Here is a 70,917-nt window from a genome sequence, read left to right on the forward strand (position 1 = left end):
TACAAATGCCAGCTTTAATAACTTTGCACAACTGCACAATATTGTAAAAGTGTCTGCTTACCTGACCCCACATAACTAGGAACTTTTGTTTCAGGTGGGATGCTGCCAGCATAGTGGATGTTAGGAAATCAGTTGGAACAGAAGGTCTGAGGTGGGGCTGGACGCTACAAGACAAAAATATTTTGCTGTATTTGCACTACACGTTAACGGGGACGTAACCGGGACATTCAACCAGCAGGTGCGAGAGTACTGAGCTTCACTCTAAATCAAATTCCAAGGACTTCAGAAACATGGAAGGAGCGTTGGGGGGTGTTTTGTAGTTAAAGTTACAACTCTCATGAACACCTTGCTGTAAGGAGACAGGTGTTAAAAATCCCAGAATCCCGGAATGGTTTGGGTTGGAAGAGAAATCAAGGATTATCCAGTGCCACCCCCCTGCCACGGGCAGGGACACCTTCCACTGTCCCAGGCTGCTCCAAGCCCTGTCCAACCTGGCCTGGGACACTTCCAGGGATCCAGGGGCAGCCACAACTGAAGCTATAAATAACATTTACTCCGCGAACGAGCCACTTATCGAGCATTGCCACTTAAACCCACACTCTGCCGACAGCAGGACGAACCCACCCGCCACGCCGCGCCACGGCCGTGCTCCTCTGAGGAGCACACGTTAATAATTTAACAGGCGGCTGTCAGGAAATGAGTACTCCAGTAATTGAAAGAAGGTGGAAAAAAAAAAAAGGTTAAAGCCCCGACTTCCAGGAGCCCGTGCGGCCGCCCCGGAGCGGCTGTGGGTCCCTCCCGGATCCCCCCGGGCCTCACCCTGGTGGTTGAAGAGCCTCCATATCCTGGTGAAGAGGATCCCCATCCTCGGCCGGGCGCTCCGGGCCTCGCCGGCCGCGGCTCTGCGGGGCCGCGGGCGCTCAGGGCCGGCGCAGCGCCCCGAGTGCCGGCTGGGGCCGCGCCGGGGCCGCTGCCGCTCGGACATCGCCGCGGGGTCGGGACGGGGCTCGGGACGGGGCTCGGGAGCGGCAGCGGGGCGGCAGCGGCGGCACCGGGAGCGGAGCAGCGCCCGCGGCCGCCTCACGGACGGGCCGGGCCGGGCCGGGCCGGGCGCGCTGCGCTGACGCGCGGGGGCGGCACCGCGGCCGCCATTACACGGCACCGCCTCAGCGCGCCCGGCGGAGCGGGGCCACAGCGCCGGGCTCCGTCAGACCCGCTGCCCGCGGTGCCTGTGCGGGGTGAGAGTGCCGGGCTCACTCAGACCCGCTGCCCGCGGTGCCAGAGTGCCGGGCTCCTGCACACCCACTGCCCTCAGTGCCAGAGCGCCGGGCTCCCGCACACCCACTGCCCGCGGAGCCTGTGCGGGGCCCGCAGCCCATCCCGGCCCTCCCCTGCCACGGGCACCCCCCGCTTCACAGCTGATCCCGCCGCCCTCACAGCCAGGGATTTCTCCTCGGTACCGCATCGAAATCACCCCCTCCCTTCAGGTTTAAATCGTTACTCCGTGTCCTGTCCCTCCATGCCTTGTCCCCAGTCCCTCTGCAGCTCTCCTGGAGCCCTTCAGGCCCTGCCAGGGGCTCTGAGCTCTGCCTGGAGCCTTCCCTTCTCAGGGGAACATTCCCAGCTCTCCCAGCCTGGCTGCAGTTTATGAAGAAACCACGTTCACTCTGCCCCACTAAAACTTGGTGTTCTGAGGAAAAGTCGGGAATAACGTGGGTGAAGTTGCTCCCCAGTAGCTGGGGGTGAGTTTGCATGAGGGCACCTTTAGCACTGGAATGGGCTCTAAGATCTGCCCAGAGCCTTCTCTACCCTGAGATAAATTTCTGTGTCCAAACCCTCCACTGAGTTTAAATCCTAATGGATTTGGAAATCCCAGGCAATAATAATTAGGTTGTGCACAGCTGTGTTGCTGCCTGAGACAAGACATGGGGTGTTTGTGCTCTCACTTGTCCTGGCCCTGACTGTAATAATTTGTGATGTGGTACTGAATAGAGTAAGTTTTACATCTCTTGTGTCTCAGTATTCATTGAAACTAATAATAGAATAAAATCTTTTAAAACCTCCCAGTTACTCCATCTCTGTAAAAACTAAGAAAACCAACACCTGACACCTAACTCCTTCCCCTTTCACTGTGCCAGGCTGCTCCAAGCCCCAGTGTCCAACCTGGCATGGGACATGAAATCTCCTTTCTTATTCCAGAAGTTTTTCATCTTCAAGCAGTTTTTATTCCCACAGCAGCTTCTTGTGTTTCATTTTCCCTGCTGGTCTGGAACCAAAGCAGCAAGGCCAGAGTAACCTCCAATTTTCTGTGTCCAGAGACTTTTGTGTTTCCTGTTGCTCTGGAGGGGAATTCATGGCCCTGAAGAGTTTAAGAAGAGAAATATCCTGGTAGCCCACTGTGCCAGTCCATCCCAGTGCCACAGCTCTGGGTTCTGGCACCGCGGGTGAGCTTCTCCGGTGTAAAACATTCCACAGGTTCAGCATCCAGCCTGCAATGGCGTTAATTATTCATTAGCTGGCAATTATCCCTCTTTCTGCCTGTCCTCAGATTGGAATTTCAGAAGCACTCGGCGTTCTTCTCTGTTCTCAGCTCTCCGGGGCTCGGGGCAGGGTTTGGTGGCTGCACAGCTGTGGGAGAGCTACCAAAGTTCAATTAAACCGTTTATTCTGATTATTTAAAATAAAAAACTCAGAGGATTCCCCCCCTCCGTGCCATTTGTTTGGGTTTTTCCCTAGGGCAGCCTGGTTGAACCTGGATCGTACTGCTGGTTTTTATGGGCTAAGCTGGCCTTCCCGTGCTGCTGGAAGCTTTCTAGGAAAGCATTCCAGTGGGCAGGGCTGGTACAGCCTCACAATTCCCTCCTGCAAGTCTGGGAGGGCTTTTTCGGGTCGTGAACGTTTTGTTCCAGCTGTAGCACAGACAGGGTCAGGGAGTCTGTGCTGGGGAAGTGCTTGGAATGCTGACAGAAGGATTTCACCATGGAAATGCTTCTGTGCAGGAAAAAACCCAAACGGAGAGAATATGGGATGGCTGAGGTTGGAAAAGGCCTCCAAGATATTTGAGTCCAACTGTTCCCAGCACTGCCCTGTCCCCAGTGCCACATCCGCAGGGCTGTGAAATCCCTGCAGGGATGGGGGCTCCACCTGAGCACCTTTTCCTGAAGGAATTGCCCCAAAATCCACCCTGAGCTGTTCCTGGGGCTCCTACCCCTTCCCCAGGACACAGACAACTTAAGCAGCTTAAGAAATGTTAACACCTAGGATCATATAAAACACACACAAAAGGCATTTTTTTCTTATTTATATTTATTTGAAAACCCTCCTGCTTTTCAACAGCTCAGATGAAAGCTCCCATGCTGAGATCTGATTTTTGAACCCACAGTCAAGACAATCCCATTGAACAGAATTTTAAGAGCTTTGGATCTGCCTGAGGAGGGTAAATGCACTGTGTAGCTCACCTGGCCAACGTGCTCCTGTCCCTCCAAGGCAAGGTTTGGGCACTCACAGCAACTCTGGGAGGTTGCTGGTCCCTGTTTCTCCTTTTTGGGAAGAGGAGGCTGGAATCTTCCAATGCTTCTTCCAAGATTCCAGTGGAATCTTCCAGAGGCAGCGTCTTCCGATGCTTTCAGTTTTCCAAGATACCATAAATGGCTGGAGGAGGCACTCAGGTGGGGATCAGCCACAGTCGGACTCGATAGCCTTGGAAGTCTTTTCCAACCTTCACCATTCTGTGATAAACTATTAATTATCCTATAATTATCCAGTCCTTAATCCCTCCCATCATTCTGCCCCTTGTTCCTGCCTAGGAACCAGTCCAGGAGATCCCACCAAGGACCAGCTCCAAACCCTGAACATTCCCAAGAATCCTTCAAAAGAGCAGTTGGCTGGCAGTACCTTGTTCCCTGCTGGATCAGCAGGAATTATCTGTATTTTTGTACTTCTGGGTCACAGCTATTTAAGCTCGTTACAAAAATAAACATCATTTATTTCACAGAGCAGATGCATCTCCTTCTTCAGAACCTCATTAAATTTTCCTAAAAACGCAACACGTGAGGCTGCTGCCAAAAACTATTGGCAAACAGCAAAAATGCCACAGGACTCCGGGTTCCTCCTGAGCATCTTCCCAATCTTAGTGCAGGACACAAAGACACTGGACAGACTTTTAAACGCTTGGTAGTTTTGTTCATTTATTGTAGAAAAGTTATTGTAATGCAGTTCATCTTTGTACATCTAAATTCCAGAAAACGAATCCATAGAAATGAGGATACTATGGGCATGCAGTCTGCATGATCCTGGTCACAAAAATAACACCACTTTTTTTTATTCTTTTTTTTTTTCCAATTTTTGTAGTTTTCTTTGAAAGCCACTAAAAGCAGAGGGAGAGCAGAGCATGCACCACTGTACACATTGCATAGTATATGGTACCCACATGCCTGGTCAGGTGCTACACACACGGGGTCTAGAGGGCAAAACAAAGGGAAAATCAGCAGAAAACACAAATTTGGGGTGGTTCTGTCCCAGTAAAGGCAATAATGTCTTCACCAGTGTGGCTCTGAACTGGCTCCCAGCGAGGCAGCGCTGCCAGGCTCTCCCTGGGAACCAGTTTGGCTGAGAAACAGAGATTTGCCAGGATGTGAGAAGCCCAAGGTCTGGAGTGTGCAGCTGGAATGGCAGATCCCAACGCTCTCCCCGCTCTGCTTGCACACCATCTGCATTTGCTGGCCTGACTCTCCCTGTCTGCCCCAGGAGGGAACCAGTCAGGTGTGTCCCAATCCCAAACACACCTGGGCCCACACACAGTTCCTCAACCTCACCTCCCTTCAGGTTTGCAGGGAATTCTTGGGAATTTGGGGTGCTGTGACTCTTCCCTCCCCCCTCCAAGCTCTGTACAAACATTTCCTGGGAGCGTTTCATTCCCGACCTTGGGCTGCTGCTGGGTTCACCAGTCCCATCCCAGATCTACACATTGGCCAAAATTAAAGTTATTCATGTGATTTCAGCTTCCAGGAGGAAATCAGCAGAAATGAATGCAGTGGGCTTTGTGATTTGAAAAGGTCCTTTTTGTTGTCATTAATTAATTTATATGGAAGGGATACAAGTTATTGAAAAATCAATCCCATGTGCAAAATGCCAAAATCAACTGCTGAAGTATCAGGCAGCGAGTAAACAGATCAAAAATGCAATAAATCCACTGATGCTGGATCAGAAATCTCCCCCTTGGATCCAAAACCACGATGCCAGATGCAGGAGTGGAATTATTGTAAATTTGTGCTATTACAAATGTGCTTCTTTTCCCTTGCTCTGTTTTCACACTGTTGGCAGAGGAGAGAACTCTGAGCTCTGTGGGTTCCCTGCTGCAGAGCAGATCCACCCCGGGCATGTCCCAGTTAATTACAGCTCAATATTTTCAATATTGAATATTTTCAGGCAATATTGGTAAGGCAGGGGAGGATCAGGAGGTGCTATTGCTGGGCAGACCTTGCTCTGGGACCAGAGAGGAGATGGTGTAAGTGCCAAGGAATTTGGTTTCCAAATTCCCGAGGCAGGTCCATAAACCATCCTGGGACCAAGCCAAGGCTGCTCCTTCCAAAGGAGTGAAGGAGTGACACTTGTTAACATCTGAAATGATTCCACCTCCTCCCCAAATCCTCTGATGGACCTAATCACAATATTTCTCCTGACTTCTTGAGTGGATTCCACACACACTGAAAGAAATCTGAACTTTCACTCCTAAGTAGCATTTTCACCTCTTTCTCTGAGTTAATTCCTTACATGTATTTTACAACTTTATTAAAATTTCTGGTTTTTTTTAAAGATTCAACTTTATTTTTCTATATAAAATAAACTGGGCTTGGTAACAACCTCACCAAGGTTATTCAAATGCCTCTTAAAATGACACCACACTCTCTTTTAGGATCATTTAAACTCCATTTCCCCAGAGTTAAGCTTGGCTGCATTACAGGATCCTGCAGCCTTTGTAGGACTAATATTTGAAGGAATCAGAGGCAACTCCAACAAAATACATGGCAGCAGAATGCCATGGATCCAAACCTGGACTGGCACCAGCAGGGGTAACAGAACATGATGTTAAAATGCACATTTTTAGGAGCAAACCCAGGTTTGTATAAATGGCATTTTATAAAATATGCATCTGATTTTGTCATGTGTAGTCTCCAATTATTTTGCCTTATAAAAAAAATCAGGAATATGGGATCAAGGACGAGTTTCAGAAGTACTGAACCTGTGAAAGAAAATATAGCAGAGGACACATTTAATGGATTATTAAAGAAAAAAGGAGTGTCAGAACCCCTGACTTACCCAACTCAGTGTGCTGTGAACAACAGGAATAACAATATTGTTTTAGAATGGTGAAGTCAGTAAAGACAGGAGAGTTTGGATGCTCCAGGGAATTCTGTGGTATTGAGACCAAACTGAATTCAGAAGATTTGGCATCAAACTGAAGTTACAAATATCAGCAGCTGTGAGTTGCACATCCCATGGGAGAAGTGTTTGGCATCAGGAAAAGAATCTGTACATGTTAAATACAACTCCAGGGAGAAAGTATTTGAAGGTTAACAATTACAATAATTGATTCCCAAACATAAGATTGTGCTGAATTTTCTCTTTCGAGATTGTTGTTATCACCTTGATTGGTTAAATCCTTGTTAATCCCAAAGTGTCTGAATGAGAAACAGATAACAAACAACACAACTTAAAAAACCTCCCTGTTTTATAAACATTTGTAAACCCTCTGTCCCTGCCAGAGCTCAGAACAGAGCTCTGGTCTTTAGTATTATTTTAACAACAAGAAATGATGTGAGGACTGGAGAATGAGGCTGGATTGCTTCAGTCAGGAACACATGAACTCCTCAACTTCAACTAAACCACAAGAGAGCTGCTGAGCAGTGCTGGAATCCCACCAGGAATTACCAATCCTGATCCCCAGCACAGCTTTCACTCCTTACTGTGTCCTGAACAGAAATCTGCTCTTCAAACAAACACTGCCCATAGGATCTGCAATAAATGAAGAGTGTCCCAGCCTGGCTGCTGTATCTGTACTTCAGGAATATCTCTTTGCACAGAATTTAACACCCCAGCAAGGAGGGAGACCTGCAGGGCCCCTTTGATGACAATGGAGTGGGCTCTGGGAGAGTCAAGGCAGCTTAACCCCAGGGAATGAAGGACCTCAGGCCCATCCCTGGCTTCCCTCACAAGTTTGTTTTGGTCAAGCCCAAGTTTTGGCACTTGAGATGTTCAGGTGATGGATTGTGCAGAGTGTGGTGGCTGGGGATCCTTCCCTGGCCTGGGGTGACATGGAAGACTGAAAACAAGGCTCCAAAAGGCTCTAGGAAACATCTGACTGCAAATCTGCAAATATGCAAATCTCCTCAAGCAGTTAACGAGCTGATCCCTAATCTAGTGCAGAATAAAGAGCAGCAGCTGCTGCCCAGGGTTCTACAGCTGCCCTGCAACCAGGGCTTCAATGCACAAACAAGGAAAGCTCAGAGAAGAAGGGGCTGCCCAAGGCCTCCTTTGTCCTTCCTGTGTGCTGGACATGGAAAGGGGCTGGAGAAGTTCCTGGAGGATGCTGCCCTGGGCTGCAGCACAGAATCCTGCAGGAGCTGCCACTGCCAGGTCCTGCCACGTTCCCTGAGCCTCAGAGCTGCTCTGGCACCTGCAGCCAGAGGGAATGGGGCAGGATTGGGTCTGGCAGATCCATCCAGAACTCTGGGATTCCAGTGGATGCACAGATTTCTACATCTCCATTGGGATCACCCAGTGGTGCTGCAGCTGCCTGTTAGGCAGTGGGGTCATTAAAATATTTAATTAATCAGGTGTCTGCCACCTCTTAACGCTGCTGGGGATGGTTTAGGTTTGGGTGCCCCACAAAGGACATGGATTGCTTTTCCCAGCAACTTCAAGAGAATAATCAGACTCCAGGATGCTGGAAACACCAGTGGTCTTTGCCAGCTGGTCCAGGACGTAGAAGAAACCAGAATATTCCAGAAATTCCTGTAGTGCTACATGCTTTCAAAGCCTGGGTTCAGCAGGCTTTGGGATGGAAAACAAGCAGATAAAAAAGTTAATGATCCTTATTTTGGGAAAAACATAGTTGTGACATGAACCTGCACAAACAAATGCACGTTCAGCATCATAACTGTGTGAATTCCAGGGAATGTGTGCGGTGGGAATTTCGGGAGGTTGTACGAAATGGGCAATGGGGCTCAATTTTCAATCCCATGGGATCTAAGGCTTCACAGATGGTGTAAAACACAAGGTCCAACCACAGAAATTCATCTCTTGGAAGGAACTCAAGACTCAGCAGGTGAAAGAAATGATTGGTAGGAAGTAAGGCAGCAATATCTCCAAGGATTTATCATAGCTCTTGGAATCCAAAACTTGGAATCAGCTCCACGACTTCCCTGGGAGCAGATTTTTGTCTGATGTTCCCTTTTTATTGCAATTCTGACTGAGATGTTGTTTGAAATTGTTTGTCAGGGATGGCTGGTGAAGCCCACTCCCTCCCCTTGGGTTTCATGGCTGGAATGGATCTTCTGGAGGGTTCTTGTGCGCTGCTGGAATGGTCAGACATGGTCAGACATTCCCAGGTGGGCTTGGGAAGATGGAACATGTGGGCAGCTACTCAGGGTACTGGGATGTAGGGACTTCACACACGGGGTCAGAGGAGGGGATTGCTTTCCATTTAAAAAGCAGGATAAAAGTGGGAGAAAAATCTGATGTCTCTACACTCCTGTTCCATTTTGGGACTTCTAGCTGTATTCAGGTAAAAGAGTGGGAAAAAACAAAGACTATTCCCGACCCCCAAGCACACAAACCATGGAGTTTGTTCCTTTTCCTGTCCCTACTTCCCGTCTCCTGTCGCAGCTCCTCCCTGCTGGTCCCAACAAAACTGTCAGGACTGGCTGAACTCAAGAATCATTTGGCTGCAACATTCATGCCAGGTCTAAAAATAATTTGGAACTGGAAAGTGTTTTGTAACTGCTGCAATAATTTGGGATATTTGGCACTCTCGAGAGTTTACATTTGGTTTGTCTGAAAAAGCCATTCTGGAAAGAAATCGTTAGAATAAATCCTTTTACTCCAACCTGAAATGGAAATTGAGCTCCCAGCAAACAAATACTGGAGCTGACTTTCTGACTTGCAGTGGTTTGTAATTTTCAGATTTTTCTTCGTGTTTGTTTTTTTTTCCCAACATGCTCACGTCGACTTTCCAGTCAATTCACCCAAATTCCAACAGGAATTGGTTTATAAATTGGTTCCAACTGGAACTGGTCATTTGGAATTTCCAGCACAGGAAATTATTTTATAAGTGCCTCGATAAGTACCCAAAATTACAAACGGATGTGTCTAATACCTAAGGACGAGAAAAAAATATGGCTATAAATGCAAACGCTGTATTAAACCCAAAAATAATCCCAAAAACAACCTCTATGATCGGGCAGAAACGGAAGGGCCGGGCTGGGTTTTGCTGCCCCCTAATTAAACATCAATGACAGCAGGGTGCAACTGCGGTGTCACGGTCACACCTGCCAAATGAACGTGGTATAATTGTTATTCCTAGCTACGGTATGGCGAGGTACCAGCGGGGGGATGCCGCTCCTCCCCAGTCCCAGCACTCAGAGCCGGTGCCGTGAGTCGTGGCTGTAGCCGCCGGGGGAGCCGCGGGTGCGGTGGGGTTTGTACGAGTCCTGGTAGGGGTCGGGGAACTCCTCTTCCACCAGGGGATAGTGCTCTCGGCTGTGCTGGGAACTGGAAGACAGGCGGTTCCTGCTCTTGCGAGCCCTCTCGTTGTGGTAGTTCTCGTCGGAGCTCATGAGGCTGCGCCGCTCGAGGGGAGAGTTCTCGGCGGAGTGCGCGCCGTGCCTGCCGCGCTGGCTCTGCGGGGCCAGAGAACCAGAGTTAGTGAGTGCCCGGAGCCCGGCCCGGCTCTGCCCAGCCCAGCCCAGCCCTCCAGCAGCTCCGGGCTCTCCTTTTCCAGCAGGGCCCGGCTGCTGCAGGGCCGGGAGCGGGCCGGCTCTGCTTCCTGGAGCTCCTCGCCCTGCTGAGTATTACACCGAGCATGAAAAGTGAGCTGATGTAGTCAGCATTTATCACTTTTCTCTGATCAGGAACAGAACATTCACGCTGCTACTCTGCTTAGGGAATGTCTAAGCGTCCATTTCTGTGGTTCTGGAAAACATCTGAAGATGTTTGTTTGGGCTGTTTTTAAAGGTGCAGCTCTGGGCCTCAGTTAAAACCCTTCCTATGACCAAACCATTGATGGTTAGCCAAGGGGAGGCTAAATTCATTGGATAATAAATTATTTCAACTGAAGCACAGTATTTAAATATGTGGACAGAAAATTCCTTCCTGAGATAATTCATTAATTAGAAGCCTTTACTCTCCTCACGTTCCCATAATGAAAATGCCCATCGTTTTCCTGAGATAATTTATTAATTAGAAGCCTTTGCTCTCCTCACGTTCCCACAATGATAATGCCCATCATTTGTCACATGAACAAAATTAGTTCATGTTTTTTTGCCAGTAAATGGCAGAGTGAAGAAAAAACCTAAAACAAGCACTTTATTTGCTTTCACCACACATTAAAACTCTGAGGAGCCATCAGCACCCATCTCTCAGGACAAACTCCGTGCTGAAACTCCAGCCCCTTCTCTCTGGGATTTAAAACCTTCCTCCTGCTGCTACAGCCTCTGCCTGGTGACTGTTCCCTGAATAATTGATCTCCAAGGCTGCTGTGGCTGGGGCAGGGATGGGGCAGGGGTGTGTGCTTACAGCTCGGGGCTGCTGCTGCCAGGGAGACTCCTGGAGAGGGGCCCTGAACCTGGGGAGTACTCCTGGAGGGGATCCCCATTCAGAGCACCAGGCTTTAGTGGGGATTATGGCAAGGGGCTTCAGAAATTAAAGGCAGGCTGGGAGACATGGGGGTGTTCATCTGGAGAAGGCTCCAGGGAGAGCTCAGAGCCCCTGGCAGGGCCTGAAGGGGCTCCAGGAGAGCTGCAGAGGGACTGGGGACAAGGGATGGAGGGACAGGAGCCAGGAAATGGCTCCCAGTGCCAGAGAGCAGGGATGGATGGGAGATTGGGAATTCCTGGCTGGCAGGGTGGGCAGCCCTGGCACAGGTGCCCAGGGAAGCTGTGGCTGCCCCTGCATCCCTGAAGTGCCCAAGGCCAGGCTGGGCATTGGGGCTTGGAGCAGCCTGGGACAGTGGGAGGTGTCCCTACCCATGGATGGGCTTTAAGGTCCCGTCCAACCCAAACCATTCTGGGGTTCCTTGATTCCATGATGAATTACCCTTGTGTTTATCTGACAATGATGCAGGTAAGATGTATAATCCCCTCATCAATCCTAGCTCACCCCTCTGCCTCCCCTGTGGGCATTCAGCTCTGGGGCTGCAGGAACCTTCCTGCTTCCCTGGCTGTGTGCTCATCCCAGGGCTGCTGCTGAGTTCCCAGGGTGTCAGCATGGGACACACCTGGGCTGGGTACACCTGGCTCGGATGGCCCAGGTAGCTGTGTGATTGGGATGACTGCCTGCAGGAATGGACCTGAAACCCCAATGCCCTGGAGCCTAAGGAACATATCTCTCCAAAACCTGAGCTACAGGAGTTGAATCCAGGCACTGAAATGAGGCTAGATGTGTTTAGAGCTAACCAGTCAGAGGGAAAGGACTGGTGCCAAGGAGTTAGAGAATCCCAGGATGGTTTGGGTTGGAAGGGAAGCTGAGGATCACCTAATTCCTTCCCCTGCCATGGCAGGGATACCTTCCACTGTCCCAGGCCGCTCCAAGCCCCATCCAGCCTGGCCTAGGACACCTCCAGGGATCCAGGGGCAGCCACAGCTTCTCAGAGCAATACATATTTTTCTGGGCAAAGATCAAATTTACTCTTCCCACTCAGCTCAGCATCAAGCTCTTCCTTTAAGGAAGGCAATTCCCAAGGATCAGGTGTGGCAGAGCCAGCACTGCCACCTGTGCCCTCTCTGACTGCTCTGGATCTGTGCCACAGAATGTGACCCTCATGAGCTCCCTGAGTCAGGAGCTCAGGTGGAACTTTCAGTTCTCAGTAAGCAAAGTCCAGGCCACGGCCAGGTGGAAATGGGAGTCTCCCAAAAGTGGATTTGGTGAAGCAGGGACAGCCTGTCCCAGCACACCTCTATCAGGCTCAGTGCTATGTAGCCTTTGGGCTTTTGCTTTTCAGTCCCTGAGGTACCAAGGGCAGAAGGAATATAAAATCTTCCTGCACCACAAGCACCTTTGCTAGTTTAATTAGCCTGAGTGCCTTTTAATTACCACACAGATCATCACAGTGAAAGCTGATGCAAATCCTTCACAGGTTTGAATGGGCATAAAACCTCCTGGTGGGCAGCAGGGATGGTGGAGGTCCTTACTGTGAGATACCCATGGAAAACAGCAGGGCCTGAACCCTGGTGGCACAGAAAACCTGCAGCTGTGGTTGGGCACGGATCACTCCGGGAGAAATTTACCCCTCTGCAGAGCACCAGCACCATTGATCCCACCGAAACCCTTTGGAATTCGGGTGAAGTGGGGATTAAGTGATGCATACCTTCAGCCAGCCCACTGCACAGGGGTGATTTTCATCTTCAGTGTGAGTTTTCCCTAAGTAAATGGAGCAACATTTCACAGTTATTGCTGGTGTCCATTGATCAGAGAGAAATAAATGCCTGAAAAAAATTCTGTGGATACACCCAGTTCTCAAAATGAAACTGAAGAGGTGAAAGTTCTGCAGATGGTATTTTATTGGTATGAAGGGATGGAAAACTGAAATTTTAAGGCAAGTGGAAAATGGAAACAACAGTTTACATGTGCATGTTATTATTAGTAACAGAACAGTGCTTGTGCATTCAGCCACTCAGGAGACAGTGACTTGCTGGTCCCAATAAAACCAAGCAGGGCTTTAGAAAGGTGAGTGCAGGAATTAAGCACCTTCAGGGAAGTGCAGCTCACTCACAGCAAAGCCAGCTGGATGTTAACTGAAAACACCAAACAACAGTCATTTCCTCCAAAGCTGTTACCTGCTTCCAGACACTCCACAAGCAGAGCAGACATTTGTTACATTTGTCAGGTGAATTATTCATTAAACGTCATTTGTTCAGTTCTATTTCTGACGTACATTAGCAAGTGACACTCCTGGAGTCCCACACACACTGAAACTTGCAGGATTTAAAGCTCCCTGCAAATCCTGAGCCCCTCAAGCATTCCCAGTTATTAGCCCCAAACATTTCTGGTTTCAAACTTAATAAAGCACGTACTTCTCATTAAGGACTATTTACATGCCACGATTGAAGTGTCAAAGTTCAGCCGAGTCTGAGCTATCCCTGTGGAAAAAAAGGGTCACAATTTTTTTCAATGGGTAAAAAAAAATAATAAAATAATGCCTTTTATTCACACTCAAAGAACAAGCTTTTCCACCCATAAGCCAACGTTTGGTGAAGTTATGAGGGTAGAATAAAAGGGATCATAACAGAGCTGCCTGCTGGCTAGGAAATGGTGTAGTTCCCACTAAAGGCAGAGCATTGATTCCCAGAGGAGCTGCCTCCTCCCTGGCTGCATCCCCAGTGGCTTGCAGAGCCCCTGGCAGCCCGGGCAGCCCCAGGTGCTCCTCCTGCCCCGGGGCCCGTTCCTACCTGCAGGCCGGAGATGGCGGCGGGGTACGGGGACAGCGCGGCCGGCGCCAGGCTCCTGCCCAGCAGGGGCGTCATGGGCGCGGCGCTGGACGTGTGCGTGGCTCTCCAGTACGCCTCCAGGTACTCGGCCAGGTGCTCGCAGGCGTCCTCCAGCTGGTTCTCGTCCAGGATCACGTCAAACATGTCCTGGGCACAGGGACACAGCACGGTCACGGCGGGGGACACCACGGGGGTGGAACACACCGGGGGTAGCACACACTGCCCGTCACAGCCAGCCTTGGAGTGAACGGGAATCAGGGCAGGGCAGAGGGGAGGGAGCTGAAGGCATGGAGAGGGGTTCCTAAAACAGCAGGGAGGGACAGGGGGCATGGATGCACACTGGAACACAGCAGGAAGGGAGGAGACACTGCAGAGGAATTCCTGCATGGGAGGGAGGTGAGCCCCAGAGCAGCTGGGGCTGCCCCTGGATCCCTGGCAGTGCCCAAGGCCAGGCTGGACACTGGGGCTTGGAGCAGCCTGGGACAGTGGGAGGTGTCCCTGCCATGGCAGGGGAAGGAATTAGGTGATCCTCACTTCCCTTAGGTGATCCTCAGGTGAGGATCCTTCGGTGATCCTCAACTTCCCTTCCAACCCAAACCATTCCATGACTTTGTAAAGTCTAGTAAAGAAAATGGTACAAGTATTTCTAGAAGGTGACCAAGAGCCAAAGCCCTCAGGAGTTGTCTCCCTGGGTGTTGCATGAGCCCTGTTTTGTTTCTGGGCACAAAACTCTTCCATTTCTATCTTTCTTTCCAGTGCTGATGCCCCTAAAGCCATTCCCACAGCAGAGAAGGCAGCAGGCAGTCCCGACAGCAGCAGCATTCCTGCCTCAGGGAATTCTCCAGACACCTCCTCCATGTGCTGGCTGAAACCACCTCCATCCCTGCCTGTCCTCCAACCTGCCAGAACCAGCAGAGCCCTTCGAGAGAAACACAACCCTATTTTCAGCAGTTCAACCTCCTATCTCATCTCTAATCTTAACTTTGCAAAATACTGTGAGAACAGCACAGGAAATGGAAAATAAGTGCAGGTGCTGTGGGTGTAAAGGGCAACCAGCACCAACCACAGGCTGCTCTCTTCCACCTGTTTTCACAGCTCTCAGAATAAGATTTAAAATGATAAAGCAGTTTTTCTTCTTTTCTTTCATTTATTCTCTTTTCCCAGCATGGCAGAGAAAAGTTTCCTCCTCTGCCAGCAAGGAGGAGTTTCCTTCTAATCAGAATATTCCTAACACTGCATCCCTTGGTCCAGTTCAGTGTTTACTACTCTTCTTTTGCTCCTCTCTTTATTTACTGCTTTGACTCTTTTGCTATTCACCCACATATTGATGCACCACACATTCCAGTCCATCACTCACCTGTGGAAGAAGTTATCAATTAAAACACAGTTAAATTAGAAATTTTAAAAAATGTGGTTTGCTTATGTATATTTTGCTTTGGAAAAGATTTAAATTAAACACTGCAATATTCCTGGAGTCCTGCAATGTTCTTGGAGCCCTGCAATATTCCTGGAGTCCTGCAATGTTCCTGGAGCCCTGCAATATTCCTGTGTCCTGCAATGTTCCTGGAGCCCTGCAATGTTCCTGGAGCCCTGCAATGTTCCTGTGTCCTGCAATATTCCTGTGCCCTGCAGTGCCCAAGGCTGGCTCGAGCAGCATCAGGGGCAGATTAGCAAGGAATTAATAATGAAAGCAGTTCCTGAGCTCAAATATGCCCAGCTATTTTTACAGCTATTTTTACAGTGTCTAGACATGCAGCACCAGCTCATTCCTTATGGCTGGCCCTCAGCAGAGGAACAGAGTGAGGAGTGCATCCTGTGCAAGGACCTTCCCTTTAAACCAACACTCCACATTCTCCTCTTGCAGGAATCTGAGCTGCAAAAGGGATGAGCAGGAGAGAGGGAGCAGTGCCTTTGCTCTTAGCAATGAACTTTTACTTCATTAAACCGTGGGCCAACTCTAATTTCAAGCCTAGCCAGACTGTCAGCTCCCTGGGAGAGCTCAAAGTCAGCACTCACTTCCTGCCCATCACCAGTGCAAAGTGCTGAGCTGGTTGGTGAGCAGCTCCTGGGCAGGGCAGGGTGCAAACAGCCTGGGAGCAGGGCTGGGTTCAAGGCTGAAACCTGGGACTCTGACATTTGGAGAGGCTCTTCTGATCCAGGTGAGGCCTTCAGCACTGCACTGCAATTCTAGGCCTGGTGTTGAGGCAGAGTTCAGTAAATCTGGGGATGGACAATCCCAGCGCCCCAGTGCACCCCGCATGGATTATTTAATGGAATCTAGGAATCCCACGAGTTGGAAGGGACCTTAAAAACATCTCATCCACCCCCTGCCATGGGCAGGGACACCTTCCACTGTCCCAGGTGGTTCAAGCCCTGTCCAGCCTGGCCTGGGACACTTCCAGGGCAGCCACAGCTGCTCTGGTGACTTCTCTCATTTCAGCTGATGTGAGCAAAGTGAAGCTGAGTGAGAGGAAATCACTGCAGAAAGGGCAAAAAAAGGCTGTGAAAATCCCAGGGTTCTGTGTGCAGGTGCCAGAGGAAACACCTTTCACACAGGACAATGTGCAGAGGGCTCTTCTGTGTGAGAGCTCAGGGCAAACACCACAAACAGGGCCAGCTGCACTCCAGTTCCTCAGCTCAGCTTGGGAAGGGATGTGTTTTACAGGGATCAGGAGTTGGGAAGGGATGTGTTTTACAGAGATCAGGAGCTGGGAAGGGATGTGTTTTACAGGGAATCAAGAGTTGGGAAGGGATGTGTTTTACAGGGATCAGGAGCTGGGAAGGGATGTGTTTTACAGGGATCAGGAACTGGGAAGGGATGTGTTTTACAGGGATCAGGAGCTGGGAAGGGATGTGTTTTACAGGGATCAGTCTGTTCTCCAGGACAGTTCCAGTTCTGGTTGGGTTAGTGGGACCTGGATGGCTCACAGGAATAACTCTGCAGCATTTTAGAGATCACAACTCAGTAAAAAATTCCGTGTGAGAAATGTAACACAGCTGAGCTCTGCAGAAGAACAGGCTGCCCAGAGGAGCTGTCACTGCCCTGGTACCTCTGCATTCTGCATTCCCATCCCAAGATCCCACAGAGATCCCAACACAAAGTCACATCCAAGCCCATTTCCTCTGCCTCTGTCCCAGAACCCAGGTGTGGCTTTCAAAACTACAAAGTAAAGTTTGAGCTGCCCTGTCCACACCCCTGCAGAGCCTCTCCCACAGCCCTGCCCATGAGCCCTGCAGGCCTCTGCTCCATCAGCAGGAATTCAGCACTCCAGGACAGGGCAGGAGCTTTGATCAGGAGCTGGGAGAGCAGTGGCTGTGCTCTGCTGAGGTGACTGGATGGCCTGCAGGATCAGGAGCAGGGCTCACTCCCCTTTCCCTTTTCACACACTCCCTGTGCAGGGAGGGGAGGCCTGTCCAAAGCCAGACTTTGTCCCTCTGGGAGCTGCAGCTCCACAGATGATGTAATTTGCTAATGAGCACATTTGTTGTCCCCTCCAAGTCACTCCTGCCCTGTCACCCTGCCAAAGACCAAAACAAACCCGGGGCAGGAGATAGGCAGGATGAAAGTCTGCAGCACTTTGTGCCTCACGAGTGCAGGGCCATGTGAGCACCACCAGGCAGTGATAATGGATGGAGCCAGCTCTGCACAGGGATCAGCAGAATTCCACAAAGCAGGAGCTCTTCAGCCTCTCCTCTGTACTTACTGGTGGGCATTGTGCAAGTTTATCAGCTGCCACCAACTGGACGTTCAAGTGTTTGCTTTGTGACTTCCCTCTGGACTTGATCAGTCGCTGCAGAACCTGCCAGCAGGAAAGGGCAAAAGGTGAGTGTAAGGATCATTTATCTCCCTAAAGCCCAGCCTGACATCCCCCTGAGGGATTACCAAGGGCAGAAGCTCTCCATAAAACACTTCCCTTGAATATCCCAAACCTTTCTGATAACCCCTTCTGAGGACTGGGAACATTTCCCTCTGGATCATGTTTGAGCCCTTGAAAAATTTCAAATGCATTTCTGCTTTATCCTCCTTTAAGTCCTAAGTTATTTGTGACAATAGAGAAGCACGAAAATTATATTTATAGAGAATTATCTGGATTGCTGGATGGACTGTAGCAGTGCATTATGTCACTTTTTCTCCTTTTTCAGGTGCAGATTCCACACTGCCCATTCCCACCCTGCCCTCCAGCTCCCTCCTGGATCTTAAGGTGAGGAATTACCTTTGGAGAGGACACCTTCACGTGGACAATAATTGGTGCTAGAGATGTCTTGATAAGCTGTGCAGGGTGATTTATAGTGTCTGCATCCAGGACAACCAGCTGTAAGGACCTGGCCAGCTCAAAGATTCTTTCAATCTCACTCTGCACTTCAGCTGCAAAGGAAAACAAAGCAGGTGAAACCACTGGGATAAAAAGCCTCACCCACTTACTGTCACACACTCCACATGTGAATTGATGGCACTGCCATAAAATAACCTGTTACCTGTACCTCTAGTGCAAGCACTCAGGATGGCAGAGATTTGGAATTTGGGTTCTTTTTTCTACCAAACCCAACTCCTCTTAGATCCTGGGAAGGTGTCCCAGAGAGCAGGATGTTGGAATGCACATGATACACACGAATTTCCTTGTGGAAGAAAGAATCACACAACCACAGAACCATCAAGGCTGGAAAAGACCTCCAGGATCATGAGTCCAAATAAAAATTCCTCAGGCTACTGTTCCCCAGCAGTCCTGACACTGAGGAGAGGAGCAGCACCCAAAGTCTCACAGCCAGACAGCAAAATTCAGCTGTAACTGCTCAAAATTAAACACAAAACTGGTCCCAGGGTCAGGAATGACATTTCCTTGGCTGGACAAGTGAAAGCTCTTTGGCTCCTTGTATGTGGAATTAAAAGCACAGGGCTGGGAAGGAGGAGGAGCTGAGAGGCCAGCTCAGGATCATGCAGTAAAATGCTGTAGACACATTTAAATCTGCACCACTGCTGGGATCTTGGGAATGGCTGGAGCTGGGCCAGGGGAGGGTCAGGTTGGATTTCAGGGCAAGGCTCTTCCCCCAGAGGGTGCTGGCACTGCCCAGGCTCCCCAGGGAATGGGCACATTCCCAAGAGCTCCAGGAGGGTTTGAACAGAGCTCCCAGGGATGCCAGGGTGGGATTTTGGGGTGTCTGTGAGGCCAGGAGCTGGACCCATGATGCTGTGGTTCCCTCCCAGCTCAGACTGGAAGGCTGGAATGGTGTCCTGCCCCCCTGTGTGTAAGCCCAGCCTAATGGCAGCTGTGCCAGCGCCTTACCTAGGCTGGACCTGGTGTTGGAGCGCTCGATGATGGCCCTCTTGCTGGGGTTATTGAGCACTGACCTCTTGGCCAGGGAGATGTCAGCTGTCACTCTGGTTATGGATATCCTGGCAGGAGAGCACAGCACACACAAACACAGGAGTGGGATTTCCACAGGCACAGCCCATTCCAAAGGGCAAACACAACCAAACATGCTCAGGCACGTTTCCAGATGAGTTATGGCATCATTAAAGAATAAATGAACAGAAGTGCTGGGTGACTGGGATGTGTTTCCTATTCCCTGAGCCCTGGGATGGTGTTCCTGCTATTCTCCTTAGTGCATTAATTAACTTTCCTCCTCCCAGCTCACTCATCTCCTGCATGAATTTACTCAGTGCCATAAATGCTGTGAGTTATGTGAGGCTTGGGGCACCCAGAACAAGGGAGCTGCAATGAGGCAGCACTTCCTCAGAGTTACACCAGGAGCAAGCCCAGCCCAGCTGCCAGGGAGCTGTGCCAGGGGCTGGGATGAGCAGGAGAAAAGGAACTGGAGCTCTCTGGGTTGCCTGAACTCAAGTTTAACTTCACTGCACCTCTTTACCTTAAGGCAAGGGATTTATTTACTTCATCTGTCAGTGAGTTAGAAAGACACAAAATGTTACAAAGGAAAGACCACACAATCCCTTCATGTAAAATCCAATTAGGAGGCCTGGGATGAGCCAAGGAGCCAGAAAAATGGAAAGAAAGCAAGCTGGGAATGACCAGCAGCTTTTGCACAGAACCCAAGATTTATGCAGTGGAGTTTTCAGCTGCAGGGTTAAAAAGAAGTGCAGTTATTTTTCTGCATAATAAATAAATAAATGCATACAGTGGAAGCCAAAGGTAAAAATGAATTTAAAATAGAAATGAATGGACTGTGGGTCTTGGGCTCAGTGGCCAGCAGGGGAGGTTGCAGTTAAAAAGAAGGAGCTGGCAAAGCCAAGGGAATTCAGAGGCAGGGAAGGAGTCAGGTCTCTCTGATGCCTCTGGAAAGGCTCTTCCTTGGACACTCAGCTCCTTCCTTGGTAACGTGGGCCTCTCCCAGAGCTGCAGAAGAGATGGAAAGAAAGAAAGAAGAAAGAAAAGGGAGGGAGGGGAAAGACCACAAAGCCATAAAAGTTGGCAGAAGGACCAAGAAGCAGCTTTTTCCTGAGTTCCTCAGAGCTAAAATCAATGGTGTCAGGCTGCTGGTGGCCCTGAGCTCTCCACTGCTGAAATTTCATACTCCCACCTGATCCAGCTGCCAATACTGCTGATGGAATTAGGACTTCCAGAAAATCACTTGAGCTGAGCAGCTCAGGACAGGCCAGGAGAGGAGAGACTTTGCACAGAGGTTGATCATTAAATGTTCTTAGGGATCAGTTCAGCACTGCCACCTCCTCACTCCTAAAATCCACAAATCCTGCTCCAGCTCTTCCACAGAACATCATTTCCCCTGCCCTGGTGGTTTGGGTATTTCAAACCCTACTTAGTGTTATGTGTTACCAGAACAGCTTCTTTTCCCAGCTGGAATATCCTGAACTGACTGGGAAGGGCAGAACATCCCAAAGATGCAGCAGACACCTTCAAGGACTGAGGTGATGCCATGGACCAAGCCAGTGCTCCTAGCAAGGAAATCCCAATGATCCTCTACAGCTCACCAGGAAATGCTCCAGCTGAAGATGAACCCTCCTTACAATTCTTTTTCTGTGCTTTATTTCTCAGCATTTCCTTCTTCCAACAACATTTTCCAGTATTTTTGCCTACTTCAGGCAGTCAAAATAAAATCTCAAATAAGGAGTATTTTAGAGTGGATTTTTCTGAGGTGTTGGGAAGACACTGAGACAGAATCCTTGTGTTGAACTAAGAAATCCTAGCCCAGCCATGGCAGAAATGCAGACATGTGCACCCCTAGTAACACATGAGCTGTGTCCCACTCTTCAGTGGGGACACAAAGCCAGAAAATCAGCTTTGATCATGCAGCAAATCCTCTGGCAATAAAAAAAAAATAAAATAACTGACTGAAATGTTAGTAACACATGGGCAAAGCAGCATGAGAAGGACAGAGTTTCTCACCTCCCATCAAACCTGTGCTTCAGGAAGTCAAAGAGAGCTTTCTGCATCATGTCTGTCACCTTGGCGGAGGGGAGAAGATTGAGCAGGGGGATGGACAGGGAGAGAAAGAAGCCAAAAGGAAGGAAAGAGGTGAGTAGAAGGCAGGGAAACAGCCAACAATCCACACCCTTGCTGGGCCATCCCAGTGCCACGTCCTGCCACAGCACTCGGCAGTAAATCCCTGGAAGTTTCCTGGCTCACTGCCCCAAGCGCAGAGCTGTCCCTGTGTGTGCTCCTGTCCTGAGCTGCACTGAGCACTCCTCACCCCCTTCCATCCATCCCAGAGCTGCAGAGCAGGGCACAGCCATGGGGGATGTCTGCTGGGCACAGCACTTGGGCTCTGCCTACACAACACTGCCACAGTGGCCTTCAGAGCTCAGGGATGGCATCTGTCCTGCTGGGGCTGCTCTCACAGAGCAATGACAGCAAAAAAATGCCATGTTCCCACTGCTCAGCCCCAAGAGCTGCCATCTCTGCCCTCTGATTTATTGAGCAGCTCCTTGTCCTTTGCAGGACAGCTCAGGCTGACAATTATTATCTGCCAGGCCAGGCAGCAGCTTCATCAAAGCCCCCAGGCCTCTCTGCCAGTTTATTTCCCTCCTTCCAACTGATTCCTTCAGCATTTAGCCAGGAAAAAACAGTCAAAATAAATTCCCCCAAGCAAGATCAAGTATTTTTGTTATTGAAATTAACATGTTACCATTTCCACGCATCTGTATGTTCAAGGTGCTGTGTTTGGTGTTGTTTTATTCAAAGAAAGAGACAGGGTGGTGGATTTGAAGAGGTTTTTATGAACAAACAGCCTCTCTCCCCTCCAAACTCAAGAGGTAAATTGATCTGTGGTGCAGCACAGAGGGAATTTACTCCTGTCAAAAAACTTCCCCATCAAATTAAAAGGCAGAGAGCAGAACATGAAGTACCTGCTCTGCTGGGCTGCACCTTCAGTCACTCTCACATAAAAACAAAGCCAGAACACTGCATTATGCCAGGGCTGCCACCTCCCCAAAAGAACCATTCCAATATGTTTAATAATATCCTACAAATTACCGACAACATTAATTAAGCTTAATGAAGTATATATTTGATTTTATGTTCATTTAGTTCCCGGTTCAGCACTTCCCAGATGGCTGAGCTCCCTGAATTGCCCTGCTAAAAGTCTCTGCTTGTTTTAGCACGTGGTAAATGCTCACTGGAACCTGCAGCAGCCCAAAAAAAGGCTGTCCTGGTTATTTGGGCACATTAACCTGCCCACTCCCACCTGGGCAACCTTTTAGGAGGGTTAAAGGTTCCTTTGCAAAATATTTGAATTTATTAGTAAAGTGAAAAAAGGAGATCAACAAGGAAGTTCCTTCAAATGTTTTGCTAATTAAGTTCAAAGCACGGGCTGGTCTGATGAACATTTTTCACAAGGAGAGTCCAGCTCATTAATTTGACTTCTTGTAGCAGACACAAATTCTCTTTTTTACTTGATTTAATCAGGAATCAGAGTGCACTGAAAAGAATGGATTTGCACTGTGCTTAAAACAGTACAAGTCAGAAGTAACTCTTGGCTCTTACAGAACATTTTGGTAATTATTTAAGCTAAATCACTTGAAATTATCATAGACCAGTTGCACTGAGCCACACACAGAATTACTGAGGATGATCAGAGATAATGAAAGTTGAATTAATTGCAAACACCTCAGTCCATACCTCGTAGCCTTTGAGTGATGGGCCCACCAACACCACAGGTCTCATTGATGGCACTACATCATAGGGGGGAATATGTTCTGTCTAGAGGGAAAAAACAACCCTTCAGATCATCAGGCAAACAAATCCATAGGGAAATCCTGGCAATGATGAATTAGGAGGAAATAAAATGGAAACAAAAGCATTACTTACCACTTTTTGTTTCTGTTTTGCTAGAAGACCAAATAAGAACTTGGTTAAAACACACCCAGGCAACCAGAAATCCCTTTGCCAAACCACTTTGATTTCTGTCTGAGCACCTGCCTCTGCTCAGGCCTGACTAAAGTGGGAAATCTGTGCATTTAACTGGGCAGTCTGCATTTAACTGGGCAATCTGTGCATTAAACTGGGCATTATATATATATTAAACTGGGCAATCTGCATTAAACTGGGCAATCTGTGCATTAAACTGGGCATTATATATATATTAAACTGGGCAATCTGCATTAAACTGGGCAACCTGTGCATTTAACTGGACAGTCTGCATTTAACTGGGCAATCTGTGCTTTAAACTGGGCATTATATATATATTAAACTGGGCACTCTGTGCATTGAACTGGGGCAGCTAGTCCCACTGTTCCCAAGGATTTTTCCCAGCCCTCAGCAACTCCTGCAGGCTGGGAATAGCTGTCCTCCTCCCCTGTGCATGCAAAGACTTTGTTGGAAAACATCTCAGTAACTCAGCAAAGGGGACAACCTGCATTTCTCATATAGGGTTTTTAAACAGAATTATTAGCAAGGGTTTTCTTGACTAAATCCTGTCTTACCTGCGGCTGTGGGTGTGGCTCGAAATGTGCCAGAAACCATCTCTCCAAGGCTTGAAGAAGAATTCCCACTGGATTTCCTGCAGCAACAGAAAGATCCCCATTAACACCAGGCACCCCAAAATGTGGGAGGTTTTGGGGAGGAGTTGTCCCATGAGGAATCACAAGGTCATACAAACATAAATTACTCTAACTAAAAAAAGCTAAATATTAACTGTTTTATCATTATCATATGGAATTTTATCATACAAATCCAGGAGCATCTCAGTGAACTCAGTAATTTCTCTGTATATTGAGACCCACAGGCTGCCCCTGAAGTTGTGTCAAAAATTATAGAAGAAATTTGGATGCTGCTCAACCATTCTGAAAGCATCTCCCAGGTTTATCTCCCAGACCTTTTTCCAGGGATTTGCAATTTCCAGGTCTGGCAGGTGGAGACTCAAAAACCTCAGGCTGGAAGATGAAGAATAAAGGATGGCAAAGCTGATCTTACAAAGTCTGGCTTGGGCCAATGTAGCCATGATATTTTCTGAAAAATCCTTTTCTTAGGATTTTTTCTCCTGAGAAGCTGAGAGGCCTCAGGAACAAAATGTAACCAATGGTTATCTGCTGCTGTGGAATGCAACAGGTGCATCTGTGATTGGTCTCATGTGGTTGTTTCTAATTAATGGCCAATCACAGCCCAGCTGGCTCAGACTCTCTGGTCAGTCACACAATTTTATTATCATTCCATTCCTTTCCTTGCCAGCTTTCTGATGAAATCCTTTCTTCTATTTTTTTAGTATAGTTTTAATATAATATATATCATAAAATAATAAATCAGCCTTCTGAAACATGGAGTCAAGATTCTCATTTCTTCCCTCATCCTGGGACCCCTGTGAACACCAACCCAGGCCAAAATGGAGAAAAAAGGAAAAATGGAAGAAAAGCCCCATAACCTAAGAAAAGCTGGGAAAAATCTGGGAGACTATGAGCCCAAGCTGAGTTAAGGCCACAGGCACACAGAACTCTCAGAAACTCCTGTCATTATCCCTCACTGCTCTTTCCTGAAGTCAAACCCATTTTTGTTTCTCATCACCAACATCTCCCGCTCCCCGCAAACCCGCACTTCCAGCGGGAATGCCAAACCCAACACTGCAAATGCCCTGCAATCAAGCAGCAGCAGGTGACCTTTGGAAATACTGCCTGGGCTGAGGGAGGATTGGAGGAGCTTTGCAAAGGGCAGGCTGTGCTCACCCCCCGTGGAAGCGGCCCCTCTTCTGCTCCTGCTGGATGCGGATGTTCTCCAGGCGCAGCGGGCTCGGGATGAAGCCGATCTCGCAGCCCTCCTTCACCAGCCTCCCTATCCACCAGTCGTTGTTGTATTTCTGCAACACAGCAAGGCTCCTGCCCACTCCAGCTCCCAAATTCCCTCCCTTTGTTAGCTCCTCTTGGAGGTTACAGCTGTTACAGCAGTCCAGGATCATGGGTGACAGAGCCTGTCAGCTCCAGCTGCAGCCAAGCCTGAAAACCCTTCAATTTTGGTTGCATTGCATTACACACTTTTCTTTGCTGAGCATCTTAATACATAAGAACCAATCTATACCTTTACTTTTACCCACAGCCTATCATGACTACTGTCATTAACATATTATGGTCAACACTATCCAATCACATGAGTTAGTATGGCACAGTTCAAACTTAAAGCTGTTTTTCAGTTTCCTTGCAGTGGATAATTCTTAAACCTTTTTTCATTTGCTACATCAACATGTATTGTTTGCCTGTGGAATCTTTCTGCTTGGTAAAAACATCCTTTTGTTTGTGGTCAGCTTATCCTTTGCTCTAAGTCATAAAGCCTCTTTCCAACTTGACATAACCTTTCCCTTCTCAACAGTCGTCAATTTACACATCTATTATTTTCCTATACCAAAACTTATTTCCATCTCTATTTCATTCTCAGGTTCTACATTCAGAGAGTTTTCTGCCAAGCACACCTATCTGTGAGACTTTCTTGTCAAACTTCCATCCTTCCCAACAGCTACCCACACTCCTTAACTCCACTCTGGATAATGATCCAAGCTCATGTGTGAGAGCAGAGCACCGAGGCAGTTTCCCCCATCCTGGCCCTTGCTGATTTAATTTCGAGCTTGATTTAATGAGCAGAACTCATTTCTTTGAGCTGAGGCCACCAAACAACCTCCCAGCAGCAAACATAAAAATAACACCTCCAGCTTCCCATCAAATATTGCTTGTCATATTTAATGGTCTAGACAAAAGATCACCACTTTCCCTTCCTCCTCTCCAGGTATTTGTAGTATTGTTATTAACAGGTTATGACAGATGAAGAGAAATTCACCTTTAGGAAGAAACTTCAATATATACCTAGAGCACAGCATTTTATCATTGACCTTTAGCAACATAAATTCTTCTGCTTTATTGAAAGCCTGGTCTGTCCTTAATGATGGCAAAATGAAAAGCAGGATCCTGGTAGATATTGGAGTGGAAAAGGATTTGTTGTAGCTGCTGCCAGCAGAGCTTTTGAAGAAAAGTATCTGAAAAGCCTCTCCTCTGTTCTGCTTCATTAGGCAGCTCGGTGTTCAAAAGAAACATTGCTTTTCACAACTGACTCTGGAGTCATTAAGAGCAGCACGAGTGAATGGGTTTTGTTTGCTGCCTCGAGGAAAAAGCCATCACAGAGATCTCATCTTCGAGATCATCCCTGCTCCTGGCTCCACATTTGCAGGCACTTCATCTCCTGCAGGAACACAGAAACACCCAGACCCTGCTGTCAAAGGTGCAGCAGTGCCTGGTGATGGCTCTGAAACAGAGACCCAGCCCTGAAAAATAAATGGGTTTTTATCAACCCAGATATCTGAACATGAACCGAATCATAAATATGAACACGTAATAAAAACTAAGGGAATGCAATCCTCATATGCTGAAAAACCTCTTTATCCTCTTTAATATATTTAGGCAAGAGGTTCCATGATTTGATCATTCCAGCTAAGTATTTATTCCTCCTGCTGTTCTGACCTTGATTCACACAGTGGCAGCGAGCAAAGTTTATTTGAAGTATCTTAAATTACACAACTACTTACAGTCTGTAAACCAGACAAATCCTTCAGGATCAGCATCCTGCTGCTGGAAATCAGTGAACTGAGAGGTTGAGGAGCCCCTATCCCTGGCAGTGTCCCAGGCCAGGCTGGACAGGGCTTGGAGCACCCTGGGACAGTGGGAGGTGTCCCTGCCCAGGGCAAGGGGTGGCACTGGATGGGCTTTAAGGTCCCTTCCAACCCAAACCAGTCTGACTCTACAAAACCTGAGTTCCAAGGGCACTGCCTGCTCCATTTTGGCTCTAAAGCCATGGCCTGACCACGGGAATCTTTCTTCATGGATCTCAGTGATGCCTCCAGATATGGGATCAGAATCAGCCCCTCTAGAGAGGGACCTGGGACAAAGGATGGAGGAACAGCACACAGGGAATGGCTTCCCACTGCCAGAGGGCAGGGATGGATGGGATTCTGGGGAGGAATTCCTGCCTGTGAGGGTGGGCAGGCCCTGGCACAGGTGCCCAGAGAAGCTGTGGCTGCACCTGGATCCCTGGAAGTGTCCCAAGGCCAGGCTGGACAGGGCTTGGGACAGTGGAAATGTCCCTGCCCATTTAAGGTCCCTTCCATCCCAAACCAGCCTGGGTTATGCTGAGAGCACCTGAACACGCAAATGCCAAGGCTGCAGTGAGGAACACAGGATTTATCTGCATTAGGTCATCCCCTCCCCTCTGTTAGTCTGTGTGTGGGAGGAGCACGTTCCCTCCCCTGGTTGCCATGCCCATGATTCCTTCTGCTCTGTCAGGAATTGTTGCCATTTCATCCTTTAAGCAGGCACACAATGTATAGTTTGGAGGAGACAGATGAGACATACAGGACACAGCCTCAAAATAGCAGCTCCTCACTCACTGCCTCTGCTCCATCCTGCCAGAGGGTGACCTGACGTTGTACCCAGCTCAGCAACATTCCAAAACCTGGAATCACTGAAAAAACAAATCCTGCCAAGCCTTTCTGCAGCATGGGGAGCCATTCCCCAAATCCTGCTGAGCTCCAGCTCCAGGCAGGCTGAGCTGACAAACACCAGCACCCAGATGGTTTCCAGCTCAGTGGCAGTGTGATCCCGGGATTTTAGACCTTGGGAGACAACTCATGGAATGCCAAGACATGGATTTGGGACACTTGTCTGGAAAAATGTACAGGGCAGCATGACAGGAGCTTGGAGTGTGCAACTCAATCAGTGTCCTGACAATAAAGGTGGCCACGTCCAGGAAAACCAAGATTAAAAACTGGAAAAAGGGAATTTACTGCCTTTCCCTGTCAGGGAGAGGGGGTGTGAAGCAATTCCCCATTCCAGCACCAGAGGAGGGGCAGCAGCAGGTGTTTTCCTCCTGAATGTGCTCTGTCTAAGGGAGATCAGTGCTCTGGAGTGATGATGAACACGTGTTCAAAGAAAGACACAGATGAGCACTGAACACCCCAAAATAAACCCAAAATGCAGAGATGAAAAAGTGCTTTTGCAAGCTGCAAGCCTCTGTACCAATCCACAGCACAACAGGGGGTTATGCAAATGTGGAGGGCTCACTTCAGATAAAAAATTGCATAAAATATGCTCAGCATGCAATAAAATGCAATTTTCTCTACCAAAGCCATACTCAGGGCTCATTTATTCCATTTTTTCCCTTATTTTTGCATCTGTCCTCTTCAAGATTTTCTCTGCTTACTGCATTATCCTAAGTGTTACTTCCTCTCTGGAAGGGAGCCTATCTGGTGTTTTTTTGAAGACCTAGCATGACCTGGTGCTGCTCCACGGAATCCCTTTCTCCTGCACCATCTCTGCTCCACCACAAACTGGTTCTGATGAAAAGAATCTGAACCCACCACTTTAAAGGGTGGGATGTATGCCCTGAGCTCTGGGATGGAGCTCCTGCTATTCTCCTTGGTGCATTAATTACCTTTCCTCCTCCCAGCTCACTCAAATAATAAAGGGCATTATTTCCTTCCTGTGTGATGAAATTCCAACATGTTGGTAACACCAAGTGTTGCAAAAGAGCAGGATAAGCACCCCAGGGTACAGGAACTCCACAAGGGATGAAGAACCAGCTCATCCTCACTGTGCCCTTCTGGATATGGCTCAGCTGTTCAAATCAAAGCCCTTGGCCTGTAGAAAGATTCCCTTTCCTATCCCCTTTTCCTGGGTTTTACCTCTTTAATGTGGAGGAAGTCCTTGGCATCGAAGGAGATGGCAGTGCTTGGGACAGGAACATCTTCATCCAGAGCCCCACAGTAACTCACGTTGGTCTTGACAGCAAATGCTACTGGTTTGGACTACAAACAGAAAAAAAAACACATCAAAAACACTAGGAATTGATCATCCATAAAAATTCAGCCCCAATAATTTCACCCAGGCCAGCAGAGCTCAGGTCCCTGGAGAACACCCTCATTTAGAGGAGAATTTACACTAAATTCCCCAAACCTTCTCTGCAGACACTTTGACTCAAGTGCCCAAGCATTTCAGAAGAAGGTGTGAATGTTACCAGCAGGCAGAAGGCACCTCCATGACTCAGTGAGCAGAACACACCTTGGCCCTCTCAAGCTGGATGGCTGCTTGCTGCTCCCTTTCCTGGCGGATTGCTTCCCTGTCCTCTTCCAGAGAGACATCAGAGTCTGAGGGTCTGCTCGTGTACGAATCTGCTGAGCCCTGAAAGGAAAGCCAGCTCACTGACAAAGCACAGGTGAGGAGCAGAAACCCCCTCCCCAGTCAAATTTAAAAAATACTTCAAAAGTAATTGGTTTCGTTGTATTTTTGGAGTGATTTTTACAAAGACAAAAATGCTGAGAAAACCTCTCTCCTTCACTTTCTTACTGACACAGTAAAATCCAGCTCAGCTCTGGGCACTGTCCAAAAGTCTTTATAATATTCATATCCTGTTTGACAGCCTCAGACTCAGGATTGTCAAGGGTTAGGTCACTTCAAATATAATTAAGGAATTATAAAGCTTGGTTTGAATCATCCTTCCCCATGAATATGCTCTGTTGTGTAAGAGCTTTGTTCCCATTCACACAGAGGTTTCTTCTGGGCTTCCAGGGGGGAAAAGTGGCAAAAATGACATTATTAAAGCTGCTCAACAGCTCTGTATTGACATGACATGAAAGCAGCATGTTCAGGCAGCAGCAGAGAGCATGAGCCTGCAAGAGGGGAAAGAAGGTGCTGCTACAGTTGGATTTTTACCATTTTTTGGACATTTTTCAGGATACCTGGCAAGTCCTGAAGTGTGGAGTGGCTCCCCTCTTTGTAGAGACCAGCCTGACTCCAGCATCTTTATGTGTGTGGGGCCAGTGGAAAAACAGAGCTTTAACCTTGCAAAACAGAGAATATTTACTCCTGATCAGTCTGTGGCTCTGTGTGTTCCAACAGAGCCACTCTACAGCATTATATCCTTATTCTTTTTTTTTCTTACATTGATTTATATCCTGCAGCACAGGCACTGTAGAATTCAATATTCTTACTGTCCATGTAAAGTCCCATATTCTTAAATACTGCTGTGAATACATGGCCATTGCTGTGGATCCCTGTCCACTGCTGTGCATCCATGTCCACCCCTGTGTCTCCATATCCATCCCTGTGAATTCACATCCACCCCTGTGGATCCACATCCATCAGGATTCTGCTGGCTCAGAACCACCAATGAGCCTGTGCTCTTTCCTTGTTCCATACTCATTTGGGGAAAGGCAGATTTCCTCCAGGCCAAGAACAAGATATGCCAACAGCAGCTTCACCCACAGCTGTGATTTTAGACACAGCAGAAAATCCCAGGGAGAGCTGGGAAGGGCAGGGAAAGGCTGGGAAGATGCAGAGTTCAGAGCCTGGAGCTGGAACAAGTGCAGCATGCCCAGGCTGAGCAGTGGCATCAGGAGCTGGCAGCAGCTCAGCTCTTCCCAGCTGGGAAGCTGCACATCCTGCTCTTCCTTCTGCTTCCTCGGGGATGGAGCAGAGAGCAGGGAACTCGGCAGCCACAGTGCTGGGCCAGGCCTCCCCCAGACACCTCTCAGTGCCTGAGCCCCCTTTCCATGGGGAAATTCCTGCTGTGCCCACCCTGAGCTGCCCTGGGCCAGCCTGAGGCCGTTCCCTCTGCTCCTGTCCCTGTTCCCTGGGAGCAGAGCCCGACCCCCCCGGCTGTGCCCTCCTGGCAGGGAATTCCAGAGAGGGAAAAGATCCCTGGGGATCCTCCTTTGCTCCAGGTGAGCCCCTGCCCGCTCCTCAGGATTTTTCATTTTTTCTCCGGCTCCCTCAGGGATTCTCCATTCCTCTCCCTCAGGGATTCTCCAGCCCCTTCCCGGCTCCCTCAGGGATTCTCCATTCCTGCCCCCCCCCCTCCGGATTCTCAGCCCCTGCCCGCCCCTCAGGGATTCTCCATCCCTTCCCGGCTCCCTCAGGGATTCTCCATTCCCTGCCCGGCTCCCTCAGGGATTCTCCAGCCCCTGCCCGGCTCCCTCAGGGATTCTCCACTTCCTGGCCCCTCACAGGGATTCTCCAGCCCCTTCCCGGCTCCCTCAGGGATTCTCCATTCCTTCCCGGCTCCCTCAGGGATTCTCCATTCCCTGCCCGGCTCCCTCAGGGATTCTCCAGCCCCTTCCCGGCTCCCTCAGGGATTCTCCAGCCCCTTCCCGGCTCCCTCAGGGATTCTCCATTCCCTTCCCGGCTCCCTCAGGGATTCTCCATTCCCTGCCCGGCTCCCTCAGGGATTCTCCATTCCCTGCCCGGCTCCCTCAGGGATTCTCCAGCCCCTGCCCGGCTCCCTCAGGGATTCTCCAGCCCCTGCCCGGCTCCCTCAGGGATTCTCCAGCCCTTTCCCAGCTCCCTCAGGGATTCTCCAGCCCCTTCCCAGCTCCGTTCCCTGGCCCCACTCCAGCCCCTCAGGGTCCCTCCTGTCCCAGAGCTGTCCCCAGCCCTGGAGGTGCCCCAGCAGTGCCAGCACAGGGACGGGCACTGCCCTGGGGCTGGGTCACACCGGGGCTGGCACAGCCCAGGCACCACTGCCCTCCTGCCCAGCTGGGCACCCCTGGGGCACTGCTGGCTTTTTACTCCCTCAGGTCTGATGTGCTCCAGCGCAGCTGAGTGAGGGAATTTAAGCAGAGCAGACCCCGTGCTGGACACACAGTGCCCACACTGGTTTGTACTGGTGTGTGTTGAGCGGTGCCTTGTTTCCTGCTGTCAGAAGAGCTCAGGCTGAGGCAGAGCAGCTGATGCTGCCAGGCCACCCCCGGCTGCTCTCGGTGCCAGGCTGAGCGGTGCCCGTGTGCCAAGTGCCAGCATTGGTACAATCCCAGCCGCATGATCCCCAAGGCTCTCCCGGCAGCCAGTGCCTTATCTGGAAGCCGCAGCCCCAGGACTGTGACTCACAGGGTGCTGAGCTGCAGCATCACACTGAAAATCAGGCACCCTTCTGCAAATAGCAGCAAGAGGGGCAGAAAAGGAGCCAAACTCGTACTGAATTTTGGGTTCTGTTTGAAATGTTTGATTGGAGAGCAGAATTATTGCCAGAAATATTGTGAAATATTGACAGAATATTGCCCAACAATCCAACACAAACACTGCTGTCTGCTCAGCACCAAGTGCAGGGAGTTCTGCTCTGACAGCTCCTACTTGCTGAAACTGCAAAAGGGAATGAGAGGAAAAGAAAGAAGAAAGACATTTCCCACATTTTTTTGTACACCAGGATGTTCCTAAAGGGAGAATTTCTTAATGGAAAGGGTGGTCAGACACTGGCAGAGGCTGCCAGGGAATGGTGGAGTCCCCATCCCTGGAGGTGAGCAGGGAAGGACTGGATGTGGCACTCGGTGCTCTGGGCTGGGGACAAGGGGAGGGTTTGGGCATAGCTGGGACTCTTGGAGGGCTTTTCCAACCTTGGTGATTCTGGGATTCTCTAAAAAGACCCTTTGACTTCTTTATTTTCCCACTGCTCAGAGCAGCAGTCTGGTCATTTGGGGATATCACCTGTGCCCACAGTTTCACATGTAACATTTGAGGAGAAATCATCAATCCCACCCTTACCTAACCACAATCCCTCTGGGAGACAGAGGAACTTTGTGGGGCTTCAATGAGTTCAAGTGACACCAGATTTGGCAATTTGAAAGAAACAGGCTTTTCCAGATAATTACATTATTCAAGGCAATGAAAGACTTGTTGCTTACTCACAGCCCTTATACTTTGGGCTCCTGTGAGTTAATTTTTTGTGCAAGTTATTATTTATTTTCTCCTTCTCTCATCAACTAATGTAATTCAGTTTAGCTAAAAACAATGCCAAAAATGCCAGGGAGAAGGGTAAAGCAGAAAGAACAGTGGCTCTGCTCATTTTTATTCTCCTGCTCACTGACTGGTCTTGCATGTGAGGCTGCTGGAGGATGTGCTGAGATGGAAAGGGTGACACAATATTCCTGGTGAATGGGGATGCCCCAGCATTTTAGGGAGGAGGAGGTGACTGAATCCTCTTTCTGGGCACTACAACATCCAGCCACATCCAGCCTTTGTGCTCACTGAAGGAATAATCAACCTTTAGCTGTTACAGCTGAAAAATAAAGACTTACTGAGCCTGCAAATAATTTTCCCCCAAGTGCCATAAATCCACAGCTCTCCCTCCATCCCTAAGGAATGCTCTGTCACACTGCTAGTGCAATTAAAGCAGCAATCCATTAGCAGCTCCAATCAGCCAGATGACAGGCAGCCTCTCCTGAAAAGATTTAGGGTGCTGTGGGTCCATCCCAACCCGGAGAGCTTTGGGGAAACATCCCTGCTCACAGAGAGCTCCTGCCCTCCCCTGGCACTGCTGTACCCTGGAATGAGCGGGCACTGGGCACAGGGGGGGATGGCAGTGCAGAGCTCAGAGCTCACCCTGCACCCAGTGACTGGGAATGTGGAGCTGGGATAACATCCCAGCTGGGAACAGCCTGGACTGCTTCACCCTCTGGCCCATCCTCTCCCTTCCTCCCCAGCACCAACCCCAGCTGGCACCTCCCAGCTTCCCGACAGGTTTTTGGATTCTCAGGGCAGTCTCATCCTGCAAGACCCAGGAAGCCAAATTCCCACAGATCCCAAAGGTCCTGTCCTGATACCAAACTCAGAGATTACCCAGCAGACCAAACAGCTGAACCAGAGGTCACTCCAAAGCTTTGAAATTGGTCAGGAGCTCAACTAAACATATCTGAGCAGACATGGAATCCCAGAATAGTTTGAGTTGGAAGGGACCTTACAGCTCATCTCCTTCCAGGGCAGGGACACCTTCCACAAGCCCAGGTTGCTCCAAGCCCCATCCAGCCTGGCCTTGGGCACTGCCAGGGATCCAGGGGCAGCCACAGCTGCTCTGGGAAACCAGTGTCAGAGCCTTATCACCTTCCCAGAAAGGGATCAGGGATTGTTTCTTCCCAATGTCCCATCCATCGCTGCCCTCTGGCACTGGGAGCCATTCCCTGGCTCCTGTCCCTCCATCCCTTGTCCCCAGTCTCTCTCCAGCTCTCTTGGAGCCCCTTCAGGCCCTGGAAGGAGCTCTCCAGAGCCTCCTTCCTCTTCCCCAGGCTGAACACCCCCAGCTCTCCCAGCCCCTTCCCTGTCTGGAAGCTTCCACCAGCCCATCCTCCCTTTCCCCCAAGACAAACCCATCACAAACTGGAGCCTGAGCTCAGAAAAAGCCCAAGTGTGCTCAGCCCTGTGCAAGCTCCTGGGAGAATTGAGGCCACGTCCCTCCCTGACGAGTTCCCAGGGAGCTGCCAGAGCTCCTGACACAGCACAAGGAGAGCAGACAGGCACAGGCATGGCTGCAGGGCCATATACTGCCATATGCCACGGATGTTCCAGAAACCATTCAAAACACCCCACAAAACCCACGGGAGAGTTATTCCCTGGGGAAGCAGCTCACTCCAAGCCCCAACACAAAGATCTCCAGGTGCACAAAGCAGGTTTAACTCACAGGTTACTACCACAAGTATGTCATGGAGATGGGGGTCCCAGAAAATAAGTATTAACTCATTTTCACATGAAAACAAGAAGCAGAAGTTGAGGACTTAAGAAACCCCCACATTTTAAATACCAGTGGCCACCACAGTTGGTGCTCACCTCATCCCAGCGCTCAGGGAGGGCAGCTAAATTTAATTACTGGGCAGGTGATGTAATTAATTAAAAGGCAAACACAAAACAGTGGGGATCTCTTCCTTTGGCGTGAAAACCTCGCTGTGCTGCAATGGAAACCGGGGCCAGGAAAATCTGTGTGTGCCCAGCAAAATACTGCAGAGTCCTGCCCAGGCTGGGGGGAGCATTCCATGGGAGCTGCAGCAGGGAGAGCACAGCATCCTTCCCACGTGGCAAGGGGTGCACAGATCACACCTGCAGCACAGCCCCTGCTTTGCTTTAATGTCCTCTGGAATTATTAACATCCCCCTCGAACCACAACATCCATTCCAGCTCCTGCAGTGTTAAACAGGGAGGTCCAGGAGCAGAGAGGTTCAGTGGGACTTTTCCACTAATTCCCACGTGGATGTGGCACTGGAAGCCCAACCAGGACAAGGTTCAGCTCCCAAGGAAATGATTTTCTTGCTGAATCCCCAACACACACAAGGCAGCTGCACAACCGCTTGGCACCGAGCTGGGATTTCAGAATCAAATGCTCAGCAATTATTTCCTTCTATATGTTTGGTAAATTTATTTAAGACAACTCATTAGTGTCTCAGCAATTTGGAAATTACTAGGTAGTTAGAACATGTTTTTTTCTTTGGGAATACTAATTGTTAGAAAATAGGGCAATTCTTCCAACATTTCCTGATCTCTTTTTTTCTACCCTGGATTTGAAATCTTGCAGTCTATCTCCTTTCTCCAGCTGCCTTCAGTTCGGCACAGATTGTGTTGCTACATTTAAGAAACAGAGTTTAAAAAAAATACTGGTAATATATATCTCTATTTACTGCCAAAATACTCCCATCTCTTTTGGTAATGTTCAAATGAACATGCAAGGCACAAGATTTTGCTTAGCAGGCACTGCAGGTACACACAAAGCCTGAGGGAGTGGTTAGAGAATAGATGAGCTGCTCTGAACTTTTCCTTTTCGCAGGTGAAAAATCCAGATCTTCCTCCACAAAATAACACCCAGAGCTCTTTTCCTGCAGTCTCAGAGCCAAGGGACAGGTGAGGATCACAGCCAGAGGGACGGCCACAGGCTCAGGTGGTTTTCACCCAACAAAGTGATCCAAATTTGAACACACAAACCTTTCAAATTCCATGGTTTTGTTCAGCCACAAAGCAGCCAAGATCTGCCTGGGAACGCTCTGATCTGTGCTTTATTCCAAATGCAGGTTGTGAGACCTGGGACTGAATCAACACCTGAACACCTCCAGCCTGAATTTTGCTTCACCCTCTGCAGCTGGTCCCTCTTTTTCAAGAAAGCTATTCAGCAGTCCCAGGAGAGGAAAAAAGGGGCTATTTTTCCATGATAAAAGGCTCCAAACTAAAGCTGACACGGCACAGAGACACTGCTTTATTTTGTCTAATTACTTCAGCTCTTGAAAGCATTGAATGATCTTCCCAAGGCTCCGGGGAAGCTGCTGCTGTTGGGTTTGATGAAACCTGATAATAAAAGTGCACCTGGTATCCTAAATCAGCTCTCCTGTGAGGAGGATGCTCTGTGTCTGTCCCACATAACACGTTGGGAAGGCAAGAACGTTCCATAAGTCTCCAGGAAAAAAAAATAAATTACAAATACTGCCCCCAAACGAAACTTAATCATCCTCCCAAGTACACAGGCATCTGTGGCTGCCATATGTGGTCTGCCACAGCATTCCCTCAGACATGCAGGCTTCAGCCAGTGCTGGAATAACGTGGTGTGTTCCTAAACCACCCTCCAGTCACCCTCCTGCGCTGGGAGAGCTCCTGCTCACAGGGGTGGATCACTTCTTAACAAAAAATAATCACACCTCCAGCCAGTTTCCTTGTTACTGCACCAGGGACATTTAACTTGGCATCTGAAAGAGGATGAGCTCCCATTTCTCCTCTCATTTCACTCTGTTCCAGTTTTTCTCTGTTTCCCTCTTTATTTCATGTAGCTTAGCTTGGTTTGCTCTCCCTGGGGCTCTCCTGTCACCAGGTCACCTTTGGGAGAACCAGGATGTGTTGGAATCTGAAATGCAGGGAACTCTCAGAACTTTGGGCCTGGAAGCCAAAGATTGCAATTAAACACAGGATTTTAAGGATTTTATCTGAGACCTTGGCAAAGGTTTCTAAACTGAGGTGCTAGAAGTGAGAATGTGGATTTATAGCTTAAAGTAGAGATAGATTAAGTAGAGGAAAGTTTAGAGTTTTAGGGTTTAAGATATAGAAAAAAATAAAAGTAGTTACAGAGGTGAACAAGGAGTTTAGAATGCAGCACTGCAGGTTTGTGTGTCAGAACATGATTGGCTAAGAAAGCTTACACTGTAGCATGGGGCCATAAGACAAAATATTTAAGGATTGGGTCAAAACCATAAATATCCTTGTTGGCAATGTTTTATTGGTCAATAGATCCTTAAAAAGTCTTGTGACTGAGGGTCTTGGGACCTTCTGAGCCCTGCAGTGAAGGTGTGAGCCCAACTCACCCTTCCTGCCTGTGTAGAATTAAAATAAACCACATCATCTAAAAACTCAGAGGTCCCATCTCTAACTCATTTGAAATTCCTTCATAAATCCCCATAAGGATGACCTGTGCCAAGCTGGGACTGCTCTCAGACACCACAGAATCCCAGCCTGCTTTGAGTTGGAGGGACCTTAAAGCCCATCCAGTTCCATGGGCAGAGACACCTTCCCCATCCCAGGCTGCTCCAGCCTGGCCTTGGGCACTGCCAGGGATCCAGGGGCAGCCCCAGCTGCTCTGGGAATCCCAGCCCAGCCAGGAATTCCCAGTTCCCAGTGTCCCATCCATCCCTGCCCTCTGGCACTGGGAGCCATTCCCTGGCTCCTGTCCCTCCATCCCTTATCCCCAGTCCCTCTCCCTCACTTTATAATCCCTTTGGGATTGTGTCCCTTTGGGACAGAGGTGTCCCCAAAGCCTTTTCCTCTCCAGGCTGAACAAAGGAAAAATTTCAGTTTATTCTCCTGCAGCACCCATTCATTAGCTGAAATGGTTTCTCAACTTCCCAACAAACAAAAGCAGCCCATCTCTTTCAAGCACACATGGAATACTTCAGCCCCCCGAGCAGGGATGTGCAGCACAAGAACCCTCAGGGTATTCTACATGGGAGGAGTGAAGTGGAATTTTCCTCAGTGCTGAGAAGATCCTTGCCACCTGTCTGCTTTCACTGCATGCTCTTCCTAATTCCAACAGCTAATTTAAAGAATATACATCTTTTTTTAAGGATTTTGATGATTACAGTGTCCTGATTTTCTTCTAGAGTGGTGTCACCACTTCCCACACCATCAGGCTTTACACAACCAAAATAACCCTGAATATTTATTTTACTTTTTTCAACAGAAGTGGTTTAGAACGTCACAGAATCAGACAGAACCAGACTCCCATCTTCAACAGAATTATAGGAAAATTACTTTGTTTCAAATGTTCACGCTGGGTAGTGAATGGGAAGGAATTGTGACATGCTGGGAGGGCATTGTTGAAATGAATTTCACGCTGCTTAATTTAAGCCAAGCAACTGATGGAGTCTGGGCCTAAGCTGGGTATGTTGTGTTATGTTATGGTTTTAATTAGATCCTTCCTTCCAAAAGCTTCCAAAGCAGGAGGTTTAGAAGCTGCTTTAAACACTGATAAATGAGGCTTACAAACAGAGAATTTTTATTTTTATTTTTTTTACATTTTGTACTTATTTTCTTTTTTTTTTCCCAAGGAGCTGCCATGATCTCTGATTACTTTTCTTGCAGCAAATCCTGAAATCACTTGACTGCTGAACCTACAAGAAGCTCTTCTGGACTGCTAGGAATCTCTCAGGAAGAAAAAGCCCTAATTTTCCAAGTGCTGTGCAGGCTGTAAATAGCAACTCCTTCCCCTGAGCCCTTGCAATCCAAAAACTCTACGTGCTGAGAGCAAAATACAAGAGAAAGGACATTTTGCTGTCACCTGCTGAGGTAATATTTGAGTGACACTTTATGGTCCTTAATTGCTGTAATCAACCAGGGAGCCCAAGGACTTTCTAGGACTTTGCTGCCCACTGGGAATTCACAGGGATGGGGTTGGGAATTCAGTGGGGCCAATTCCAGCAGCTCTGAGAGCACTCTGAGCTCCCCCAGAACTGGTTGGTGTTTATCACTACTGCACAAAATGGGGGGAAATATCCCCCCACTGATAATTTGGTTGTTTCTGTATCTGCCCCTACTTGGATATTGCTCCACACACTGAAAACAAAACACTGCTGTGAGAGGGATTTGTTGTTATCAGTATTCCCAGGTGGTTTGTGAGGACCGACAGAACACAGGACAAACAACCAAGCAACTGTTATTTTGGGAAATGAGAAGCAGGAACAAATAAATACCCAAGATTTAAAAAAACATCTGGGGATGCCACTGGCAAAATAGTCTCTCCATGTATTCCCTGCTGGGATAAATGGGAAGGTAGTAATGATAGGTGGAAACACAAACCCACTAGGAGGGAACAGCCAGAACTTTGTGCTACATCTCAACTCCAGCCACTATGAACCTTTATTTTCACACAGTGTGAACATATTTTCCCAAATTCTTATGACTATCTGATCATCAGGGCCCTCAAACCCAACCCATTCTGGGATTTGATGACTGACAGTAATTTAGAGAGTTAAACATTAAAAATTCAAAGACAATTTTTTTTATTTTTTAATAACTACCTCCAGTTTTATCTACAAAATGGATTCTTAATGAAATACCTTAGGAGAAACAATAGTTTAATATTGCTTCTTGCCAGCAACCAACAAGCATTCCCATCAAGAAAAAATCCTTTAGGAATCACTATGTTACTCACAACCCTTTTGATTTGGCATAAGCAATAACTGAGAAAGACCCTGATGGTCTCACTCTGTGCAAAAACTCCTTCTCCATCACAGTTCTCATATGCACCAGTAAACACAAATCTGCAGGAGCAAACAGGACAACTTTAATCACCTGGATATTGTTTTTTGCTGAAAGAAGGTTTAAAAAAGCCTTGTCAGGAGAGCAATCTGTCAATCTTGACAAGATTTAAAGCCTTTAAAAAAGCTTTGCCATTATTGTGGGATACTGTAGCAGAGGTATATCCGCTCCAAAAGAAAATGTCAAAGGTTCTGCTGGTGCCCTATAAATCTGCACTGAAATGCAATCAAAAAGGCAGGGAATGGGGATGATGAGTAAAGTCAGAGCCTGGTCAAAGGTACAGCAAAACATCCAGCAGGAAGAAGGAAAACGTTCCAGAATGAGCAGCCAGAGTAGAAAAGCCCCAAGTAAGGAACTCATCCCAAAACTGGAAGGTGGTGGCTGACATTACCCCAGGTGAGCTCCCCTGGACAGGGAAGTGTCTCACTGACAAAGCCATTCCTTGCATTTCCAAAGAAAGAGAAGGATGAGGGGGAAGGATGTCAATCACAAACCAGGCTGAACTTCAGGAAGTTCCAAATTCCCTTTCTGCCCTGACAAAGCAAAGCCCCCAGTACCAAGCTGCTGGTGCTGGCCAGAGCCCTCCCCTGGCACTGCAGTGGCTGGAGCAGAGATTTCCTGTGTGACAATGTGACATGGATCCAGGCACAGGTCATGTGCCAGTGCATCCCTGGCACTCCCTGCAGGGACACAGATCACCGGGAGAGCTCCGTGCTCCACAGTAATTCCCTGCAAGTGCAGGTGCCCCGAGCTGCCGGCAGGAAGGAGAGCCTCCTGCTCAACTTGCATTTCTCTGGTGCTTTTGAGCATGAACCGTTTGTTATTTCCTCCTCTCCGTGCGTTTCCCGTGCCAGGAGCTCTCTCCCTGGAAGCTGTAGTGCCGATGGCTCCTGTGGGATCAGGGCTGTGTTCAGCCGCAGTGGCTGCTGTGCACATCCCACTTCCCCCGGCACAGAGCTGCAGGATGATCCAATTCGGGCTGCTCTGGAGCTGCTCCAGCGTGAGCAGGACACAGCTCCGTGTGCTCCACTGCCAGAGCGTCCCCCTCCCTGTGCCCAGCAGGCGGGAACGCTGCGGACACCGCAGGCAGCAGCGGCAGCAGTGCCGGGGAGGAGGAGGAGGTGCCACAGCGGCTCCAGCAGCGCCTTCCGTCCCGCAGGGATGAGCATCCCCAGGGCTCCCACCAAGGGATGAGCCACCACTTCTTCGTCGGGAACAGCCAAACCTTCCTGGGACACGGCACGGGAGGGGACAGTGCGCCTGTCATCATTCCATGGATGCAAGGACAAGGTCTGCTTTGGGCGCCCAGACTCAATTCCCATCCCCAAAGGAGGATCCTTCCCCGGCCCCACCAATGACACGCAGCAGAGTGAGGGCACAAAATCCTGTCTCACCTCTCCCTGGAGGCAGAGCTCATGTGCCTCCTCCCCAGGAGCACTGCCCAGAGAAGCTGCGGCTGCCCCATCCCTGGAACATGCAGGGCCAGGTTTGACAGTGGAAGGTGACCCTGCCCATGGCAGGGGTGGAAGGAGAAGAGCTCTGAGGTCCCTTCCAAGCCAGGCCATTCTAGGATTCCTGCGTTCCTATGAAGTTCCTGTCCCCTGCACATCTTTTCCAGCAGGGAAGGGCAGAGTGAGCACAGAGCACCACAGGCACAGCCAGGGTTTGAGCTGGCTCCTGACAGACACATTTGTGTCTGGATCTGTCTTGAGCTGCCCTGACACAGCCCCTTCCCCACCTCCATCCCAAAACGTGCACAGAGCTGCACAAGGCATGCTGCTGACATCCCCAAATTAGTGGAATAAATGAGAGAAAAACGTGCTGAGCCCTGGGGAGGAGGGGCTGCTCCTCCTGTCCGTGCAGCCTGGCCAGCTCCGTTGGATCTGCTGGCAGGAAAGCAGGAGAGGAGCAGGACGTGGCTCATTCCTCCCCCTGGCAGCACCTCTCAGCCAGGCTCTGGGGCAGCAGCACCATCACAGGGCTGGGCACAGGCACAGAGGGACTGGCACTAAGAGAAAGGAGTAAAACAGAATGAACACAAATCCCCCGCAGGTCCCTCAGCTCTCCAGAGATTGCAGCAGGACCCAGGCAGGCAGCAGCCACTTGGGAAAGCACTTTGCTGACTGCCTTCCTCAAGTGCTGCGATGGGAGAAAGCTGCTTCAGCTCCCAGCTGCTGGCAAGTGCCTTCTTCTCCTTTCTTTATTTTTGCAAGTAATGCAGCAACTGCACTTGGGTGAAAAGGCAAAGGGAGGAATTATTTAACAGCTGAAAGAAACGTGCAGCCATCAGGACTTTTGGGCTGCACTTCATTGAAATACATCAGTGCAGCTCCTCTGAAAGCTACGTCTTGTTTTATCCCTCCGTTCAGTTCTGGCCCCAAATTTCAGATTTAAAGACACACATATTTCTGTTTTAGATTGGTTTGAAAATGTTCAGAAAACCAGCCTGAAAAGCTGTGATGCCTTTGGAGAGATCTGTTCACTGATCAGTTCTCAGCAAAACAACACTGCAGTGTTTGTATTTATTTGCACTGTTGTGGTTGTTACTCTGAGGATACAGCTGGGATTTCTTTACCTGTGTGAGATCAGACCATCCAGAAGAAAGGCGGACAAGCTTTATGAATAATTACATGTTGTTGTGGAATGTAAAACATCCAATTCTGATACCAAAGAGATCTCATACATCTTTTATAAATTAAATTCTCACTTGTGAAGGAAGACACAAAATATCTGTGCAAAGCTACATCCCTTTGAAGGCATCTTCCCCCTCAGCAGGTACAGCCTGCATGCAGAGAAGCTGAATAAGAAATCACAGGACAGAGCTTCCTCCTGCAGACAGCACAGAGTCTGTGGAACCTGATGGCTTTGTGTGTTATATCCAGAGGATGCTGATAGAAATTGTGGCTGTCCTGTCTCTGAGAGTGTCCAAGGCCAGGTTGGACAGGGCTCTGGGATGGTGGAAGGTGTCCCTGCCCATGGAACTGGATGGGCTTTAAGGTCCCTTTCAACTCAAACCAATCTGGGACTCTAAGAAAGCCAGCAAAAAGGAAAGATTCCTATGTGGTATATTCAGTACAGAGTAGGGAAGCTAAACATTTAACAAGGTTCTTAAATATTCTAACAGACTAAACATCTTCAGCATCAGCACTAAAAGGACATCCAATGGCAAGGCTGAAGGCCTAAGCCAACTTCTCAAAACAACCTGTATGTATCCAGCAGCAGTGCATGAATTTTGAATGTGTAAGGGGAAACATTGCATGCAGTGCGTGACTCCTCTCCTCCCAGCCTCCCACTCACAATGGATGTTTACACTGATCTATTAAAGGGAAATATCACTTAATGCATTCCTGGAATGAATCTGCTCCAGGCAGAACACAGGAGCTACTCAGCAATGGACTCCTGCACTTACTACCACTCTGCTCCTTGGGGCAGCAAGGAAACATCAGCAGACAGCTGTAATGGAAAAATGGAGAGGGGCAAAGTATAACTCATTTGTCTGTTTTTCCATCTGTCAATACTCCCTTCATTTTCCAATAAGAGATCAATAACAAGTGCAGAGCTCCAACATTCCTGGTTTATGGTGTGCAAAAACATCTGGAGAACATTTTAACCAGAACAAGCACCACAGTGAGGATAAAGCTACTTCTCTTACTTGTCAGAAACTTTGGAAATAGATACTTTGAAGCAGTTTTGCCTGTTCCAACAGACACTTCAGTGGCACATTTTAGTTAAGTAACACTGCTTACAGAACATGAACTGGCAGCTTGGCTGTATCCCACACTGGAGAAACCGTCCCTGAATCCAGCTGGACCTCGTGGGCAGGTGAGCACAGCCACAGCTGCAGAATCCCAGCCAGCTCCTCCGTGGTGTCCCTTGGACACTGATTTCCATGGATCTGTCACCCCTGGAGTGTGGCAGCTTTGTTCCTGAGCTTTAGCACACAGAGGCCTCTCACAGCTGCCAGAGGCTGGGCCAAGCTGCCACTGGCTTTTTTTCCTTGGTGAGATTTTCCAGTTATTTGCCATAATGGAAACATCCCTGCCCAAGGGTGATGCTGGGGCTTGTTTTGTCAGGACCTGATGAGCTCAGCACTAATTGTCCTGGAACATAAACTTTTATCATGGTATCTCATGACCTATATATCACAGATTAAGTGGTCATTTGTCAGAACACATCGTTTTCCTAAGCAAGAGAGAGACATTCTTCAGGGAATCCACCAACCACAGTGGGAATGGGGGTTAAAATAATGCCAAGAAATTGTGCATGGAAAGGAGACATTTATAAAGCAGCAGCACAGGGGAGTAACCATTACGAACATGATTTTAATCTTATTCTAAGAGATTAAAGGCTGTGATAAAAGTTTGAACTGTTAGGCCAGGGGTATTCAGGTTGTACCTGGCTCTGTGAACAGAAAAAGGGCCAGGGAGGATGCCTTGGCCACCTGAGCCTAGAGCCTGCCCCATGAGGGCTGAGGGCTTGTTTCTGGCCATGAAGGACACTGCTGCTGAAAACCAAATCCTGCAGCCTCCTCCACACCGAGAGCACCCGGCACAGCACCCACAGCAACACTTCCCAAGGGAACAGGACAGCTCTGCCACTGCCACCACTGACTGTGGCGCCACTCCAGCAAGGACACAGCCCCTGAGAGGAAGCAGAGAGCACAAATGAACTGAGCAGAGTCCATTTGCAGGGAAATGTCCCAGCACTGGGAAAATCCAAGGGAGAACTCACAGGGAAAATGTATTTGGTATAAGCAGAATTCTCCCAGAACAGAAAGGCTTGTGAAGTTTTATATGAAGCATCAGCAGCTCATTCAAACACCACTTCACCCCTCCAGTACTCAGCACGATGACAGGGAGTGGTTTTTCCTCATGATTTCTGCCTTGTTGCTGTAATAAATCAAATCCCTGCCAGGCTGCATTCCCCATGCTGGTGAAGCAGCACAACCAAACAGCTCCATTTCTGTAACTTATAGAGCCTTTGTCCTATGGGACTTTTTAGGGAGAGAGAACCCAAACAAACCAAATCAGAAGAGCAGCCCCTTGTCCTCCTCTCCCCTGCCCTGGTGAAAATTAAAACCCTCCTGAGGAGCAGAGCAGAGCCTGTGGCCACCACAGGTGCCCCTTCTGAGTCCTTTCCTCAGGACACTTCAAACCCCTTCTGACAAGGCTTTAGAGAGAAACAGAAAAAGCAGATTTACATCCTGTGTTGTGCATTCACAAGTTCAGGCACTGCTAGATTCCTCCAGCTCTCCATGGCTGGCTCTGGACATTGGAATATCCTCCAAATCAAAACTCCAGTTTACTTGATCAGTACCGTGGGGCAGACAAAGCTGTGCTCCACACATTGCACCTGAATGGATATTTATGCTGAGATATGAAAAGAGGGAAAGAACATGGCAAAAGCAGACACTCTAGAGCTGAAACCAGTTCACTGTTGGCATGAAAACCAGTGACAAAGCACCGTGGAAAAATACAAAGCAGGAGCTGAGGAGAGGCTGCAAGCAAATCCTGACGCCACCTGTGATCCCTACGGAACTCAGCACCCCGCCAGCTAAATGACATTTTGGAATTAATTACTGGATTCCAAATGACCACGAGCAGTTGTCCTGTTTGTAAAGCAATCTGCATTTGGGTAAAGTGCTGATTTGGAAAATCAGGCTCTCCTATCTTTATAAATGCATGCTCCAAGGGAAAACATCCAACAGCTCAGGGTCTCCCAAACAGAGCATGTTTTTGGGAGATAGGGAAGCAAGCCATGCCATCAACAAATCCTAGGTTAAGCTTCTTCCCCTGTTATTTATTATTTCTATGATGTGCTCCTTCAGCACCAAGAGCCACACTCCTCCCTCCAATGCCCTTGAGCCCAGGGAGAGCTGCTTCCACTTCCCAGCAGCAGCATTTCCTTAAGCAGTGGGCAATTTGGAGAGCAATCTGCAACCCAGGAGCAGCACGGTGCTGAGAGGGCCCTGTGGCTTTGGCTGCACTCCACAGCCAGCCAGGAGTTCAGCAGGAGGAGTCCAAAAGCAGGATAAAGCCACAGCTCATCACACACCTTGGTGCTCCATGTGAACTCACAGTTTTAGCAATCACACCCTGGACCATCAGCTTTTCTTGATTGATCCTTGAAGCTTTTCTTTTTTCTTTTTTTTTTCCATCTAATTTCCATGTGTTTATGGTATTCCAGTATAAAAGAAGCACCTCTATGGAAACAGCAAGCAGCAATTTATAAAAATGACTTATGATTCTTCCTGAGTGTTTTATTTGACTACTATACTATCAAATCACAATGTGGCATTTAACGAACAGAAGATCTGAGTCACACAGAAAACCATCCTCACAAGAGCACAGAGCAAGGCAGGCATACCTAATGCTGTAGTAGTAGAATTTTGGATATTTTAGGAGGAAAATCTAAGCAAAACCACCCCAGCAAACCCCCAAACAAACCACCTTGCAGCCTCTCAGGCAGCCCTTTCCACACAAGATAAATATCAGGCAGCTGATGATTCATTAGTCAAGGCAGTCTATTAGGGGCTAATAGAAACGAAAACAGATTTGAAACTGTCAAAAACACACAAAAGCTCTGACCACGTAAAAGCCAGATTGCAATGAGAATCCAGGAGACATAATTGGCAGAGGATAATCTCTTTTTGTTGGAAAATATTGATTGTTGTCCCAATCAAGGCAGAGCTTAGCACACATTTGAAACTAAAAATCCTACATAAACAAGCAGCAAGCAGATAAGTGGTTAGGGAAAAGATGCTGCATGCGTAGGTCCTGACATCCCTCAGCCTTTTTGGATTCAACATTAGGAACTGCACTAATTGGAAGGGGCAAATTCAGAACAGTCAAGCCCAAAGAGAAGCAAGAGAAGGGTGTCCAGCAAACCAACAGCAGCACAGACACTCCTCCCTGTTCACATTCCTATTCACGGCAAAAATCCTTCCTGGGAGGGTGGGCAGGCCCTGGCACAGGGTGCCAGAGAAGCCGTGGCTGCCCAATCCCTGGAAGTGTTCAAAGCCAGGCTGGACAGGCCTTGGAGCAACCTGGGATACAGGAAGGGGTCCCTGCCCACAAAATCCATCAAGACGTGTAAAAAACCCATCAGATCTCAACTACCAACCTTCAGCTTGACAATCTCAGAGGTGCCCTGTGGACATGACAAACCCAATAACCACTGATACTTTTCTAACCAACCCACTGGAAGGCCCAGGTTTTATCTGGCAGCTGGATAAAGCCTCTGCTTGCTCTCAGCTGCCTGTGGTACCAAGATGTTCTACAGAATGAACTGGGTGCTGCAAAACCCAGCACATGATCACTGAAGAGACAGCATGAAAAACACTTCTAAATACACATTTTGATTGTTACTCAACCCACAACAACTGAGATGTACAGAGCAAGCAAAACCCACCTTTCCTCCCCCTTTAGCAATCACAGAGGCACCAGACACAAATCCAATCAATATTTGGATATGAACTGCCCTACCAAGGTTTGTTTTTCTATAATCACTTTTTCTGCTTGAGCAGCACACTCAGAGATCTTCCTGTCTCAGGTGCCTTGAGAAAAGTGTACGCTGGCAGCAGAAGGAATGGCAGTCTGAGGAGCAGTGTCACTGAAAAAGCAGGGGAGCACAGTGTCCTCAAAATGCCATGCTGACCATTCACACAGTGAACAGAAAGTGTTTCCCCACTATTCCCATCACCTTTTTCCTAAAAATTCTCAGCAATGCTCTCAAGAATTGTATGGAGTAACTGGAGGCAAACCCTATTATAATGCACCGCCACACACAGTCCTGCTCATGGCAAACTGGGACCAGTAATTACCTGGGTTGATCTCACTGGTGCTTAGTCCCTATAAACACCAAAGGAAAGAGGAAAGACCCCTTTCAGAATGTCAAATACTTTTGTGGGCATGAATCCCACCACAGGGGTTTGTCTAACTCTTGGTGAGAGTCTGAACTTGCACAGAAGGGCATCACCCTGGCTCACGCAGCCCCACAGCAGAGCCCACGCTGGTACCAGCAGGAGGAGGGAGGCTGTGGAGGCAGGGATGGGAACTGCCAAGGGAAGCCAGGCAGGGTTAGATGCACATCAAACAGCTAAAAGAGGTTGAGGAGAGAAGGAGCTTCTATGGCTCAGGAGAGGAAGATATGCTGGGGAAAGAGCAAGTAAGTCAAAGCAGTTACTAAAAACATCTACTACAACAGGGATACACAGGGCAAGCAAAGCCACCCTTCCATCTCCTGTAGGGTCAGAGACACCACTTGGAAACCCAATCAATAGGAACTTCTCCTCCACAATCCTCGGTGGAAGACGAAGGCATGAGAGAAATGCCTTTGTAAATGGCTGGGACAGGAGGAGGCAGAGCTGCCCCGCCTGGGAAGCACGGGATGAGCAGGGGAAAAGGCATGGGGCTGGCACCGGCTCCTGGGGATGGCACCGGCTCCTGGGGATGGCACCGGCACCACGCAGCGCTGGCACCGCGCCCTCCCTCCATTCCCGCCCCTCCCAGCGCTGCCCTGCCCCTCGCTGACCCCACACCGGCCCCTCGCTGACCCCACAGCAGTCCCTCACTGACCCCATACCGTTCCTCGCTGACCCCACAGCGGCAGCCCCCGCTCGCTCCCTGCTGGCTGCAGAGCCAAGCTGACCCCACACAGCCGAGCTGACCCCACACTGCCGTCCCCATGCCCACAGCCCCTCCCAGCCGCCCCATAAGGCAGTGAAGCAGCCCAGATAAGGCAGTGAAGCAGCCCCGATAAAGCCTCACGTGCTGACAAGCCTGAACCTGACACCCCCAGAGGCGAGGAAAGGTGTTTCACACGCTCAGGTGTTGTTCAAGGGATAAAGAGAAGCAAACGACCCCAAAGGGGCTGTTCTGACAGTTCTGCAGGTGCAGAACACTGACCTCAGCCAGGTTTTGCTCCTGGGGCTGCCATGGACTCTGTATCACAGGGGACTTGTGGCTAACTCCTGCAGGTGATTTTTTAATGAAATGCTGCCTTAATGGAAATGTAATTTTACAGAAGAAAAAAGTGATTTCTTATGGGACGGTTTCACTGAAGTTTGTTTCTGAAAAAGGTGCAGTCTTTCCCGAAATCCAACAGAAACTCTGGACTGGCCCATAGAGCAGCATTCCAGTCTCTCCCCACCACAGACAAACGACAGTGAGTTCCCAACTGTGAGAGGTAAAACAAAATTCATTTATTATTTGCTTGCCATGGGGATCTCACTGTCTTAAGCCCCTGTGCTAATGGGCTTTTATATCCTCTTGTGATCAAGAACATGAAATGCTTCCCTACAAGCTGTAATTCCCAAAAGGATGACCCTGTTTAGAACTACCCGAAGAATTTTTAAAAAGGCCTAAAAATCGAAAAATCACAAGGCAGGACAACAAGCAAGGGAAAAATCTTCAGTGGGAAGATGTTTCTCCCTGGGGTGATGCCCTCTCCATCTTTCTGTGCTCCTGACAAGGACACCTGTCCCTGCAGAACTTGTTCACTTCCATATCCCTGCACCTCTTTTCCTAAACGTGGAAATGACTTTTTGTCTACAGTCACTGGGAGTTTTCCTCAGCTTCAGCAGTGCAATTTTCCTCCTCCAAAAAGCTTCACACCAGCTACTGCATCATCTACTTCACGTTAATCATCACAGCTGGTAATGGACTGTAATACCATGCACACACTCATTTCTTTATATATCCATCAATAAAAATGGTATTTTTGCTTGTTTTATATATATGTGTACACACACAAACACATTATGATAAGAGATGCTGTTACAAAAATCATAGAAATATCTGTTCACTGTTAAGAAATGTTTGTTGCTGAGCAGTGAATCAGGAGAGATTAGGTATAAATTTTACAGCACCCTTCCAAAAGTGAGCATGCTTAGTGGGGATAAGTGCCACTCACTGCCCATTCACTTCTGCCTTTAATGCAAAGCCAGGCTGCGTTCTGCACGCAGGGCTGGATGGGTTTGAGGAGGGCAAATGCCCACTTCAGGCAGCCGTTCCCGTGCCAGTGACTCATGTGGCTGGGGTTTATTCCGCGCTGCAATCAGCAGAGCCCTCCCTGCCGGCTCCCGGTGCTCCAGGGGAGGAAGGAGGATCCAAGCCGGGGCTGCTCCAGCTCTCCAGCTGCAGGATGAGCCTTCCCGCTCCTAACCCAGAACAATGCAGAGGCCCTGCTGTCATCTCGGCACGCTGCTCGCAGTTATTCGCTCTGCACCGCAGGGAACCAGAATTCCACCACCATTCCTTTCCCACCGTCGTCCCCATCCTCTCCATGACTCCTCTCTGGCCAGAAAGTGGCACTCATGTGACCCATCCCCACTACCTGTTTGCCACGCTATTGTCTCAGCAGGCATTCCCAATCCCTGAGTCAGGAGCTAAAATAATAAGGTTTAATGTTTTAAGCAAGTGGTTCGGGAGCACAGAGCAAACAGACACTCGGGGAATTTTAACTGCTTTGTGCCTGAGCCTTTGGGGTTTATGGCCTCCAGTTTTTCCATACAATTGGGAGATCCAGATTGCTTTTAAGGTTTGGGGTGTTCCTATTAAGAAAAGGGAGGTTCTCACATATTCCTGTGACTCTGGAAATTAGGTCTATCAAAAGCATTCTCAGTTACAGAGAGGCTGTAAAATTGAAACGGCTGTAAAACTGCATCATCATAAACTGCTTAACAGAGTATTAGGGAATCTGGAAATGACTTAATGACTTCTTCATCCCACTCCTTCCAAGTGGACATCTAAAGACCAAGTTCCCCTCATCCATAAACACAATTCTTCCAGCACAAACCCTAACCCAGACGGTTGTGCAACAGGTGCCATTAAAGCTGCTTTTCCCAAATCACCTTTTTGGAAGAGATCTCCGGGGTTCACTGAAATATGAACTAAGCCACAAGAAATTCCACCTCACCATGAGAAAGAACTTTTTTCCATGGAGGGTGGCCAAGCACTGGAACTCTGTCCAGGGAGGGTGTGGGGTCTCCACAGACATTCCAGGCCCACCTGGATGTGTTCCTGTGTCACCAAGTCCAGGTGACCCTGCCTTGGCAGAGGATTGGACTGGGAGATCTCCAGAGGTCCCTTCCAATCCCCTGGGATTCTGGGAATGCACGGAGTTGAGCATCTCAGAAGCACCTTTAAATCCAGAACACATTTACCTGCATTCTCTGATGAACTTTCATAAATGACACATTTCTTCTACACCAACCACTACCCAGCAACTCAGTTTTCTCAGCCCTAATTCTGCACTTTTAAATTGTCTTCTTAAGAGCATAGTTAGACTTGCTGAAAGACGTTAAACCAGCACAAGGCAGACTCGGGATGGAGAACAGCTCCCAAGGATTCACAATTTGCCTGGGTTACAGAAACATCCAGCTGGATCCCAAATCACATCCCTAAAGGAACCAACACACTCATCTGCACAAGCCTGGCAGCTTGTGAGCAGCAGCAGCAGGAGACAGAACCCAAGGAAGAGTTAACACACACATACCAAAAGGGCAGGAATTTCTAAACTGACCCAAAGCTTTCCTCGTCCCTGGAAGTGTCCAAGGCCAGGCTGGACAGGGCTTGGAGCAACCTGGCATGGTGGAAGGTCTCCCTGCCCGTGAGATGAGCTTTAAACCCTTCCAACCCAAACCATTCCAGGCTTCTAAGCAGCAGAGTTTTGAAATCATTCAAACACCCAGTTCGGAAGGATTCTAATACACAATATTTCCTCTCAACATGGTGCACTGCATTAATGACAATTTTGCCCAGTTGTTGTTCCTCTCTGCCTGCAATAAAGGGATGCTAAAACAAGTGAGGTAACACTTAAGAGGGATCGCACTTCCAGACCAACACTGACACAGGCAGGAAAAAATTCCTCACCCGAAGCCCTCCAGGACCCATCCATTCTCCTGAGGACAACACATCATACCATACATACGTCTGCATTGACGTACACTCTATATTATGTTGTTATCTATGTATTTTACGAGCTGTCCACACCGCCTTATGTAACGGATCCCTGTTTAATATGGAGCAGCGTGTCCATGGCCGCGGCAATCCCGGCCGTTCTCCGCCGTGCCCAAAAACACCCAAAAACCCCACTCGGGCACCGGCGGGGAACGCTCCCGAACCGAGGCGTCCGCCCGCGGCACCGGGGGCTCCGTGCTGCCAGAGACCCGTTTTGTGAGGGGTGCCGGGGAGGGAGAACTCCCCAGGGAACCACGGCAGCCTCGTCCCGGCATCTCTGGGGCAGCGCAGGGTCACCCCCCGGCGCCGCGCCCGCAGCACGGACACCCAGCCCGCCCGTGCGGGCCCCCCGCCCCGTCCCCGCGGCACTCACCGCCTCCGAGTCTTCAAACCCATGCAGGTACAAGTTGTCGTACATGGAGAGCCGGTGCGGGGCCGGAGGGCCGGGGAGCGCGGCGGCGGAGCGCGGTGAGGCGGCGGGGCCGAGCTCCCTGAGCGCTGCGGCGGCGCCGCCTCCCGCCGGCACCCCCCGCCTGCCCCGCGGCTTCCCGCCCGCCGCGCCGCCGCCCCCCATTGGCTGAGCCGCGCCGCCGCCGCCGCGCCATTGGCTGGGACGCGCCGGCGCCGCCACGCCATTGGCTGGGACGCGCCGGCCGCGAGCAGCGCTGCGCGCTGTCGCCGCCTCACGGGCTGATGGCGGCGGCCCCTGTGCCCCCGGGGGCGGCCAACACGGCGGCGGACCCTTGCTTATTTGTAATAAAACTGGTTTACAATAAAACAATACCGTATAGTCTAGAGAAGACTGAGGTGGGATCTCATTAATGCATACAAATATCTCCAAAATACGCTGGCGCCAGGCTGCGTTCAGTGGTGTCAGTGACAGGTGGAGGAGCAATGGCCATAAAATAAAAGTGCCAGCTCAACATGAGGACAAACATCTTTCCCTGAGGGGGGCAGGGCACTGGAACCGCTGCCCAGGGAGGGCTGGAGGCTCCAGGTCATTCCCAACACCTGGACACACCCCTGTGTCACCTGCTCCAGGTCACCCTGGCTGGACTGGTCCCTTCCAGCCCAATCCGGTGATTTATTTACAATAAAATACAAGGGTTAATAAAATAAAATAATAAATCCAGGAGTTAAACACAGCCTTTCTTCTTCAAGACTCCAGAGAACAGCGGGTGGTTTCAAAAAAAACCCATCCCTTCACCCTCCAACAATATTTGGAAACCCTGAAGCCACTAAGACTAAAGAGTAAGAATTAACAGAAAACACACACACACAATGTCTGCAAATAAGAAAACCAAATCCAAACCACCAAGAATTAGAAGAACAGAAGTGTGAACCTGATCTACAACTAAATTAAGAAACAAAATCTCTAAACAGGTTCCTCCTGGAGCTCTACAAATTAAACTTCTGGTGTAACACTACGTGATTAAAAAGTCAATAAATAATTAAACACTAATGAAAGAACTAATTTACAATTTACTTCCTACTCTTATTAAAACAATTACTTAAAATCTCATCTTCAGTGCAATCTGATCCACCACTGCAGTTTCACAAATGCTTCCTATTTGTGTTTTCCATTTGCTTCATCCACTTTTCCTTCCAAAAGCTTCCATCAATTCTGCAAAATTACTACTAATCCCATGGGAAGTGTCCAACAGACACCTGAAGCAAAGCCAAAGGTGTTATTCTTGTGAATATTCCCATATTCACAGTTTCTTACAAATTCAATGGAAGATTCCCCAAAGTTATGCTAAGTCTTATTCCCAATTTACTAATTCTGATGGAGGAGGATCTCAGTTTCTAAAATGGTCTTTAAAATGTTCATAAAACTCCAATCCAGGAGTTAATTTTTGCAGCCTGTTCTACAGACTTCTTGAAGATTGGTGATGTTCCAGATTGAAAGAATCAACTACAAGAACCATTGGTCAGCTCAAATTAAAAAAAAAAAAAAAAAAGCTGTGAAATCAGAAGATGAAGGGAAAGAAGTGAACTTCACATAGATTTGTAATAAAACAATTCAGAAATCGGAGAATCACTATTTGATTTCCAGTCCTTACATTTCACACTGTCCTTTTTAAGACACAGAAGTTATTAAAAATACATATTTAATGACTCAACTCAAAAGGCTCCTAAAAGATGCTATAAAAATATAATTCCCTGTAATACAGAGGAATTCTAAATCAAAGGCTGTTTTGAATATTATGAGGTAATTTCTCCAAGAAACACACACTGAGGTGAGGGAAGAAGACACCCAGCTCTTTCAAGTTGACTGGGAAGTAATATAAATATAATAAATGTGCTGAGGGAACAGGGGGCTGAATGGAGCTGATATTGTCCTGCAGGGAATTCCACTGTTCAGCACTACAGGAATGACCTGCTGAAAACATGCAATGGCTAAAGAACGGGAATGAGCCTGGGTAAAGTCTAACCTTTAAAAAATGTCATTTTTTGAACGGCTTCAGTTGCTGCATTATTCGGGTTTTTTTAATAGCATTCACTGATGATGAGAATTGGAGCCCACAACTCCGCGTTTACAAGGATACAGGAGATTTTGAAAGAGATGTAAACAAAGACCATGAGCCATCCAAAACTTTTAATGCCCAACAAATCACTGAGAATATAACCCAGACTAAAATATCTTCAGGCTGGAGGTGGGAGAAAGAGAAGAGCTCGAAAGTCAGAATACTTTGAGTATCCACAGTCCTCCAAAAATACTTGGCTTCCTCCAAATACTCTGCTGCCATTAGAGATTATTCACATCCCCTTTATTTTTAATTAGAGTACAAAGGAAATCTCTCTGAGACGTGCATCCATCTATCCCAAAATATCCATTATTTAGTCAGTCCTGAGCTACACAAATGTGGGAACACTGGGGTGTTTTTTTCCGCGGGCGTGAATACAGAACCAGGGAAAATTTTATTTCCAGCCCGATCTAATGATTCCTCAATCAAATGACAGCACTTGTGTGGTTCTTTCAGGAGCTGGAGCAATGAACTATTTGCATAAACACACTGAAGAGCTGCTGGAATAAATAAATGTGCAGGATCCAGATTGCCGAGGCGAGGGAACGCCTCGGCACCGCACTGCGCCAAGCGGGATGGGAGTCAGCAACTTCTCCTTCTCCCCACTCCAGCAAATCCCTCTTCCACCTGGGATCTCACCGAGGGGAGCAGCAGCACTGCCTCCCTTCCTGCTGCCCTGGGGGCCCCACAGCAATATTAAACCTGAAGCAGCAAAACCCCAACAGAGCCACGGTCTTGATGGCCTCTCCCTGCTCTCACGTGGTCCTGCATTCCTGACATTACTCAGGGATAATGAGGGAAAACCCCCCCAGAAGGCAAGGGCACATTAGCAAGGAGCATTAGTGGTTGCATTAAGAGCAGCCTTGGATATGGATCTGCTCCTTCCAGCACACAAAAGGCTCCAAAACCCACAGTCCCCATCAGCATCCTCCCCATCAAACACAAACTTTGGGTTTCATCTTGCCCTGCCTGGATTCCGGGGCCTGCTGAGGAAAATTGCTCTCCCCTATGGAAAGCTGCTCTTGTTGCCATCAGCAGAAGAGCCCAGGGATGGATTTCAGTGATGGAAAGGGAAAGGACCATCAGCAATCTCCAGCAATACACCTTGCCTCCATCCATGGGAAGGAGGCCAGTTCCTCACTCTCCTAAATTACTTGGCACAGCCCCACTCCTTGCCCCCTCTCCCTCTAAAGCAATTTCCCTGCCTCTCTCCCTCCTCCTCTGTTTTATAATAGAGATTAGATAAGAACCTGGTGCAGTGACAGCAGCTTCTGCCCTGGGTGGAGGCACAGCCAGAAAAACCTCCTGAGATCCCCTCTAACCCTGTTTTCCAGCAGAATGGGATTCGTGGGACTTGGAAGTCCTTGAAGCCACCAGAGGAACAGGGATTTATTTCTCTTCCAAAAGGTTGTGCTGTTTGGGATATACCCTGGCACAGAGGATTTGGTGAATTTCAGGGTTTTATTCAAACAGACTGAGTGGACGGCAGTGCTTTAATCCTTGGAATTTCAAGTAATAAATTAGTCTGGTCTAATTTGACAGTTCTTCTGGAGGAAGCGAGGTGCCACCTATCCTAAAACACATTTATCTGACACTGTTATGTAAAGGCTGCTATAATTAAAGAGTGTGAAGACTCGGTTGTCACTTCCTCTTGGTTGGAAGCACCTCCAGTGAGAGGTAACTGGGCTACATTTGTAGGTACCCTCTATATTTAACGAGCTGTGAAATGCCTCTTTCCCAGGCACTGTGCAGACCTGCAGGATGCCAAGGCCTTCCAGAGGGTTTTTCACAGGGAAGAGAGGATGATCCCAGCTCCTGAGGCAGGCAGGGTGTGCTCCAAGGGTTTAACAGCTCCAGCCAACTCCAAATGTGGCTTCCACTGGTGGACAGGATTGAGTGGAACAAATCCCAAACCACCTCGAGAACAGCCCTGTGTGAGCACAGGGATCCCTCTGGAAGATGGGGAGCTTGGAATGAAGGATCCATGGGCAGTCACAGGGATATATCCATGGACACTGACCCCTCTGGAGGATGGGGAGCTTGGAATAAAGGGTCTGCCAGGATCCATGGGCAGTCACAGGGATCTCCATGGACACCGACCCCTCTGGAAGATGGGGAGCTTGGAATAAAGGGTCTGCCAGGATCCATGGGCAGTCACAGGGATCTCCATGGACACTGACCCCTCTGGAAGATGGGGAGCTTGGAATGAAAGGTCTGTAGGATCCATGGGCAGTCACAGGGATCTCCATGGACACCGACCCCTCTGGAAGATGGGGAGCTTGGAATGAAGGATCCAAGGGCAGTCACAGGGATATATCCATGGACACTGACCCCTCCAGCAGCTCCCAGGTTGCTGAGAAGGTCCAAAACATCAAGTCACACCCCAAAAAGCCAGAGTGGATTTGTGGCTGGAATTTTGTCAGATTTCCTGGCTGGAAGGGAGATTGGGGGGGAAGGTTCTGTTTTTTAGGGAAGATCCACGTTTTTATCTGCCCTGCCAAAAACCATCTGGGCCAAAGGATTAAGCGCTTGTTTTATTCCTTATTTTAAGCTCCTCTGCTTTCCTTATGAATGCTAATCAATCTCCTTAGCTGCCATAAGTGCTGATGCCGAGTTTCTGTGCAACACTTCAGCCTGCAACTGTTGGGATGATGGGAAACGCTCTCTAAAAGCCAATTACAAACTTTATGGGAAGCTGCTGCTGTTTCACCCGAGCAGGGAAAGGCACCAGTGCCTCCTGGAAACCCCATCAATAGTGGAACACACCCCCCAGGGCTGCAGTCATCCCCCTGGGACTGGGAACAGCCAAGCTGCAGGGAGAAGGGGCTCTGGAAGTGTGCTGGGAATGCCAGGACATCCCATCACTGAAGATCCAGCCTCTACAGAGCAAGGAACTGAAAGGTTTTCCAGTCTCAGAACAGACAGACAGCCCAGAGAGCTCCTGGTCGGTGTTAATTTCCCAGATGCATTTAAATATTTGCAGTTTTATCAGTGCACACTCACGAAAAGATTGCTTGAAATGTATTTTTGATAAATTACGATTATCATGTAATAGTTCTTTGGAGAAAACAAACCTTGAGTGAGCAAAAGCACAACCCTGCAAGCTAAAATGAAATTCCAGCTTCTGTAAAATACAGGATCTCATGCAGATATTTTTTTCTTCAGCTAAACTGGTAAAACTACACATTTTATTTTGTTTTTAGGCTCAAGGAGTAGGGCAAAGGGTGTCTTTAAAAGAGTCAGACACAGAGCTTTTAAATCTCAGTGCTAAGAAGAATTTGCTGCTCTTGTTAAGAGGTTAAAAGAATAAATAAATAAATAAATCAATCAATACTAGACAGACACAGCTCAACTTCATCCCCAGTTTGCTGCTTCCCCTTGGGACTTTACAGGGATGCCTTGATGAGGCTGCTGATTTTATTGCCATTCCCTCTGCTTTATAACCCAATTACCACAGGCTGCAACACAGCACTTGGAATTCCATGGCAGGGGATGACAGGAAACTCCTCAGTTCCCTGCAGTAGATTTCCACAGCTCCTGTCCAAGTGGAGAAACTGATCCAGAAATAACAGATCAATGAAGGAGGAACCACTTGTCCAACCTGATTTCTTGAAATATTTAGCCAGAGTACTTGGGAGCTGAGCTGAGAAGAACAAATATTCCTGGCTTTGGCTGTGCATATTTAAGTGAGCTGTGCTCCTTCCTGTAAAGTCTCTGTGAGCCCTCTCCTTATGTACCTGCTGAAACGATGACTCTGGGATGTTCTCACCATCCAGGAGCACAACACACAATCTGTGGAAAAATCCTGAAAATGATGACTCCTCATCTTCCTTACAGGACTGCCCTGGAACATGTAAAAACCCTATTTGCTGCTTTTCCCAGCTTTCACAGAGATGGGTAACTGAGAGGTGCTTTAAAAGATTTTATTCCCTTATCAGTCTCGATGAAGGGTGAGATACAAGAGATGTAAAACTCAACTCCATTCCATCAGAAGCCACCCAATTTCCTGGCTCCAATCCCATAGAAATGTTTTTCAGCCTGTTAGCTTTTGCCACACACTGCTGCTATTAATCACCTATATTTTTTTCTAACACTAATCACCTATCTTTTTACCCCACATGGTCCTTTTACAATGCATCTTTCACAGTTCTAATTCTCTAAAATATCTAGTCTTTTTGCAATGCCATATTTTGAAACTTGTTGAAACTAGTAAAAACCCCTATTTCTGTATTTCTAATGTTTCTCCATTGGAGAGGTTCATTCCCTTCCATTGGCAATTCCTGAAGGAAGTTTCTAGGAGAAGGACTCAGTGTCACCATGATTTTTTAGGATTTTCTAAGCCTTCTGATGTTTACATTCTTGTAACAAACTTTCTCACACACTTTCTGTAAATAACTCATTGTTTTGCATTCTTTTATGGAGGAAGAGAAATTTGATGGACTGTTGGTTTGTCCAGCGTCATTGGAGAGGTGGCACTGTCACCCTCCAACCCACTGCCACTTTTGGAAATCTATAAATGTTGGAGTTGGGAATTTAAAAACTCTCTTTTACCTTGAAAAGAGCAGTGTGTCCTTATTTCGTGTCCTAGAGACAGACTCAGAGTCTTGCCAGCGAGCTGGGATGGCTCAAAACAAACACCCAAAAGCCAAAACATCCCCCTGTTGCTCCCTCTGCAGGGACACCTGAGCCAGGTCTGCTCCAGGGACAGCAGTGACCTGGGACAGGACAAGAATTTGGGGATCCCTGGGCGCTGCATCCCCCCCAGAGCCAGGAGGGATTTGGGGATGAATGGAGCCATCCCTGTGCTGCTCAGGGTGAGGAACACCTGCAGTTCCCACTTTGTTCATTCAGCACCTCCCAGTACCCAGCAGCTCTGTGTGAGTCCTTTACAATCCCCAGGCACTCAGAAAGAACTGGGAATACCTCCTGCCTTTGCCTTGCAAAGGAGAAAAATATCATTCCAAAAGTCCTGCAGCAGCAGAGCCCATCCTTGTGCTACAGACCTGAAAACCAGAGCTGTAGAATCAGATCTGGTTTTAAAGAAATCCCAAAATCATCGAATCCCAGAATAGTTTGGGATGGAAGTTCACAGAATCCCAAAATCCCAGAATAGTTTGGAAGGGACCTTAAAGCCCATCCCATTCCCCCCTGCCATGGGCACAGACACCTTCCACAGACCAGGTTGCTCCAAGCCCCAGAAACTTGATTAAATCAGTCATTTCTGATGCTCTGAACACTTATAAAATGATAATATTTTTCCCCCTGACTCTTCCATGCAGGTTCAGACCTGCATTTTTCCCTAATCTCTCAAACCCTGCATAAAAAAAAGACCAGAATCATTAGTTTATTCCAGTCTTTCACAACATCCCTACAGAGATTACTTAAAAAGCCCCAAACTCTAAATAAACTGCTGAAAGTTCTGTCCTAGATCTAAAACTACTTATGAGATAGAAAGCAAAAATTAGGAATAAATAGGAAATCATTACTATTCAGTGGCCCCCAAATAATTAATATTTAATTAGGAAAATAATATTAAGAATCAATTAATATTTTTATGTAACAAATTAATATTTTAATTAAGAAATTAATTAATTTTCGGATTAATATTTTAATTAGGAAAGCATTAATATTGTCTGTGGCCCCAAAGAAGTTTGGGGACTTTTATTTCCACTGCATTTCAAGTGAGAATTGGAGTTCACTTGAGAGCAAAAAACGGAAAAATTCAGCCTGAGCAGCTCAGCCTGACAGAGTTACAAGCAGAAAACAGAATATTCTAATTGGGAGTGTGGAGAATAATAACTAATGGCAGCTCTGCCATCCCTGCCTATAATCATGATGAGCAATAGAGGAGCAGATCAGAACCTCATGTTCTCAGCATTTAATTCAGTGTCCAGATGAGGGAGCACGGAATTAAAAGGTGATAGAACTCAAAATTCATAAAAGGACTTATTTATCCTAAATGGAGAAAAAGCCCAGGCTCTGTTAGAATGAAGAACTTGGAAGCTCATCCTGAAAAAAAGATTGGCCATGAACTGGAATATTACACCTCCTGTAGCTCTGCATGTTGTGCTTAGCAAAATTTAGGGGTAAAGGAAAAGCTTTGACTGCAGCCTTGATCCCTTGGCAGGAACAGGTTTAGCAAGGAACCTAAAATTGATTGTTTTTTAATATGTGTTTTCACTGCATTTTATTCTCCAAAACTATCTGTGATGGGCAGAATAACAGCTTAAACACACAATAATTCACTGAATTCTGCTTTGCCCAGCACCCTGTGCAGCCAAAGGAAACCCAAACCTTTTGGGCTAGACCAGAAATTTAGAAGCAGAATTTTCATATACATCAATGCAGTGATGAAAAATTGGGCTTGTTCCAGTTCAGGCTAGAAATAAAATGGCTCATTATTGCAATTAAATATTATATTCAGGTAAAACACATAAAATGTCTTAGTAGGGAATATTGCTGCCACCTCTTGGTTCAGCAGGATGAAAATAGCAGGGTAAGATGAACCAGAGAGCTGCAGGTGGAGCTTTCCTGGATGTTTTCTCTAGTCAAAAATGTGGCTCTTGGAAACCTGGGGGTTTAGGATGGCTTTCCAAACCCACCTGGGAATGGGATACTCTGAAATCACCCCTGTTGATCTTGAGTGAAGGAAAATTGGGTGGGCATGGAGGGAGTTTGGAGGGGAGAAAAAAGCCATAATTTGACTTTACTGTTCAAATCCTCCTTGGAGCTCACCAATGGCCACAACAGAGGTTAAATTCCCAACAAATGGAAATCCAGCAGGCACCACCAGTGTCCCTTTCTCCCCATTCATGTCCCACTGGGACTGTTTCCACCAGGATGTGAACAGGCTCCAAGGCTCCTCATGGCCAGGCAGAGTCAGGAATTGTCATTGTTGCTGTCAGAAATGAAGGGATGGGGCTATTTTCAGGCTAAGGATGATTTATTGCTCAGAAAAACATCAGTCTCAGGGGCTGTGAGATTTTAGAGGAGCAAGCAGTCAGCCATAGCTCAAGAGTAATCACGAGTTTCTTCATTACAAGACAATATAAAACTTTCCAAATTAATAGAAGCTGCTACAGGGTTCATTTTACTTTTCTAACCTATCACCTTTACTTACTTCTGCTGCACTGTGGATACTTTTGTCCAATGGTTTCTGTCTCACATACACACAGATGCTTCTGTTGTAACTTCTAAATTCTGTTTCTATTACAATTTCTAAACTCTGTTTCTATTATAATTTCTAAATTATAGAACCCCTTACTCTATACAACCCCACCCCTACACTACAAACCCTTCACCATCTTACCCATACAGTTTCTCACTTATTTCAAGCACATTCTTACAACTATAGAAGCAGAAGTTTATGGTTTTTCTGCTAAATGTCTGTGTGCTGCATTTTTACATCAAATCTCCCAAGGCTGCACATCAAGCCCTCCTGTGTCTGTGGAAGTTTCTGTTTTCCTGGTCCCCACAAGGAACACCCCACCCAAAACCTTCCTGTCCAGCACCAGCAAAGCCCACTGCCCTTTCTCACTCACTCCAGACTGAGTTTCTGGCAAAACTGTTCCAGCAGAAGATTCTGAGCCTTTGGTTGTGCCTCCTCTCCAGCAGCTGAGTCAGATTTTGGGTATCCCAGGCAGCAGGGGAGGGACCCCATCCCAGCCCTCTGCACTGTTTCACCCCTTCCCAAGGATCCAGAGCCCTCCCCAACACCAGCTGGGCTCCTTTTGCTCCCCACTGGATCCCACCCCAGCCCAGGGGAATGGAAGGAGGGCACAGGGAAGGCTGCAGCTCCAAAGCACCATCACTGAAAACCTGCAGAGAAACTGAAACCCCACAGCTGCAGCAAAAGGAACTGGGGCAAGTCCACTGTGAAAATCCATAAATAGCCCCGATCCTGCCTAATGGAGCGTGTGGAAGGGCCAAAAGCTCTTAATCAGAGGTGAGGTGACCCCCCAAAGGCTGGATGGTCCTGGACTCACACACTTCTAGAGTCACAGGATTTAACCACAGCAGCTTTACAGACTTAGTCATGGGGAAAAAATAAAAATAAAAGGGTTTTTATTAAACGTCTCCAGTACTTTTCATAGTAGCAGGAAGCAGGCATGAAGGATTTCACAGGTTCTTTTGTCCCTGGGCTCATTCCTGCCCACACACTTGCGTGCCCACTCTCCCTACAGAGCTGGAGAGCCCTGAGCTCGTCCTCGTGCAGATAATTTGGGTTTATTCATCTTCTGCAGAGCCCACCTAAACCTTGGGGGTGTGAGTGGGTGGGGAGGGCAGAGGGGACAGAGGAATGGAGCTGAATTGTGCTCAGAAGTGGGAATATCCAGCTCTTGACAGCGCTGATACATCCAGGAAAACATTTCCTTAAAATACCAAATGGCTCTAATTGAAAGCAGACTCTTAAATGCCTTTCTCTTCAATGAGCAGGTATGAAGGGGTAATGAGAATATTCCTTCTACTGCAGACAATTCCTCCTCTCCCTGCTGAGCACTGACAGACAATAGCTCCAAAATTCCTTCCCAACATCCAGAATGCAGATTAAACCTCAGCTTTAGGAATCTGAGGAGCCATTTCCAGACAAAGCTGTTGTGTTGCAAGGCTCACAGGCATCGTTTGCCCACCACAAAAAAACCCAGCAAACAACCCAAAAGCAATGTCTGATTCCAGAATCCTCCTCACAGGTAATTTCCAGTGCAGCCAATCAATTCATAAATCCCAAAAATACATTTCATGAATGGAATAAGCACGTTATGGCCATTTGTGGCCCAGGAATGCTTCACACAGGGTGGCATTTCCTTATTTCAAATGAGCTGGTTGAAGTCCAACACCTGAAAGAAGTGCCAATTAATGGAGGTGCATTAATTAGCAGCTCTGGAGACCTGGACTGTGATTTGCAGCACTCCTGAACAGACACGTGGGCAGGACAAACAGGCTGGTGAGCCCAGGCTGGACTGGGGCCAGTAACCCAAAAAATGAACCCAAAACACGACAAGCTGTGGTCGGGGTGACAACACACAACTGCCAACCTGCTTCTGCCCTTACAAAACACCACAAGTCACACAAAATAAACTCCCAGGAGGAGGAAATGGCACCACACAAAGTGGGAAAAGCCAGTCCTGTGCTCCCCTGCGTCCTGCACTGAGTCTGTGGTGGTGTTCACAGGACAAGGGAAGAGATGAGAATCTTGACTCCATGTTTCAGAAGGCTGACTGATTTTTTTATGATATTAAATATTATTCTAATAATTATTATTTTATGCTATTAAATATTATGATATTATATTTTATGATCATAAATATTATGATATTTTATGATATTGTTTTATGATATTTTATTATAGTAAAAGGAAACTATACATTAAAACTATACTAAAAGAATAGAAGAAAGGATTTCATCAGAAGGCTGGCAAGGAATAGAAGGGAATGGAATGATAATAAAATCTTGTGACTGACCAGAGTCCCAACACAGCTGGACTGTGATTGGCCATTAATAAAAAACAACCACATGAGACCAATCACAGATGCACCTCTTGCATTCCACAGCAGCAGATAATCATTGTTTTTCTTTTCCTCTGAGGCTTCTCAGGAGAAAAAATCCTAGCAAAGGAATTGTCAGAAAATATGTCTGTGACACCAGTCCAAGGGAGGAGAGGATTCCAAGAATCCCTCCAAGCAGGAGCACCAAGCAGGTTTGGGGTAAGTGGGGAAGGGGAGGCAAAGCAGCTCCCACATCAGGGTTTTGGGCAGAGAGAAAACCCCCTGAACTCGAGTTCCAGCTCTGCATTGAGCCTTAGAGATGTGATAAAAAAGGGAATTATCAGACACTGGTGGTATTTTACAGCTACATTTCAACCTCACTGACATTCCCAGAAAACCTGGGGACTCCCCATCCCTGGCAGTGCCCAAGGTCAGGCTGGACAGGGCTCAGAGCAGCCTGGGATGGTGGAAGGTGTCCCTGCCATGGCAGGGGTGGGATGGGATGGGGTTTAGGATCCTTTCCAACCCAAACTGTTCTGGGATTCTCAGGCATTGGGATTGCTGGGCTGTCTGTGCAGGAGGCAGATCAATGATCCTGCGGGTCCCTGTTGGAATCTGAAATGCAGGGAACTCTCAGAACTTTGGGCCTGGAAGCCAAAGTTCAGAATTAAACACAGGATTTGATCTGAGACACTGGAAAAGGCTCCCAAACTGAGGTGCTAGAAGTGAGAATGTGGATTTGTAGTTTAAAGCAGAGACACGTTAAGCTAAGGAAAGTTGAGAGTTTTAGAGTTTAAGATATAGAAAAAATAAAAGTAGTTACAGAGGTGAACAAGGAGTTTAGAATGCAGCACTGCAGGTTTGTGTGTCAGAACATGATTGGGTAAGAAAGCTCACACACGAGTCCATAAGATGAAATATTTAAGGATTGGGTCAAAACCACAAATATCCTTGTTGGCAGTGCTTTATTGGTCAATAGATCCTTAAAAAGTCTCGTGACTGAGGGTCTTGGGACCTTCTGAGCCCTGCAGTGAAGGTGTGAGCCCAACTCACCCTTCCTGCCTGTGTAGAAGATAAGAAAAATGAATCACATAATCTAAAAAACGCTAAAAAATTCCCACAGGTCCCTTCCCTGTGGATATTCTGTGATTCCCTCTCCAGCAGCAGCTCTCCTGCATCATTGCCTGCTGGCTCTGCACAGATCAGTCAGAGCTGCCTGGACAGCTGGACAGTGGCAGAGCCTTTTCCCAACTCCTGGGCTTCCATGGACAGCCAGGGCTGCCAGGACTCCCTTCCCCTGCAGCTCCCCAGAGTGACTCAGAGCACAGAGCTCACATTTATACTCATATTTGTACACCAGTGATGTGCAAAATCTGCACAGCATGACAAAGTCCTTCAGCTTTAGCACCAGGGTAACACTGAATGCTTTCCTCAACACTTCCATTTCTGGAGGCAGAGGAACATCAGAAATCAATCAATCAATCAATCAATCAATCAATCAATCCCAGCTTTCATTCGGAAGCTTCTCCAGCACAGCTGGGGAAAACAAAATTCTCTTTGATTTCAATAAAATCACAGCTACAAATTTCAACAATCACAGCCAAATCATTAAAAAATGAATATACACAGGGGGAAAGTGGCTCCAAAGCAGCTGGTTTGGGAACAAATGAGGGCAGCTTTTACTCCTGAGGGTTGGAACATGTCCAGGGAAGGGAACAGAGCTGGGAAGGGAATGGAGAATCCCTGAGGGAGCCGGGCAGGGGCTGGAGAATCCCTGAGGGAGCCGGGAAGGGAATGGAGAATCCCTGAGGGAGCCGGGCAGGGGCTGGAGAATCCCTGAGGGAGCCGGGAAGGGGCCGGAGAATCCCTGAGGGAGCCGGGCAGGGGCCGGAGAATCCCTGAGGGAGCCGGGAAGGGGCCGGAGAATCCCTGAGGGAGCCGGGCAGAGAATGGAGAATCCCTGAGGGAGCCGGGCAGAGAATGGAGAATCCCTGAGGGAGCCGGGCAGGGCCGGGAAACCCCCAGGGGAAGGGAATGGAGAATCCCTGAGGGAGCCGGGAAGGGGCCGGAGAATCCCTGAGGGAGCCGGGAAGGGAATGGAGAATCCCTGAGGGAGCCGGGCAGGGGCTCACCTGGAGCAAAGGAGGATCCCCAGGGATCTTTTCCCTCTCTGGAATTCCCTGCCAGGAGGGCACAGCCGGGGGGGTCGGGCTCTGCTCCCAGGGAACAGGGACAGGAGCAGAGGGAACGGCCTCAGGCTGGCCCAGGGCAGCTCAGGGTGGATTTTGGGGCGATTCCTTCAGGAAAAGGTGCTCAGGTAGAGCCCCCATCCCCGCAGGGATTTCAAGCCCTGTGGATGTGGCACTGGGGACAGGGCTGTGCTGGCAGTGCTGAGGGAATAGTTGGACTCGATGATCTCCGAGAACTTTTCCAACCCTAATGATTCCAGGATAATCCCTAAATCAATTCCCAAATTCCATCACACCCTCCCAGATCCCCCCAGCCCAGAGGGTCCCACAGTCCAGAGCCCCAGACTGCAGCTCCAGCACAGCTCCGATGGCTCTGCCTTCCAGAAACACCTAAAAATATCCTGCCCTTCCCACCTGGGAATTCTGCCTGGCACAGCCATTTGTCCTCCCTCACTAATTGCTGCTGGAAAACTCCAAATCCTGTGGCACAGTTGTGCAATCAGAGGGTTGGGTATCCCAGGAGAGACTCCCTGAGCCAGAGCATCTCCTCCCCTCCCTGGAGGATTCCTCCTGTCCCACCAGAGCTGCCATTAACCAGGGAAATGTCTCCATTTTAAGGGTTTCTCTCCCAAAATCTCTTAGCATGAATCAGTTAATCAGGGATGAGCCCTCTGGATTTCTCGTGCTGAGTGGCCTTGGACTGCTATTTTCCATGTGGGTTTCCATGGCAATTGGCAGAACCCGGAATAAATTTGTTTTGTCATAATTGCTGCACAATTCTGGGCAAAGGGAATAAATAAATATTCTCTTACTATTTCTCCCAGCTTGACTCAGGAGCTGGAGCTTTCCTGAAGCTCCTGATTTAGTGAACAAACCCAAAAATCACCAAATATGACGAATTTCAGCAATTATGGTTATTTAGGATAACCAAACCTGAGCCCTGCCAGCGTGTGGGAGTGTTTATTAGTGTCTCAGTGACTCAGAATTATTCCATCTTTAGAGCTTTTCCCAGCTTTTCCCCGTGCTCCACGACGTGAGGGGGAGAGAGCAGAGATTTGACATCAGCAGAACGTTTTTAGGGCTCTGAGGAGACAAAGCAAAGGCTGAGCCAGCTCTGAAATTCCCCCCAGCACTCCCAGTTCCACCAGTCTGGGATAAGGAGAGTAGACAGCCCTAGCCCACATTCCCAGGAGATTTATTACAAATAATAAATAAATAAATAAATAAATAAATAAATAAATAAATTAAATTAAATAAATTTAATTTTATTTATTTATTTTATTTGTTTAACTCTTAATCTATAAATTAATCTATAAAGTCATCATAGAAGAGACCTTGGGAGACCTTTTCCTCTGCTGGCTTCCATGTGAACATTTCCAAGCAAACTTGGATTTAAAAAAATGGAATATATAAAGATAAATAATATAAAATAGAATATAAAAATTATATAAGTATAAATATATGATTTATAATTATAAAATATAATATTATGGAGTAGATAGCTGGAGATGGAAGATGTTTTTTGGGGAAAAGCTGAGATTCAGACACAGCCACGTGCTCCTGTTGCAGCTTCCAGGGAGACAATAGGGCAGGGGCCTCTCCCCAGAGAAATCCTAAGGGCAGGGTGGGGCAATAACTTCATTTTCCCTGTTAAAGACCTTTCCCTATGGAATATCAAGGGATGGGACAGTCAGCTGGGAAAACTGCACCTCCTGATTGCTCTTTTTATCAGATTTCTCACAGTTTTATGGTGTCAAAGCAGCACAAATGGGATCATTTGCATTGGCAAATCTGGTTGACTTGCCCAGTTCTTTTTAAAAAGTTTAATTTGTAAGAAAATCCAAGATTTTATTGTTAAAAAGCCCCAATTTTTAATTTACATCACCCCAAATCTCAGCAGTGCCACCGTGCACCCCACCACAACCCCACTGGGGATTTACAGTTATTTGTGGGCTGACAACATGGGATCTTCTTCCTTGAAAAAAAAGTGCTGGAACTCCCATCCTCTACTCTCAGGACAAAACATTTTAATGCAACTTTATCATAAACCAACAGGTCTGTGAGAAGATGAGAGAAATCAAGGAGGACTTTGTGCCAATCACAATAAAACATTGTTTTGTTTTGTGGGGTATTGGTTTGTGGGGTAAATAGAAGGACAAAAAAGGGAATCATGGAATCAGAAAATCATGGAATATTTTGGGTTGCAAGGGAACTTAAATCCCATCCTATTCCACCCCTGCCATGGGCAGGGACATCTTCCTCTGTCCCAGGGTGTTCCAGCCTGGCCTTGGGCACTGCCAGGGATCCAAAGGCAGCCCCAGCTGCTCTGGGAATTCCAGCCCAGCCAGGAATTCCCAATTCCCAATATCCCAATATCCAAATATCTCATCCATCCCTGCCTAACAGAAAGTGTCAATGAGAGAAATGAAAATTCCCACCCATTCAACCAAAAAAAACCTCAAAAAAACCAAAAAAAAATCCAACCTGCCTCTGGTATTGATAAATTACAAGTTATTGATAAATTACAAGTTATTGATAAGTTACAAGTTATTGATGAGTTACAAGTTATTGATGTCACAAGTTATTGATGAGTTACAAGTTATTGATGTCACAAGTTATTGATAAGTTACCAGTTATTGATGAGTTACAAGTTATTGATAAGTTACCAGTTATCAATAAGTTACCAGTTATTGATGAGTTCTGGGCAGCCAGAGCCTGCCTTGGCACAGGCTGAAGGTTTCCCACATGGAAAGGAGCACACAGCTCTGCAGGAGCAGTTCTGGGCGCTGGCACAGGGGTTTTTATTTCTTTATTTTGTGGTTTTTGCAGCTCAGCTCTCGCAGCCACACAGTGCTGCCAGTCCTGCCTGGAGATGAGGAGTGACATCCCCTCCTGTGGGCACGGGGAATATTCCATTTGGGAAGTTGGTAAATGCTCTAAAATGGAATGTTCACTCTGCCTGGTGCATCCTGCCAGCTCAGCTCCTGCAGGGAAGGGGCTCCAATATCAGAGGGACCTGGAGCTGCTGGAGAGAGCCCAGAGGAATCCATGGAGCTGCTGCAGGGCTGGAGCCCCTCTGCAGCCAGGCTGGGAGAGCTGGGAATGTTCCCCTGGAGAAGGGAAGGCTCCAGGCAGAGCTCAGAGCCCCTGGCAGGGCCTGAAGGGGCTCCAGGAGAGCTGCAGAGGGAAGCGATGGATGGGATATTGGGAATTGGGAATTCCTGGCTGGGCTGGGATTCCTGGCAGTGCCCAGGGCCAGGCTAGAACACTCTGGAACAGTGGGAGGTGTCCCTGCCCATGGCAGGGATGGATTGGGATGAGCTTTAAGGTCCCTCCCAACCCAAACTATCCTGGGATTCTGGGATTCTACAAATTTACATTTAAGGCAAGAGAGAGCATCATGGTTGTCCTACCAGGGCTAAAAAAATTCAGGAATTCCTGAAGTAGCATTCCTTGTACCTCCAACTCATCTCTCCTGGGATAACCCAGGCTTCTTACAGACATCCAGCAATGCAAACTATTCCCCAAAAATCAGCAGGAGCAACACTGGAAATCAGTCCCGTTGTGTTTGTGCTATTTGTACCTGAGCTGAGATGCTCAGGACTTTGAAAAATAGAAAAACATAAAGATAAAAAAATATAAACCCCACATTTAAACTATGAAAAGGACTCAAGTGGTGAGGACTCGGTGCTGAACATTGGGATGTTCCAGCGAGCCTCAATCCAACATCCCCATCCTGTGGCTTGGAGCAGAACTGCAGAGTTCCATCCCAGAAACTCAGCTCCTGCTGCCACCTAAGTGTGGAGATGCACACCGGGCATGGGATTCTTCTTTTGAATTACTTTCCTGCCTCCAATTCTCTTGGAAAAGGATATTCCTATGGATCCGAGCTTGTAAAGAAATGGGAATTGTGTTTTTGACAGCTATGAAGCTCCTTGTAGTAAATCAAGAGGATCTTCATCCTGACACTGCACAAGAACCGAGGAGCAGACTCCCCCAAATTCCTCTCAAAACCTGGGCTCACCACATGAGCCAGGATTTGCCAGGTTCTTCCTGCCTGAAGGAAAACTAAGGAATAAGGAAGAATTTTGTGAAAATGGGCATTTAGAAGGTAATTAGTGACTTTCTGTGTAAGTGAATACATGTCCCAGGGGTCTGACATTCTTATAAACACTGCTCTTATTTTTTCCAGGATCAGATATTTCATTCCCATGAAATTCAGTGTTGTGTGTTCCTACAGAATGCTGCACTTGATGGCATGAGGGTGGAAGGACTCACAAAAGAAGCAAGACAGCAGCAACACAAGCAAACTGCAGCAACCTGCTGTTCATGGGACCCAGTCCTACCTCTGGGGCCCCAGGAGAGAAAAAGCAGCAACAACAACCACCAAACCCAGCACCTCTGGAGCCTAAACCAGCATTTGGGGGTTAGACAGCAGCTCAGGGGTTTGTGCTTGAACCCTGCATTAAATCTGAGAGGCTGAGCGAGGGAACACAACCAGGGAAGGGCTGGGGCAGGATTCAAAGCAGGGGCAGGATCCAAAGCAGGGGCAGGATCCAAAGCAGGGGCAGGATCCAAAGCAGGGGCAGGATCCAAAGCAGGGGCAGGATCCAAAGCAGGGGCAGGATCCAAAGCGGGGGCAGGATCCAAAGCAGGAGCAGGATCCAAAGCAGGGACAGGATTCAAAGCAGGGGCAGGATCCAAAGCAGGGGCAGGATCCAAAGCAGGGGCAGGATCCAAACCAGGACCAGGATCCAAACCAGGACCAGGATCCAAAGCAGGAGCAGGATCCAAAGCAGGGGCAGGATCCAAAGCAGGGGCAGGATCCAAACCATGAGCTGATCCAAACCAGGATCTTGATCCATACCAGGGGCAGGATCCAAACCAGGAGCTGATCCAAACCAGGATCTTGATCCATACCAGGGGCAGGATCCAAACCAGGATCCAAACCAGGATCATCCCCCGAGGTTCTGTTCCCATAGTCCAAATGGTCCCAGCCCCCAGCCCAGGGAAGACACAGGATTTATTTTGGTCAAAACTTTACATTTTGGAAGATTATTATTACTGCTGGATACCT

At 48.1% G+C, this 70,917-nt stretch overlaps 2 protein-coding genes across 5 annotated transcripts in view; both read right to left on the bottom strand.

Annotated features, from left to right (window-relative positions):
• The window catches only part of ARL5A (ADP ribosylation factor like GTPase 5A), a 12,687-nt gene extending 11,713 nt beyond the window's left edge, over positions 1-974 (bottom strand). The window contains exon 1 of the mRNA XM_030952563.1: positions 820-974. Within this exon, the coding sequence (XP_030808423.1) occupies positions 820-865 (46 nt within the window). The 5' untranslated portion in view covers positions 866-974. The remainder of the gene's footprint in view (positions 1-819) is intronic.
• Positions 975-4,179: 3,205 nt separating this feature from the next.
• CACNB4 (calcium voltage-gated channel auxiliary subunit beta 4) lies at positions 4,180-52,139 on the bottom strand. Of its 4 annotated transcripts, XR_004060877.1 has the most exons (15): positions 52,012-52,139; positions 29,197-29,316; positions 28,821-28,943; positions 24,829-24,959; positions 23,596-23,672; positions 22,982-23,001; positions 22,793-22,873; positions 21,062-21,120; positions 18,986-19,095; positions 17,918-18,069; positions 17,408-17,503; positions 13,665-13,850; positions 13,290-13,355; positions 12,584-12,636; positions 9,864-9,899 (listed from the first exon to the last, which is right to left on the bottom strand). XR_004060877.1 is itself a non-coding variant. In XM_030952137.1 (14 exons), exons 1-13 carry the CDS (start codon positions 52,054-52,056, stop codon positions 12,586-12,588), a joined length of 1,251 nt encoding a protein of 416 aa, XP_030807997.1. In that variant the 5' UTR covers positions 52,057-52,139; the 3' UTR covers positions 9,762-9,899; positions 12,584-12,585. The 4 variants fall into 4 exon arrangements, 3 of the variants coding, with proteins under 3 accessions (XP_030807996.1, XP_030807998.1, XP_030807997.1); XM_030952137.1 differs by lacking the exon at positions 13,290-13,355 and having other exon boundaries at positions 9,762-9,899; XM_030952136.1 differs by lacking the exons at positions 12,584-12,636; positions 13,290-13,355 and having other exon boundaries at positions 4,180-9,899.
• Between the last annotated feature and the right edge of the window lie 18,778 nt (positions 52,140-70,917).

The sequence above is a fragment of the Camarhynchus parvulus genome, chromosome 7 (genome assembly GCF_901933205.1).
Source record: "Camarhynchus parvulus chromosome 7, STF_HiC, whole genome shotgun sequence".
In the NCBI taxonomy this organism is placed as follows: domain Eukaryota; kingdom Metazoa; phylum Chordata; class Aves; order Passeriformes; family Thraupidae; genus Camarhynchus; species Camarhynchus parvulus.

What these genes read in the sequence shown, in the direction of transcription:
- CACNB4 (XM_030952136.1), bottom strand. Translation starts at nt 52,056, where the DNA reads ATGTACGACAACTTGTACCTGCATGGGTTTGAAGACTCGGAGGCG. An exon ending in CATCACTCAAAGGCTACGAG is followed by an intron (nt 21,121 to 22,792) that starts GTATGGACTGAG and finishes CCCTCCGCCAAG; the next exon opens with GTGACAGACATGATGCAGAA. An exon ending in CAACACCAGGTCCAGCCTAG is followed by an intron (nt 18,070 to 18,985) that starts GTAAGGCGCTGG and finishes TTTCCTTTGCAG; the next exon opens with CTGAAGTGCAGAGTGAGATT.